The sequence below is a fragment of the Amphibalanus amphitrite genome, unplaced genomic scaffold, assembly GCF_019059575.1.
Source record: "Amphibalanus amphitrite isolate SeventyFive unplaced genomic scaffold, NRLGWU_Aamphi_draft 000279F_arrow, whole genome shotgun sequence".
NCBI lineage: Eukaryota > Metazoa > Arthropoda > Thecostraca > Balanomorpha > Balanidae > Amphibalanus > Amphibalanus amphitrite.
This window is the reverse complement of record NW_024881774.1, coordinates 118641-190729: the sequence shown is the minus strand read 5'-3', so window position 1 is coordinate 190729 and position 72089 is coordinate 118641. Positions and strand designations below refer to the sequence as shown.

General features: G+C 47.5%; 1 protein-coding gene across 1 annotated transcript; it reads left to right on the top strand.

The window, feature by feature from the left end:
• Positions 1 to 36614: 36614 nt before the first annotated feature.
• LOC122387259 lies at positions 36615 to 60167 on the top strand. Its single transcript, XM_043377319.1, has 4 exons — positions 36615 to 36919; positions 52829 to 52904; positions 55679 to 56901; positions 57528 to 60167. The coding sequence occupies exons 1-4, from the start codon at positions 36889 to 36891 to the stop codon at positions 59807 to 59809; spliced, it is 3612 nt and encodes a 1203-aa protein (XP_043233254.1). The 5' UTR covers positions 36615 to 36888; the 3' UTR covers positions 59810 to 60167.
• The last annotated feature ends 11922 nt before the right edge of the window (positions 60168 to 72089 follow it).

Below are 72089 nucleotides of genomic sequence, written 5' to 3'. Positions count from 1 at the left end.
GCACGCTAAATTTGTCACAATGTTGCACTCGTTCAATTGGTGGAGTGTCACAGTCGTGATCGTCACTGAGCAGCGACTCCACGACTTTTACATAGTGCTGGTTTTGCTCGTCCAATCTTTCAGGACTCATCTGCCTAAAGGAATCATCAATGTATCCATCGCCCGAACATTCGAGACTTATACCCATCATTCTCACTTCTGGGTCTTCTTCCCCAAACCTTTCAAGATGTTCTAGATGTTCTTCAGCGGTTGAATTTGGAGTGCTACTACGGCGTCGCTTGGGTTCAGGTTCAGCCAAGCCAGCCAATAATCGTTCAAGTTTCCAATGGGGGTACGTTTTCGAGCGTTCCATGCACGTACGAATTTGTTCATTACTGGCAAATATCGATATGTTGTACTCCCAATGCGACATCGTAAAACCATAAAGAAAGTCTACAAATTTCTCGTTTACTTTACCCAAGAAATAAAAATTTTTTTGAAAAATACAGCACAACACCTCGCTGGCTCCAACAAACGGAAGAGACATCAGCATGCATGCACCTGTCACTTTATGAGCAATCGACCAAAAACACCTGGCCAATTTCAACAAGGGCTTGAAAAACACTTTCTTAAAAATTATCCTAATACGAGCGAACACAACGTTATCACCAGGCATAATGTCACAAATAATTTGCTTTGCTTTAGAGCACGTTTCTTTAAACCAATCTGGAATGCCACTACATTTCTGCATTGCCAGTTCGTACAACCCTGACAACACGTCATTAGGGGAGGCATGACGGTCGTCACGCTCTCCAAAACACCTAGAAATCAAGTTGGCAATGTCCAAAATTTGACAATAAAACTGTTTGGCCATAAAAACTATTCCCAAAGGCGCATCTCGCAAAGATTTTAGCACCAAATCTTTCATCTCAAGTTCGCCCCTGGTCACCTTGTTATGTATATAATTAACAGTGAATCCACTCATCGCTTTCAACATGTTCAGTGGGTTAACACAATAAGAAAGGAAGCAAACAGCATCAAGAACTACTGTTTTGTCGATGTCTTCGCCTAACAAATATTTATCAGACGCTTTTGCGTCATCAGTAGAAGCTTTCCTATCCTTCAGTAGTTGTGCTCTAATAGGGGAGAGTGGGGCAAAGCGGCCACCCTAACGCTTCTCACGATGTCAACGCTTGATTTTTAAGTTTGGAAAGATTCTTTCTATACCAATGTGATCCCTATTAAGTTGCCTCTTATTTCAACTGCGTTTTATTTTCAAGGGCGTTCACATATGAAAGATATTGAAAAAGCTTTAAACCTATGCATATTGGCCACTTTGCCCCATACTCTGGGGCAAAGCGGCCACCGGCGTCTTCTCAAGTCCCGTTATGAGAAACAAAATAGTTGCCTCGTGTACGACTAGGGTATTTGATGGTGACAAGGTTAAGCGAGGAAGGATTTTTACTTTATCATCTTCCACCTGTAGGTAAACAAAGAAAGGATTTTCATGGAAATAAACATTTAATTGCATTATTTGGTAGCTCATGCAACTGAAAAGTAGCCAAGATGAATGCATGACGACACATTTGAATATAAATAATGTTTTTTATCCAGATGGAAGCAGCTTTTGGCCAATTGGGGGGTGGCCACTTTGCCCCGGCCATTTTGCCCCGCGCATACCATCCGAGACAAAAATATTCCAGCTTAGCTATTAGTGGGGAAAAAAAAACATTAAAATTGGTAGAATACATGTACGATAACCATGCAATGCATGGGCAAGAACGCTTATAAAAATTCCAAACGGTTATGGAATAACATAATATTTAAAAATTGTAAATATAGTTGGTAACCTGCAAGAAATGCTTTTCCGTGTTTCACAGAACAATGGTGATGGGCCTGAAACCCCGGTCTGGCTCATTCGAACGACAGTGAAGAGAAACATAATTGGAAACCATAAATTCGAACTGACGCCAGCTATGAAGGGCTAAAACGATGGGTGGCCGCTTTGCCCCGGGTGGCCGCTTTGCCCCACTCTCCCCTAAGTACAGTTTTGACAATGTCATTTTTCTTACTCAGGTAAAATAAAAAGGCAAGCACAACAGCAGCGCACACTTGGCTATAGGGCAAATTAAAAGCAGTTATTCCAACATCAATGCACATGGCCGCCCAATCAGAGTTTACTTCTTTCTCGTCAATAAATCGCAAACATCGGTAAATGAAACTCACCAAGTCAGCCTCCACTACACTAGCTACAAAGCTCTGCGTTGGTGTTGCAGGAGCAAGGCCGATTCGTTTTGAAGCCTCTTCAGCCAAATTCGTCAACACAGCCGGCAAGCCAACATGTCCGTTTTGATAAGCAACAACTGCGGACATTGTGACCGCACTAACTAGGAATAGTTTTGTGAATCGATCACGAAGTCCAGATTGTGTATCGATCAACAAATTCTTCTTCAACGCCGCGTTTCCAAACTTGTTCAGTAGCCATGTCACGAAACCATTGGCACATATGACTCCGGCGAGGACATCGTAAGATATTTTCATTCCCACAGTATAAAAAGTCGTGTAAGTGGCTGCAATGGCCAAAATAAAAGAACCTACCGACCCAGCAATTTCGTTGCCAAGAGGCGCCATCACAGCAGGCAAAAAGGCAAACCCATACGTTTTCAACCATGTCATAAGCAAAGTTGGTGCTGTGCCTGTTTGTATACAAAACCAGTGATAAAATGGCACATGAGTAAAAATGGCATGCCGCTGCGTTCTATCAGACTCGTATTCATAAGGTACCAGAGCATCCCTAATGTTTCGTGTAACCACATTGTCACCAAACAACATTATAAGCTGCTGAATAAAGCGCTTGATCACTGTCGGTTCTTTCCTTCGACGATGTTCTCGAGCACATCGCTTCGGATTAAACCCCTCCAGCTTATCTGGCATCAGTTTCCGTCGCCCATCTTCTTCGCAAAACACTGGGTTATCAACGTCGAACCAATCTAGACCAGGATGTTCATCTAGTTTATAATTTCTAGCTATTCTATGATAGTTTCTATACTCTACATGATACATTTGATAGTTAATACTAGTAGGAACTTTGATCATAAGATTGTGCCGAATAAACCCCTCATCGTTTGATCGGTCAGGCTTCCAAGCTTTAAAAGTTGCCTTATAATGCGGATCATAGAATCCTTGGTATGTCTTATGGATGCTATAGCCCAGTGGTTTCCGCGGGTGTGAGTGATTACGGCATTATAACTTCCTTGCAGCTGTGTTTGTTGTGAGTTGTTAAATATGGCTCGTGTTAGAGGTGTAGGTTAAGAGTGTTTCTTTGCTTGTGTTCTTCTGTACGTGCCTTGTGTCGTTTGTACGGCGGGGCGAGTTGCCCTTGCTGTGTGTGCGACTTTTCTAAGTCTTTCATCCAAGGTTGTGGTGGAAGATTTTTCCTTTTTGTTGTCGTCCAGCAATAGGCTTTGACGACAAATTGTAGTGTATATTGTGTGTAATAGGTTTAAGTACAAATAGTTGGTAAAATACTTTTGTACAGTGTCGGGCACGTTATTCTGGCGAGGTGCAAAGTTCAATCGACCCGTTTGAAGTGTGGCGTACACTGTGTGTGTTAGGATTAAGTGCAAATAGTCGGTGTAGTGTTCCCCACACGTTGTTGGGCAAGCCGTCCGAACAAAGTGTGAAGCCTAATTGTCTGAGAATCTCTCATTGGTTGTGCATAGTGTGTATTGTTTGTTAGACTTAAGTACAAAGCGAACAAAATGACTAAAAAATCCGTCCCGCGTCGTGTTGTGTGTGATGACTTGTTTAAGTTTGTTCTTCCCGTTCGTTCCCAGAGCGCCGCTAGTGTTAAGGTAAAAGTGTCGTGTGATTTGCCATATGCAACCCTCGATGATGACCGCGTGCTGGCCGAGGAGCACGATGAAAAACTCTCCCGGCAGAGAGACGAGGCGCAGAAGCGCAAGAGCGGACGTGAGTTCCGCTGGGGTGCCGCCATAGCGAAGCGGACACTCGAACAAGAGGAACTCGAACTGCGCGACCTCGAGCGAGAGAGCGACAAAGCGCGAGCCCGTCGCCTCCGCCAGCTTCAGTTTGAGTGGCTCTTCTCTGCTCGCTGCGGCGAGCTCGACGCCCTCCTTGCTGTGGAGGTCGAGCGCCAGGCGCTCGCTGATCAAGAAATCGCCGACCTTGAGCGGCTCGGCGCCCACCAACAGGCCGAACTGGCCAAACGACGCGAAGATGCTCTCTTTTCCGAGAGGCTCGGCGAGCTTGACGCGCTCATCCTGGAGCTTGAAGCCAACATGAGCTTCATACAAGGTCAGCGCGACGCGCTCTACTTCTCTGAAGAAGCCGTAGAGATTGATCATGACACGAAGCGCGGTGACTTCCTCGCTGAGTCGCTGGCGTATGAAGAGGCCAAGCGCTTCAGAAGGGAGGTAGCCCGGCTACGCCACGCTCAGAAAAAGCGCGGGTATTACGGCATGAACGATGAGGGTTGGCTTGTCGCTTGCGGCAAAGCTCAGCCGGAGGAGGACAAAGAGGTGCGTCTGAGCACCTACAACAAATTCGACGTGCTAGAGCACCAACCTGTCCACGACAGTGACGAAGAGGCCGAAGTGCCACGCGGCTTGTGGGGCTCAGTTGATGGGAGGCCTGGGCCCAGAATGTTTTCTTTAAATTTGACGTGTAAGGGAATTTAAGGTGTTGCGTCGGAGTATGTAAATAAATGGGACTTGTAAATATTGAAATACGAGTGTGAGTAGTGCTGAAGGGCAGGGATCGGAGGATGGAGCAAAACAGGCCATATGCCAACCCACAGTCGGGAAAGAGGCCATTCCAAGGTGTCTGGCCAGAGTAATTTACAACGATCAGTTTCTTTTTCTGTTTGATTTTACACAGTGCACAAAGGGATTATACAGGGAGCACACACTGGCATCTCCCTACCTTACCCTATGCTGGGGAGTGCTCTGGCTGTTATTATCCTATTCCTACCGTATCACCGTCCTGTTTCCATAAATATAACGCGTCAGCGGAATTCCTGGCGCTCTACTCGATCCGAGGGTCCGACTACAAGCAGCACGCACAGAACACACAGGACCTCCTTACCCTAACCTATGCTGGAGAGTGCTCTGGCTGTTATTATCCTATTCCTACCGTACCACTGACCTACTTCCATAAATATTACGCGCCAGCGGAATTCCTGGCGCTCCATTTTATCCGACGGTCCGACTACACGTAGCACGCACAGAACACGCAGGACCTCCTTACCTTACCTATGCTGGAGAGTGCTCTGGCTGTTATTATCCTATTCCTACCGTATCACCGTCCTGTTTCCATAAATATAACGCGTCAGCGGAATTCCTGGCGCTCTACTCGATCCGAGGGTCCGACTACAAGCAGCACGCACAGAACACACAGGACCTCCTTACCCTAACCTATGCTGGAGAGTGCTCTGGCTGTTATTATCCTATTCCTACCGTACCACTGACCTACTTCCATAAATATTACGCGCCAGCGGAATTCCTGGCGCTCCATTTTATCCGACGGTCCGACTACACGTAGCACGCACAGAACACGCAGGACCTCCTTACCTTACCTATGCTGGAGAGTGCTCTGGCTGTTATTATCCTATTCCTACCGTACCACTGTCCTACTTCCATAAATATTACGCGTCAGCGGAATTCCTGGCGCTCCATTTTATCCGACCGTCCGACTACAAGCAGCACGCACAGAACACCCAGGACCTCCTTACCTTACCTATGCTGGGGAGTGCTCTGGCTGTTATTATCCTATTCCTACCGTACCACTGTCCTGTTTCCATAAATATCACGCGTCAGCGGAATTCCTGGCGCTCCACTTTATCCGATGGTCCGACTACAAAGCAGCACGCACAGAACACGCAGGACCTCCTTACCTTACCCTATGCTGGAGAGTGCTCTGGCTGTTATTATCCTATTCCTACCGTACCACTGTCCTGTTTCCATAAATATTACGCGTCAGCGGAATTCCTGGCGCTCCACTTTATCCGATGGTCCGACTACAAGCAGCACGCACAGAACACGCAGGACCTCCTTACTTTACCCTATGCTGGAGAGTGCTCTGGCTGTTATTATCCTATTCCTACCGTACCTTCATCCGGTTCCCATCAATATAATGCGTCAGCGGAATTCCTGGCGCTCTACCCTATCCAGCGGTCCGAATATAAGGAGCACACATAGACCTTGCCGCACACGAACTATTTGTAACTTTACCCCACATGGACACTGGGGACACTGCAAGGGACGGAACCGGGGAGATAGATGATGCACGTCACGCCCCTGTGCGTGGAAAGTCCACCGACGCGGCCATGGGTTAGGAGGGAGATGAGAAGCGAGTGAAATGGAATTGAAGACTGTACACGTAGAGGAATCGGATTTCCTGAATGAAGCTCAGCTCGGATAGACCCCACTTAAATAGTAGGCCTCGCTTGGGTAAGCCCTGGATACGTGCAATAAGTCGCGAAGTGAAGAGAAAGGGTGAGAGCGAGTTGAGGATCGATTATTGAGGATGAGTGCATAGCCGACGAAGGCTAATCCGTTCGGTTGCCGGCGCGGGCCCCATAAAGCCGTGGCTATACGGAGACGATGCAGGCAGCCCGGAGGGACCTAGTGACCCCGCCCGGTTTTAAAAGATAGGTTAGGTCCGCTATCGGTCCATTGAGTGATCAGCGCAGGATGACATTCGATAAGCGACGTAGGTAGTTTCGGAGATGGTTAGGACCCCAGGCGTCCCAGCGAGGAGACGTATGCCGCCGGTTAAGTAATGTCCCGCGAAGAAACGTGTGATGCTGCAGGACGGGGGTGAACATTAAATACCAAAGCATGCGAGTCGGGTGGTCGCGGTAAGTCGGTACTGGCCACCCCGCTGTCAGTCGATTTACTCCGGCCGTGCAGAGGTCATTTCGGATAGGTCTGTGACGACAGTTTAACTACCAGCAACGGATAGATAGGGCTTCGGGCACCTATAACGCTGGTAGTCGTGGATTGTGTGAAGCCAACGGAGGCTAACCCGTTCGGTCGCCGGTGCTGTTTCAAAAGCCGTGGCTATACGGAGACGATGCAGGCAGCCCGGACGGACCTAGTTACCCAGCCCGGTTTCAAAGTTTAGATAAGCCCACCGCGGGCCGTGGTACGCTTAGTTTTCGTTTTCTTATAGGCAATTTGGCATAACTGGTAGTCATGGATTCGTGTAAAGCCGACGAACGACTAATCCCTTTCGGTCGCCGGGGGCTGGCCCGAAAACCGCGGCTATACGGAGACGACGCAGGCAGCCCGGACGGACCTTAGTTACCCAGCCCCGGTCTCAAATTTCAAATAAGTCCCCCGCGGAAACCGGACTACACAGTGTCCTGCGAGCCGTAGTCTCGGAACCGCTGGCCGAAGGACATTTATGTTTTTTTGTGTAGGTAGTTCGACATGGTGATGGGATGGACCGCAATAAGTCACGTAAGGTGAGGGTCCAGTGCCGAAATCTGTGGTGGGTCGTATCTCTAATTGTGTAGCGTGAGCATTATGAAGCGTTTGTCTGATGTACGGAACATTGTGGTTATGAAGGGATAATGGTTAAATGAAATTTAAGGCCAATGACTCGATAACGACTTTGCGCGCGCCCTAGCACCACCGGGGGAAGTTAGGAAAAAGGGGAGGGACCGGAGATGGTCAGCTCTGGTAAATTACGAGGTATAAGTGGACGAATGGCAGGGTTGTAAGGGGATGGATAAATGGACGAATGATTGATGCATATATCTGGTGGGAGATGACCCTCAAGCTAGGAAGGGCGCTGTTGTTTGAGAGTGGGACCTTGGGTTATGTAGAGTTGAGTTCTTATGTCAATGTGATCAAGGATAATGGGTTATTATTTATCTCTCCTCCCATTCCTTAACCCTGGCCTATGTGTTTCCGATGATTGATCGCCCCGGAAAGATAGAGTCAGAGTCGGAACGGGTTCGCGATGGGCTGGCATACAGAGAAGGGCTTCTAGGAGCGCACCGACGGAGTTCATGCTCTCTATCTATCTAGAAAGACACTGCCCGGTTAGCCCCGCAACGCCGCGAAACCCCGCTACAGGTACATATACAACATGACAAATTCAGTCAACATGATAATATCACCAACATACACATCAACATACACTCTGCACACATCACACCCATGCACAAGAGACAATCTTGGCAGTTTGACATCAGCGAATTCAGACCTGCATGAGACGGGCTTGTACCACTCTTTCTAGATGGGCACTGAACATATTGCTAACATCTTTTCGACTGATATCATTTATATTTAGTTCCAGCAGCTCATAGTCAGTTCTGATTTTCCTATGGTTGCGTGCAACCAACCCTTTCTCGCCTATGGCCCTATTCAGATCATTTATTATGCTATTTTGACTAGATGTAGCTCTCTTCCAGAAAAGAAGCTGCCTACTCGCTATCAGCATTGGACATGTAAGCATCTTTAGCTCCATGCACAGGTTGTGGTTTCTCGCCCATCTTGGAACTTTAACAAGTTTCTTCAAACAGGAGTGATAGGCCACACACAATTCACGCATCGCCTTTTTCCCACTCAGCATACTCCACAACTCACAGCCATACATGCTTGTACAAAATGTCCTGAAGAGCCTAACTAGAGTGTCCCTATCTGCAAAGCCTAATTGAGCACAAATCATATTTGTACTATAATACATGAATCGTTTAACTCTGCGCATGTCAGAACTATCATCCAAATCACATGAAACTGTGTGACCCAAATATTTAAACTCCTGCACCCATCCAAGTTTTTGTCCATTTAAATAAATATCTGCAGTCTGGCTGTTGGACAGGTGTAGTTTTCTATATGGCTTTTGTGGCGGAAACAGCAAACACACTGTCTTCTTCGTGTTAAACACGACATCAAGCGCTAATGCAGAGTGCTCACATTTGTGTACCAACGTTTGAAGGGCTGACCTAGTTGGAGCCAAAAGCACTAAATCATCAGCATACGCAATCACATTCACGGCACTTGGACCCATGAAACAGCCGATCTTCAGCTTCCTCAATACAGTAAGAAGGGAGTCAATGTAAACATTAAATAGCATCGGGGATAACGATCCACCCTGCCTTACACCATTCTGAACGTTGATGGTGTCGGATTCACTACCAGCCCACTTGACGCTTAGTTTTTGCGTCCTATACCACCTTAACCCGCGCGGGGCTGGGGTCTCCAGCCGAACGCGCGGGGCTGGGGGGGGGGTAAATTTTACCCCCCCCTGTTATCTCCCGAACTAATGGTCCGATTTGGAAAATTCAAACGCCAATCGAAAGATCTCATCACGAACAACTAAAATCATGTACTTAATTTTAAGTTTGAGGTCAAGGTCAAGGTCAGGTCAAGGGTACAAATTGCAAGTTCCTACAGTATCGGCCTTGCACCGTAGTTGCCAAAGAATGGAGTCATGGACTGAGACTGATCGCCCAAAACGTGTTCTTAGGCTACCAAGACAATATTCGTTGCATACAATATCATTCAGAGGTCAAGGTCAAGGTCAGGTCAGGTCAGGTCAGGTCACCAAAAACAAAATATAGAAAAGGGCATGTGCGACACATGTTTTATGGGTTATTTTACTCATAGAATTCAATAGGCACACTCAATAAGTGATATGGACCACCTCTGGATGAATTTCAGGTCGAGGTCAGGTCAAGGTCAGGTCAAGTGAGGTCAAATTTTGAAGTTGGTTGTTAAGGCCTAAAAAGGTGTCTATCTGATGCAGTTTTTCACGGCGAATCGAATGGTGCTACTTTCGTTTCCGTACGAGGTCTAGAACTTCCAAAAAAGTCATTTTTCAAAATTTTTGTGTGCCGTGACGTCATACAATTTTGAATAACTCCCACATTTTTGAACCGATTCTTCTAAAACTTGGTATGTAGGTGCATATAGACCACTTCTCTGACATATATTCCGGTTTTTTCGATATACTCAAAATTTTGGATTTTATAGCTATTTTCCCAAAAAAGTCAGTTTTTTGAAAAAAAAAATTTGGGCAAAAATCCAAAATTTTCAAAAAACCGAGATAGCCATTTGATAGACAACGTAAAATTACGTATATCCTTTTTTGTTACGTCTTGATTCCTTTAAAAATGAAGATGTTAGCGGCGTTTGAACTTTTGCCGTTTTTGAGGCGAAAATGGCGAACATGACGTTACTAAAACGTCAATTTCTCAAAAATTTTCCGACGGATTTCGCTCAAATTTTCAGGGAACATGTCAAATTGATGTAAGAAAAGGTACTGAAAGTTTGGCGGCGCTGCGCGCCGCCGTTTTTGAGATATTGCGAAAATTCGCGAGGGGGGGGTAAAATTTACCCCCCCCAGCCCCGCGCGGGTTAAGAGGAGCTTGACATATGGCAGAGGTACATTACGATCAGCAAGAATGCGAAAGAGTTTAGAATGGGATACTCTGTCAAATGCTTTGCTGGCGTCCAAAAAGCAGGCATAAACAGGGCTACCCTGACTTGTATAGTGGTTCACTGTTTCTTTAAGGACGTATGATGCAAAAGTAGTGGACTGTCCCGCCTTGAAGCCAAACTGTGCATCGCTGGTACTGAGGAAAGGCATTAACCTGTCCAAAAGTATGAGTTCCAATATTTTTGACAAAGTAGTGGACAATGCTATAGCACGGTAATTTGCTTTGTCATCTAAAGCACCGCACCTGTCCTTAAAGGGACCCTCCCACCTTCAAAAAAGTTAATGAATTGGCATGAAAGTGATGTCCCTTGGTTCAGAAAGAGCGAAAACGAATATCTACCAAATTTCACCGAAAAATATTCACTGGTTTTCAAGATATTAGGCTTTTACTTTTGTTTACTTTTTGGGATCTCCCCTGTTACTAGCGACTTTATTTGGAAGCAATAATTTGGCAGCCTTAAAGTGCGGCAGACGTTGCGCGCAAAGCAGCGTATACCACCACGTGTTAACGATGGTTTTAGTCTAAGATTTAAAAATCGTTAGATCTCCGCTGACGTCACAAATTCTAAGGGGGCATTCCAATGCATTAGCCCCTTAGAATCCGGAAACTGCAAGTTTGAAATTCCATATCTTCGAATTAAAGCATTTTTCGATGTTGTGAGTGCCCAAACCGGTATTTGCAGGCCATGGCCACCAATTTGGCTATCTCAACTCAAAACTAATGTTAAGGTGGGAGTGTCCCTTTAATTATAGGAACTAACAAGGAATGGATCATATCAATTGGCAGTGCCGAATGGCTGACCATCCCATTAAATAGGACAGCCAAATCACTGAGAAAATGTGTTTCTAAGTGCAATAAGTGTTCATTGCACACAAGGTCCCAACCTGGGGCTTTTCCACCCTTAAGCTTAGCTACTGCACCACAGACATCTTGAAGGTCAATGGGAGGGACATGGGAGAGTGGTGCTCTTGTCAGTTCATTTAAGACAGCATCATCACTGCAGCAGGTAAAGTCATTGAAGATCGATGCAAAATGAGCTTTCCACATCTTAACAATGTTTGCCTGACCACAAATGAGACCAAAGCTCAGTGGAGTACTCGACTTTCCACTTATCTCTCGCTTAATGAGGAACCAAAATTGGTCTGGCTGTTTATTAACCAAACTGGCTGCTATTTTGTTAGCTTTTGCGGCTCTGTAATCTTTCCTACACTTCCTCAGGGAGTATTTAAAAGCAAGTCTAGTCTGTCTCATAAGAACAGCCACCGGACCTACCTTGGGAGATCCACAGTGACGCCACCAAAGAAAAGCTTGGCGGGCTACAGCATGCTTCGTTTTGACGCGATTATTCCAACCAGGAATCTGACTATGGTGCCGAGCACCTCCGGTCTGTTTGATGCAATGAGTACCGGCTAGTTTCACAGTCTCAACTAAACGGGAGTAACAGTTATTAATATGTAGGACATGGTCCTCATTCACACATTCTAGGCCGCAATCCGCATTTAGTGTTTGAAGTGGAGCCGTATATTGTATTCCTAGTTCCCTTACGAGAAATTCATTGTAGTTAAAGGAAGACTGCCACCTTCAAAAAGTTTTCTCAGATTGGCCTATGATTTATTCCCTGGACAAAACAAAATTTTAGAATTCACCTGACAAAGTATCATCACGTGAGTCGCGAAAAAAAAATTGTTGATTATCATACAATTATCAATCGGTTAATGTCTAGCGACAATGTTTACACATCACTAGACTTCAAGGTCATAAGATTATTACATTTTATTTGAAAAAGTAAGGTATTTTATGATTTACTACTATATGATTTCATAAGAAATTGGCCATGTTTAATTTATTTTGCATTTAAGTTCGTAAAACATTTAAAAATCATGGCTCATTTGGAATGGGTCTGCCGCCCATGTTAAACCCCATTTCCCACACTTTTTTGGAAAAAATGAACTACTGAATATATAGGTTTAACTTTTATTTTGACACTTCAAAATTCTTCTATGATCTCGAAACAATCAAAGTTTTGACATATATTTACCAAAAGATAAGAAAATTCGTGTTTCAAATTTATCGATAAACAGTAGAGATGTCGGTTTTCTTGGACTAAAAAAATGGCATCAAACTGAACTTTGGTCTCCGATTTCTCGCAAACGGGTTCGAATTTCGGAAAACCGACTTCAGTCTGGGACATAGGTGGCTCAGCTCTAGTGAAAACCGTTTTGTGGAAAAAAGGTGGCAGTCTACCTTTAACAATTTCTTCCCGTGTAATTGATTTCCACTGCGGTCTGGGGGTCTTTTGGGCTCTTTGCTCCGGCATGGCAATGTCAGTTACTTGGAGCGTGAATTTCACAACCATTGGCAAATGATCGTGAACACTTATATCATAGTGAATGAAAATCCTATCAATGGTAAGGTGAAGGCACGGACTACACAAACAATGGTCCAACCATGAAGTGGTACCATGTGCAGCACTGACATATGTATATGTGGAAGTAGTGGGTTCTAACAAGAACAAATCCGACACCATCAGGCTGTTTTCCAAGCAAAAGTCCAACAGTTCTAAAAAGAAACGGGACCCATAACTATTCGCATTACAGTCACCAATGACCCCATAATAGTCAGTTCTGGTGCGAACAATGTCAAGATAACAACTAAGCTCTCCAATGCACATTCCAAAGTCATCTTGACTGTCACTGTCATGATAATCTGTAGGCAAATACACATTGAATAGTGACACTATGCCGACATTCGTGAGAACATCAACCTGCATTATACGCTCATTTAGAGCAATAGCGCGAACTCCTGGCTGCAGACTTTTTCTCCAAAGAATAGTCAGACCTCCGTAGGGTCTACCAGCTAACAATGCACTATGTGAATTGAAGGCAGAAATTCCTAATCCAATGAAGTCTGTGTGAATATCATTGAGTAGCGACAATTCAAACTTGGACAACCATGTTTCTTGGAGAAAAATCAAATCATTGTTAGTGCATAATGAATGCAATTCATATAGAGTTTTTCAAAGAACAACAATTGAAAGAACAAATACGCAACATTTGGAAAGCACATTGTCAGACTTCACCTAGCCACCTAGCCAGACCTGGAGATGTTATCTGCACTCGTGGTGCGTCGTAACTTCTGACTCACAGCCTTACCTACTCTCGGTGGATAAAACTTTCTTACTGCCACATGCATCGGCCATTTCTCCGCCTGCATTATCGAGTTTACACATTCTGCAGGGACTGAAACTCTAAAACCCTTGTAGCCATAGGAGGCCAAGCAATGAGGGATCACAACAGCCTCGGCATTACTGGGCTTACCTAGGATATGGTCAATGTGGAGAACCACTGCCTCACTAGTCGTGTCAGGGTCCAGCCTGCCCACAAACAAGTTCATCCTTCTAGGTGGAGCAGCCACTCCTTTGAGCTGTGTCTCTGCGCCTGATCCCTTCACTTCTGCTCTCCTGTTGGGCTTCTTCCTGACGAGGGTGAACCCCTCGTCGTCCATCTGTGTCTGCCTCTGGACTGGATGCACAGACTGTAGATGCACAGGCTGTTGCTGTTGACGTTGAGTTGGCTTGAGCTGACTTGCAGTGATTGCTGCAGTAGTCTCTGCTTCTTTTGACTGAACTGGACGGTTTGAGACCGGAAGGCTTGGTGTACTATATTTTTCCGTATTTAAAGTCGACGAGCTTAAATGCTCAGATATACAATATTATAAAAAAAAATTCTAGCTACGCTAATAAGAATTAATGCGTGGTTCACACCGGATCCGTAATGACGCCGTAACCGTTACGGCCGTAATGAGCTAGATATTTCTCAAGATTCCCCAAGCATTGTGACTTTTCTAGACGAAGTTGAAATGTGGCAACCAGCCGCCGTAAACTGGCAGCGTCCACCGTACTCGTTACGGAACGTAACAGAAGTTGGGAAAATTGAACTTTTCGGCCCGACCGGCCGCCGTAATGACTTTTGTTGACATGTATCTCCAAAACGGTTTGACTGTTTGATGAGCGGTCTTCTTTGGAGAGGGGATGTATCCTTTCTTCGTGGAACTGTGCTATCTATAAAACTCATGAGTGCCTGTTACAGCGCGTGCCACGTGCGACGTGAGAGGTTCCAGAAGAGCTCGTCATTTCATAATTCGGGAACGGCTGAAGCGATACAGCTCAAAATTTGTTTGTTGTTTTGGCTGGGTACACACTACACATTCGGTGACCTTTGAACGGTTTTGAATTCCGGCTTCAGCGCGTGCGCACGTGCACACCCCTTTTTAATATCTCGGGATCTGCTGGGCCGATAGCGCTCATATTTTGTATGCTAGAGGACACCATGTAAATATGAATATTGCACAGGCTGGCAAAGACATTAGTATGCACGTGCGCACGTGCGGACCCCTTTTTAGTATGTGGGGATCCGCTGGTCCGATAGCGCTCATATTTTGTATGCTGAATAGCACCATGTTTATAAGCATATTGCACGGGTTGGCAAAGGCATTGATTTGCACGTGCGCACGTGCGTACCCCTTTTTCATATCTGTGGATCGGCTAGGCCGATAGCTCTCATATTTTGTATGCTGAATAGCACCATTTTTATAAGTAGATTGCACGGACATTGACACGGACACGGACATTGCAAAGACATTGATTTGCACGTGCACACGTGCGTACCCCTTTTTCATATTTGTGGATCCGCTGGGCCGATAACGCTCATATTTTGTATGCTGAATAGCACCATGTTTATAAGCAGATTGCACGGGTCGGCAGACATTGATTTGCACGTGCGCACGTGCGTGCCCCTTCTCCATATCTGGGGATCCGCTTGGCCGATAGCGCTCATATTAAGTATGCTAAATGACACCATGCTGACCTGCAGATTGTACTGGTCAGCGAGGGTATAGGCTAGCACGTGCGCACGTGCGCACCCTTTTTCCATAACCGCAGATCGGCTGGGCCGATAGAGCTTATATTACGTATGCTGAATAACACCATGCATATTAGTAGACTTCACAGGTCAGCGAGCGTATTGGTCTGCACTACGTGCGCGCGTGCTAACCCCTTTTTAATGACATGTTCTGATTGTGGGGATTGCATCTTTGGTAGGTTAAGCCAAGGTATCGCCGAGCAGTTATGAAGCTTCCAAATGTTGACGAGGGCAGCGGTCTGCTCGTGCGCACGTGCGGACCCTTTGGACTTTTACCTAAGCTCGAATCAACCTGCCAATGATTATTATTTCTTGTGAACTTGCCCTCAGCGTGTAACGCTCACGGCCTATGTATCTTGTATGTTGAGTTCTGAGTTCTGAGTTTCATGGAGTTCTGAGTAAACTTCACCGGCCATATTGCCCCTGCTACTTGCTAAATTTGATACTTGGACTTGTAGATATTTGCAGACGTTTGAATCCACATTGACTCTTGGCAAGCCAATCGAGCAAATGGTATACAATACAGATTCTGGCGTCCGTCGGTATTCCCATCACCCACGAATAGCAAAGAATGTCAGAAATAAACTTTAGCGTTGACGGGCATATCAATCAATCAATCAATCAATTTATTATGCGTCTTTTCGAGACAAGATAAAGCATACAGTAAAACATACGACACAATATAACAAAAGATAAACACTCATCACGACGCAAAGATACAACATCGTAGCAGAATGCACAAAGCAGGTTAGGCGCACAAAAGCCTCAGCAGGCGACGGGACATAACTGTCTGACTAGAATTTAGCACGAAGCGAATCGAGTCGACCAAACCGTCACCTTCAGTCGGGCTACTTATAAAGCTAGGGTCAACATGGCCCCTTACAGTATCTAGCACGCTCTGGAAAGAACAGTTCACCAGGGTGTACGCGAGGTGCAAGAATGTTCCGTGTAAACGTTCAGGCTCAGTTGCTAACACAGCTAGTTCACTTAGTGCTATGTGCTTAAGTCTATGATCATCTCGGAATATTCCCAACAACGCGAAAACCACCGCGCGTCTGAGGATTTCTTGTATCCTGGGAATTTTTAGATGACATGATATAGACATGAGCATAGACATGAGCTCTTGTAAAATGCAAGAAATAATGCAAGAATATCCGTCCAGTGTTCTGCCCACCGGCGTTTAATTAACAATGATATAACTCGATACCACTGCAGACCGCTATGTCAGAGTGTAATTAACAAATTAAAAGGAAGAGAGTAAAACAAGTCTACATTTTGACGCTCTGATATTAAAAACAGCCCTTGGCTTTAGTTCATTTTCCGCTTGCCTATAAACTTAATAGAGTTTTGGCGCACTTGATTCGAGCGGTGACGCTCAGCGATGGCAATTCCCGGTGCACACCGAATCCGTAACCATTACGGCGTTACGGCGTCAAAAAATCGAAGTACGCATGCGCGTTGCATTGTGCCCTCCACTTTCGAGATATTTTTTAATCGCCACCGTATTCATTACGGAACGTAACGGTCATTACGGATCCGGTGTGAACCACGCATTAATTTGCTGATCATACAAGAGGAAGTACCTAAACAAATATTGCTAATAATGCTCTTGATTTTTGCTTGGAGCATGACATTCCAAAGCCAAAAATGTAAACAATCGGCAGCAAGCCGCGCATGCGCAGCACAGTTGAAGTTACTGGCGTGTGTGGGTTTTATTGGATTTTGAATTTATATTAATTTTTCTTCCAAGTTACTTCTCATTAAATTTTGCTTTAATATTTGTTCACATCTTCTACGCAATTCTAGAGTGATCCAGAGCAAATATAAATAAAGCCGAACAAGAAATGGCATTACCTGAGGCACCTATCTAACTACCGATCACTGATGATGCAAGGAGCACGGCCGACTAGCTGACAAGTTATCTGAAATATTACTTGAATCAAGTTTTTAAATAATCGAAGGGTCTACCGACGACTTCAAATATGGAGAATATTTCGGAATCATTCGGCAGACTGAACCTGAACGGAAGCGGGAAGCCGGTGATAAATTGAATCATTTGGCCACAACACAAGAGAGATATGGACATTGGACAGCATATGGGTACTGCAAAGAAATAGTAAAAGTGGGCGATGAAAACGAATGTAATGAAGCGTTGTGACTTGTGATGCAACATGCTGGGCATGTCAATCAAGGCGTTGCTGGACTGGACTTCAGTTCTTCCTCTCGCCCTCGCCAGCTATTTACTTCCTCTTCTGTAAAACGCTGTATAAAGAGCACGGTGTAATAATCACGGTGAGAAAGATTTGAAACGCTTTTGGCCTTTTGTGTTATCAAAATACAATGTGAAGTGTCGTTTTTTTTTTTTAGTGGAAAACTCAATATAATCGAGAATGCGAATGAAAAAGGAATTCCCTGTTGTGTTTCTGCATGATGGGGAGATTTTAATCGCAGTGATGCCACGATGAGATAAGCCTTATAAAAATAGCTGTTCTGGGGTTTATTTTCAATATAAGCCCTGACACACGATACCCTATATATCCAGCAAGAAATAACCATTATGACCTCTAAAACTTTTTGCGTAGCCAGTGGCATGTTTTTATCATACGTTGCATCGACGAAGTCATTAAATTTGTAACATTATCACACAAAAAATTGATTTATGCCAAGCTGTTTCTCAAAGTATGCCACAAAAAGTAGCATACTTTCAATGCCAGCAAACTCGGCAAACAGCTGTTGAAAAAGCAGATCGGCGTACCAGAAGTACCTCAAATGTAATAGTATGCCAAAAAAAACGACGGACTTATGCAGTCATACTTTGTCTTTGTCTTGAATAAGTATCCCTGTACGGAGTTTGGTGAAACTGAATAGGGGAAGCCGGGGGAAGCCCGGCATAGTAAGCTCTTTTTCATTTTTATTGCATACCATACATGCTGTATAAAATGTTGATATCCTGCTAGCTACCTAAGTTCATTGGCCGTGTTTTCCCAAAAATTCGGTTTTGTGGAATAAGTATAAGGTTGAGAAAATCGAGTTTTAAAAAAGTGTTGATTTTTCTGGGGTAAGCCCGGCATAGGGGTAACGCCGGCCACCTCCCCAGCGCTTTACAACAAGTTGATGAAACCATTATGTGTTTTCCAAATATTAACGGAAAGTGAAATATTAAGGTACTGATTAGCTCTGGACATCTTAGAGTTTATGTCACTACTGGCATTTTAGCTAGCGTCTACTACATATACAATACAGGTCGATGAAAATCGTGATGCGAAATTGACAAAAAAATGTGTATTTTTAAATTCCTTAAAATTTATTTTTCTTTTTACCTTAATGCATCATATTGCATGTCATTCGACTCGGCTGATGAAGAAGAACACAACGACTCCATTTTTGAAGCTCTAGCTTCATTGTCTGTCGCGTTATCTGCAAAAACGTAGTTTGACCCTAGTTGACCTTAAGTGACATGACTGGCTTTGTCTATGATAACATGTTTATTTTCGAAATTTATCTTTGATCTAGGTGTAAACCAAACCTGCTCAGTACCTATTATCTCATGGAAAACAGTGGTTTAGTGGCATTGCTCTCGGTTGGGGGTAAGCTTGGCCACTCGCCCGGGGTTACCCCAATGTGCTAATTTTTATTTTAAAACAGCGATATTCGAAAAAATGTCATACTTAAGCCAGCCTGCCTCGTCACCCCTCACTACAAACACTTAAACTGTCCTTACATAACATTCGTATAAATATTAGTACTGTATGGTATAACATTAACAGTGCAAGATATCTCACTTTTTAGCTAAACACTTGGTGAAATCGGGCGGCAAAGTTCACATCTAATGTCATATACAAATTTTTCTGTGTACAATCCCCCACGAACCCAGTTGAACATGTGTGGCATCTCCTACCCCCCGGACAGGCTGGCTTCGACATAGCGGATCGTACTAATTTGTTTTTTTATTTTTTCCTTGTTTTGCCACGCCACCCGTACGTCTAAGCCTGATCTTTTCACCTTACTTTTTATCTTGCACAGCAGCTCCTCGTCTATGTATGGTAGACAAAGGAACCCGTCAAACTGCGCTCGGCGCTGATGCCCATCAGCCGAAGGTCTTCTCTGTGCTCTCGCCTCTCGCAGAAGCCTTCGGAGAATGTGATAAGGGTACCCATTTTTTGACGGAAGTGTCCATACTTTTCGTATACTTTTCTATCAATAAAGTACATTTTTGGGCACTTTTTTATTCAATAGGTATCGAGGAAAGGTCATGCTTATATATTTTCAAATAACTATTACAATGTTCCTCGCACAAGCACTTAACTCCATCAATGACTTTTACTCTTGTTTACTTTTTGGGATCTCCGCTGTTCCTAGCGACTTTATTTGAAAGTGCGGCACTTGTTGCGCGCAAAGCGGCTTATACCACCGCGTGCTACCAAACGTTTTAGTAAAAGATTTAAAATCGTTAGATCTGCGCTGACGTCACTAATTCTAAGGGGGCATTCCAATGCATTAGCCCCTTAGAATATGAAAACTGCAAGTTTGAAATTCCATATCTCCGAATTAACCCTCGCATGTGTAGGGGGGGGGGTCGGATGGACCCCCCCATGGTTTTTCGCGAATAACTCGCGTAAAAAGCGGCCGATCGCGACGAAACTTTCAGTACCCTCGCATTGATCAATTTTACACCTACCCCGAAAATTTCATGACCCTGACCCAAATGACCTTTGACCTGTGACCTCTTTTCCGAGACCATGTTTGGCCGGAATCGCGATTTCGCGTATGTCGGCTCGCACTAGCCGCGTGTTTGCAAGCTTTTCGTGGTTTCAAACGTTCAAACATGTGATTTGATGTTACTCCCGTGTGTGTCAAGGTCACCTGAAGGTCAGGTCAGGTCATTGACCTTTGGTGACCTCGGGTGACCTCGGGTCACTTTTTCGAGTTTTACATGTTTCTAGGCTAGTTTTTGGAGCTGAATTCGAATTTAGCAACCATTTGAACATTTACGAAGTAGTTTTGGTGACTTCGTAACATGTTAAGAAGCTGTCAGAGGCGGTTGACACGTACTACGAATACCCGTCACGACGCCTACTGGTTGACCTGACCTGACCTGACCCGACCTGGTCTAAATGCTTCAAGACATCATCTGTGATCAAAACTAACACGATATTCGTGATCAGCACCCCGAAAAACCCCATAGCAGCCACACTTTACGACTTTCTACCAGGTCCCGATTTTCCCGACTTTGGGTCATTGACCTGACCTGGAAGGTCAACCAATGACCTAGGACCTTAAAATTGGGTATCATCGGCTTCCTCTCGTCACGGGCAACACGCTCGTTTTTTCCGCGAAGCTCTAGCTCGATCAGCGGCCAAACGGCAAGGGGGGGGTCCAACCGACCCCCCCCCCTACACATTAGAAGCTGGCAAACGCCGCACACATGCGAGGGTTAAAGTATTTTTCGATGTTGTGAGTGCCCAAACCGGTATTTTCAGAGCATGACCACCAATTTGGCTATCTCTGCATAGAAGTGTGTCAGAATTACATGCAAGGCAGCACACATCAGTGTTCGGCTCTAAATTAACTTCCTTGTTTATTTGTTTATTATCACCAAGACACCCACAGGCACAAAGAGCCCACTTACGGATGCAGTCACATAGCTAAAAAGGCAATCGACAAAATGCACGAACACATGCATAAAACTGAAAACAGATGCTGTAGTGTAGGTATTCAATCAGCCAATGTAGCTGCCCAGAGTACGGGCGTACGTCAAAGCCTCACTCCGAAATGATGCAGACGGGTGGTAAAAGTCTACGGAGGGACTATGCGTCAGGAATTCGTTGCACACAAGAGGGATGCGCGCGGTCAAGCTGTTCTTAACAGTGCTCACTCTCCCGAATGGAATGTGAAAAAGGCCGGTGCGACGGTTGCGCCTCCCCGGTACACTCAAACCAAACATGGAGACCAGGTGAGCACTGTCAATACGATGGTGAAGCACACTGTACAATAACATGATATCGGCATGAACGAGGCGAGCTTTAATGGAATCAGTGTTAAAATGCTGCAGTAAGGCACGATAGTCTAGAGAGGGACAGCGTCTCTGGGTCTTCGCCGCTAGCCACATAAGGCAGGGCGTATTTTAACATGTTAACTGGGTCGGCAATTGCCGACCCAGTCACGGAGAATGCCGACCCAGTGACAGCCGTTTGCCGACCCAGTTGCCGCCCCCTCTAGGATGCAGCACGCACATGCAGGCTAGGTGCCGTCATTCATAGTGAGGCTGCTGCCCTCCAAAATGATAATGCCGCCTCTTAAAGTGAACCAGCCGTCTATAGAAAGTGATCATCCCGCAACTCAATGTGACAGTGCCGCCCCTAAATCTGTTAGTAGCCCCACTCAATGTAATGGTGCCGCCCTCAAAGTGCCGGTGGCGCCCCTGAATGTGATGGTGCTGCCCGCCAACGAGTCGGTGGCGCCCCTCAAAATGATGCTGCCGCCCCTAATAGTGTCAGTGACGCCCTTCGAAGTGTCGGAGGAACCCACCAATATGATGGTGCCGCCCCTCTAGATATCCACATAGCCCCTCATTGTGATGGAGCCGCCCCTCAAGCAGATGATGCCGCCCCTGAATGTGATGGTGCTGCCCGCTAACGAGTCGATGGCGCCTCTCAAAATGATGCTGCCGCCCCTTAAGTGTTAGTGCCGCCCCTTATAGTGTCAGTGACGCTCTTCGAAGTGTCAGATCAGAGGAACCTACCAATGTAATGGTGCCGCCCCTCTAGGTATCCACATAGCCCCTCATTGTGATGGAGCCGCCCCTCAAGCAGATGATACCGCCCCTCAAGAAGATGATGCCGCCCCTTTCAGTATCGGTGGCGCCCCTCAATGTGATGGTGCCTCCCTCCAAGTGCCAGTGGCGCCCCTAAATGTGATGGTGTCTCCTGTCAACGAGTCGGTGGCGCCCCTCAAAATGATGCTGCCGCCCCTAAAAGTGCTGGTGCCGCCCCTTAACCCTAGAACGCCTAGGGGGGGTTGTATCACCCCCCCCCTGAGGTTTTTTCGAAGTGCACGCTAAACGGCTTGTCGTAGCGGGCTGAAATTTTCAATACCCTCTGGGGCAACCTTTGCGCATCTTTTGCCGAAAAAAAATTGATCGGGTCATGTCAGGTCACGGAGTTATGACGTCATAAGAGGTACAGCCTCCGGCCGGATTTTCACAAACTGAGTGCCAACGCCCGAGGTTTCCTGCCGGTGGTACGGACATCGGTTGATGGATCGTGATGAAACTTCCCATGCATGTTGGGGCAAGTATTGGCTATGATATGGTATAAGAAATTTGACCGGGTCAGGTCAGGTCACGGAGCTATGACGTCACAAGAGGAACAGCGTCCGGTACTATTTTTGAAAAGCGCCCGAACCACTATTTTGCTAATTCTTGTCACCTCAATGGGAATATGCAGCAATATTAGCTTCTATAGGGAGCAAATGGACCTCCCAAATCCAAAAATACAATCAGATTTCAAAATTTAAATTTTGATTTTTCGAATTTCTGCCGCCGACTGTGACCTTGCCGACTTCCGGCGCTCCCAACGCGCCATTTTTAGAGCTAGGGAAACGAAATACATACCAAACGATAGAGAATTGATCAAAAGAAACACGAGAGTGAAGGTTTCAAGTCGATATCTCCCACCGTTTTGCCGCAATCGCCGTGGAAAGTTGAAAAAGTCTATTTTTCCGAAAATTTGACCTTTGACCGGTCAAAAGTAGGTCAAATGTTGACCTAGGACCAAAAAATATACCACCAATCGCGAGATCTCGTTGAGAGCAATCCGTTGGTTTTTTCCGCTAAGCTCTACGACCTTCCGTTTCGAAACGCCAGGGGGGGGGTCGTAACAACCCCCCCCCCCCTGGTCGTTCGTGTTATGGAGAAATGGCCTGGTCGTGCGAGGGTTAAAGTGTCAGTGGCGCCCTTCAAAGTTTTGGAGGAACTCATCAGTCATCAATACAATGTTGCCGCCCTCTAACTTTCTGTAGCGCCCCTCCATGGTGCCGCTTCTCAAACCATCCGTGGCGCCCCTCAAAGTGATGGTGCCGCCCCTTACAGTGTCGGTGGTGTCTCCTCAAAAGTCAAGGTGCCGCCTCTCAAAGAAATGCTGGTGTCCCTCGAAGTGTCGGAGGCGCTCCTCAATGTCATGTTGCCGCCCCTCGGCTCAAACCTTCCGTAACGCCCCTCCACGTCATGGTGCCGCCCCCCAATGTGCTCACGGCGCCCATATGTGATAGTAACGCCGGTCAAAGTGCTCCTGGCAGTGTCGGTGGCGCCCCTAATAGTGTCGGTGGCGCCCCGAACAGTATCGGTGGTGGCCCTCAAAGTGATGATGTCACCCTCAAACAAACGGTGGCGCCCTTCGAAGTATTGGAGTCCCTAATTATCATACCTATTGCCGCCCATTAACGATCTGTAGCGCCCCTCCATATGATGGAGCCGCCCCTTAAAGTATCCGTGGCGGTCCTTAAAGTTACAGTGCCGCCCCTTACAATGTGGGTGGCGTCCTCAAAATAAAAGTGATGTTGCCCCCGCCCCCCCCCCCCGAGTAATGTTGGCGTCTCTTCTTAGGTGCACTCAAACGTTTTAAGATAAGCAACTGCTGATTGAATTTCTGGCGAGGGTTGGTGGAACGCTCTGTTTACAAATGAGTATCTACCTACCTAGTGCCTACCTGCAGTGGCAAATAACTGGGTCGCGGTCAATTAGGCATGATTCACGAAGTCCCTTATCTTTTATTAGACTTATTAAGCCCAGTGTGCAACATTTGCGTCTTTTCGCGTTGTATCGGGTAGCAAATGAGAAAATCTGCTTCTTCTCCACAGCCCTCAATTCAAGAAAACGTCCTTTTCCTTATCGCATCATTCCAGAACATAATTTTCAAACATGGGTATCTTACCCACAAAAAAAACTGAAGCAGTTTCCTTCGGCTCCAATGCGCCGCTCGCCCAGGGAGACGGAAGTGTTATATTCTCGGCGGTCCAGTCTGCATTCTGCAGCACACTCAAACTTGGCGGACCCCCAGCGCACGACTGAACGATTCGTATTGTTGTGAGTGACTGACAATTCACTGGTGGTTTCGGAATAATTAACAGACGGCGCAGCCCAGTGTCTCTTACAATGAATTACAGTGGCGAATGCACTATTGCAGAGAAGAAATGGATTGAGCAGATGCCCAACCTCGCTGTATTATCAACTAAACATTAGGTACGCTTTACATTTTAATCAGGCAATCATGGAAACAAACGACTTGCGAGTTGCGACCCTTCCGCCTTACATAACTCGGCAGAATGCCCCTGAGTCGGCTAAGCTACACTGCATCTCTTTAAACCCTAAGTATTTTACAATTTACCACTCAGCTATGCAACAGGCTTATAATTCACTGCTCAAGTCTCAACCCCTTTTTCCCTATCATCTTTTTGGCACCGTCAATCGCCATCTGCGCTGCCCAGTGCCCACTGTCAAGCAAATAATCCGGCCGTCTCCAGTTCTCTGGCAGGGGCTTCCAAACTCAAGCGAACTCGCCGAAGTTTCGCCATTCAATGCGCAGGATCTGTACAATTGAGTTTGAGAGCCTCTGGGTTGGCTCGGCGCGCCTGCGCTGCGCCGTTGGTCCGGCCAAGTACGCGAGTGACGTCATGCTATAAGCGTCATCCCCCGACCAAAGTCACCAATCAGAGCCCTAGAATCGACTTGTAGTTCCACACTTAGGTAACTCGCTCCCCGGTTATGACAGTCCGGGTTCGAAGCGCGACGGGCGCTCGACATTTATGGGCCTCCTGACAGGTATGGTTGCGGTTGGTGGCAGGCCGTAGCCAGGCGAAGTCAGCGAGGGGACCGGCCGTGCGCGGCTTTGTGCGCACGTTAAACTTTGGACTCCAAATTCTGCCATAGAATCGGAATTGCGCGATCGGAGGGTAGAGGGCAGGGTCATCGCAACAAGCTTCGCTTAGCGGTGGCTCTGTCCTTGTGAATCCTTCCCATCAAAAGGTTCGGACTAAATTTATTAAAAAAAAAAATTAATTGTTTTCTGATGTTTAGATTCGTTAACTTTGACATTTGTCTACCTATAAAAAGAGGCACATGCCCCGACTTTCTCCCATTTCCTTATACCTAATGGAAGGGTCGCAAAATTGTCCTTACCTTTGGTCAAAGACATCGCAATTTCGAGACTTACATTTTATGTACTTACAGTGACACACTGTTTGTCTTATCAATCGCTGAAGTTATAAAGGGATCGTTCAGTCGGTATATCTATGGTGAGCATTTGCCTGTTCCATAGCTCAGTTGGTAGAGCACCGGACTCCCCGCATTGTCTCCGCTTGCGTTTTGTCCGCCGGCCGAGCCGGAGAGAAAGTTACCGAGTGAAGGTCATTCAAATTTCAAAAACTCAATGACAATGTCACTGGGGTCACCAAAATGTTTGAGTAGGTAGGTATAACATTCATTAACTGGGGGGGGGAGGGATGAACTTATCTGTGCAATACGTTGTTCATTACGCGAGTAACTAATAAATAAAAAAGGTATGAGTTCATCCTTACTCCACCCGCTCTCCCTCTCCATAAAAAGAGAGTTTAAATGTGTTGAATTTTATTTATACCTATGCAGAAAAATAGAGACGTCTAAGGATATGGCCGAATATCAGCGACCCTTGCTGTGTAAGCAATGAGGTATGACAAGTGGGGGTAATGGCCCCGTCCAGCGCCCATAAAGTGGGCACCACTCGTGCGACCTGCCGACCACTGTTCTAGATAGAGCCATAAAACGCGTGAATGTTTTAAGCTTGACGATACGGATCGACTGGTATGCAACATGTTCTATTTCTGGTGAGGTCATGAACTTGACCTCAGGTAAAATTTTAAAATTATTTTTTTTTGTAAAATCAAATTATATTTCATTTATCGCATTATGATAAGAGAAAAACTATATCCCGGAAATACCGCTGAGCTTAGGTTGAATCTGAAATCATTACTTAGAAAGAGTTATAAAAGAACCGTCAAACGTGTCTTTTTTGGTCATTAAATATCAGTAGGTATGCCGCCCCCTCAGATGCCAAGTGCCGCCCCTATGAGTGCAAAATGCCGCCCCTAATTGAGAATTGCCGACCCAGTGAAAATCCCTTAAAATACGCCCTGACATAAGGAAGCGGTGCTGTAGCCGTTCCAATCGTGCAAGATGGGTTACGGCGGCCCCACTCCAAACCACGCTACCGTACTGGAGGACGGACCTGACATGCGCGTTAAAAACGCTCAACATCGCTTTGTACTCGAAGCGTGCCGCACGAGGACAGTCCGGCATCTGCATGCTCCTCATGAGAAGCCCAAGCATCCGATTAGCTTTTGACATGGTGTAATCGACATGATGACAAAACGTGAGCTTGGAGTCTAATATTACGCCTAGATCACGGATCTGACTACACCTTTCAAGCGAATGGCCATCCAAGTTGTACACAGCGTCAACAGGTGACGTACGAAGGGTAAAAGAAATGAATTTACACTTAGATGGGTTAAGACGAAGTCTCCACGTGTTCGACCAGAGGTGGAGGCGGTCAAGGTCAGCCTGCAGGGAAAGGACATCGGCGGGACTGCTGATGCGGTGGTAAAGCTTGAGATCATCAGCATAAGCAATGCAGTTGGTCTCAATGTGGTGAGGTATATCGGCCACATAGCACGCAAACAGTAAGGGGCCCAGGATGCTGCCCTCTGGGACGCCCGACTGGACAGGAATCCACTGTGAGCGTTTCCCATTGAGGACTACTCGCTGTGTCCGGTTCCTGAGATAGGAGCAGAGCCAGTCATAGGCGACACCAGATATGCCAAAGGAGTGATGCAGCTTGTGCAGGAGTAGGGTGTGGTTCACGCTTGTGAAAGCTGAAGAGTAGTCAGTATAGACTGCGTCAGTCTGCTTTCCTCTCGCAATCGAGGACCAGCAGTGATCAAGGAAACAGGATAGGTTGGAGACGCAGGATCGGTTTGGAAGGAAGCCGTGTTGGGAGGATGGCAGGGCAGGTAAGCAGGCGGGTAACAAGCTCTCCGAAACCACCTTTTCCAAAATCTTTCCACAGATCGGTAACAGCGACACAGGCCTATAGTTGTCGGGACTCTTTCTGGAGCCCTTCTTATAGACGGGAATCACGTTAGCCTGTTTCCAGGCCGCAGGAAATACCCCTGACATGACAGAAACAGAACAAATGATCTCCAGAGGGGTTGCCAATTCCACCGCACACTCGTGCAAAATTCTAGCACTGAGCCCATCGGGTGAACATTCCTTGAACAATGCCCGAAAGTGAAGCGAAAGTGAAACGAAAGTGAAGCGAAGATCATTGAATAATCGCATGCCGGTTGTGTGAGCGTGAATGCCAGGCTTTTATTTTCCAAAACGTTAAAGATGCTTCCAGTTCCAGGAAAAACAGAATACAATCTGGGCCAGTTTTCACGTAGGTACTTGTAATTTTGTTACCCTAAATCTCTCTGACCTGGTCACGCCCCTGGCAATTGCAATCAATTACTTCCAAATGCCGCACTTTTGTCTGCATATATTTTGTGTGTGGCATATTCAATAAGCAAAATCACTGAAAGCCCATTATTACATGGACAGAGCGAACTTCATGCGATTACTAGGTTGAGCCTTGTCTTCATTTGACCCTATAACACAGCCTCGGCTATTATGAACGGATTTTTTGCATGTCCGGCCACAACGTCCGATTTGGATTTTTGATAATTCCTAGCATTTTATCAGAGAAAGCTGCATAGAAGCGTGTCAGAATTACATGCAAGGCAGCACACATCAGTGTTCGGCTCTAAATTAACTTTCTTGAACAATGCCCGAAAGTGAAGCGAAAGTGAAACGAAAGTGAAGTAAAGATCATTGAATAATCGCACGCCGGTTGTGTGAGTGTGAGTGCCAGGCTTTTATTTCCAATTTTCATGAACTATTTCGAGGGTATGATGGTAAGAGAATGATTGGTTTCGCAACGTGACACCAATGTTCCCTTTTACCCTAATCATTACCGTAAATAAAAAATTATATAAAAAATTAAAGGCAAAACACCTCTCCAAATTTCTTTACATTCAATTTTCCTATCCAGAGGCATCTTTTGACATAATCTTGTCAAAAATTTAATGGCCACATTTTGAAATACAAAAATGTAATAATTTAAAAATTTTGAGGTTTTGAAAAAATTTCTAAATATTTTGATTTATTAATTTTCTACAGTCAATGAGGATTCCATTGATATGCATATTAATGTATGTTACTGGCCATATTTTTATATAATATGAGTCAAAAAGAGGGTTAGGCTGAGCTTTTTGAAAAATGCCACTGGCTAGGCTATAACTCGTAAACCGTTTGTAGTATAACGCTGAAAATAGGAGATTAAGAATCTACGGTACAAATAACCTCCTAGATGCAATTTCATCAAAATCTGAGAGGTAGGGTGTCATGGCTTGGTCGATCTGTCATGGAACCTTTTGAAAATCAAAGATCAAAAATTCATTATTCAAAAAATCTTGTGATTTTGAAAATTTTGAAAATATTTTTGTTGGATAATTTTCTGCGGTCAATGAGGATTCCAATGATATACATATTAATGTAGGTTACTGGCTATATTTTTTGATAATACGAGTTTAAAAGAGGGTTACTCTGGGCAGGCATTTTGAAAAATGCCTCTGGCTATAACTCGTAAACCGTTCGTAGTATAATGCTAAAAATACGAGATTATGAGTCTACGGTACGGATAACCCCATGGACGCAATTTCATCAAAATCTGAGCGGTACTGTTATGGCTTGGTCGATTTGTCGTGGAACGCCCCAGCTGTGCTTCCCGACAAACACCCGGGCGGCTGTATGGCGGCACAGCATACCCCGCAGGAGAGATCGATCGTGCGGCGCGTGGTATTGGTCGGCCGCTGACCACGTGATTGTGAGGCGAGGTCGGGTGGGGTCGCAGCGTCGGAGGGCAGTCGGGCAATGACGTCGGAGCTGGGTGTGTCGGGGCCAGTCGAATGTCCCTGCGTTTGCTGGGAACGTCTACAGTCTTACCTCACAGCATTGTCGGCTTACTCAGCGGCGCTCAGGCATTCGATGATTGGACTTTCGAGGGTCAAAATAAGAGCTCTGTCCGACTGGCTTCCACGTACGCTTTTTGGACCAAACCACCAGGACACAGTTCATACGCTAGACGTGACCGTCTGATGAGGCAGATGGGAGAGCAAAGTAACAACTGTTCGGATCTCTCATTGAGCGTGTTATGCATGGGCACTATTTGCTACCGTTATCAGTCTATTTAAATGATTGTTCTACGGTGAAATTAATTTAACGTTTTGTTTATTTCGAGTTTGATGAGCACAGTTTTGGGCCTGAGCCGTGCCCACATCAGTCGGTTTTAATGAGACAAAATACATCCGGCCGATGTATTTTTGACGCCTTACTGTCCGGATCTTAAAGACCAGCATTAGCGAGAGCGATTTGATTTTTTCACGTTTCACCTCCTGAACTTTGCTACGTTTTGATGTGCCCCCAGTCGTCAGGTGGTTATCACTTACTTTCCTCATCGAGTATCTTCACATATACCGGGTGGCCCAAAAAAACGTTCCGAACTTTGGAGGCCTATATCTCAAATTCGAGTGCAAATAACGAGCCAACATTTTCATCAAGTTTGCATCACTTCTTTGCGCATTGGCATGCCAAATTGTAACACTGTACCATCATTTTGAAGCCAGCAGTCTTATGTTGAATTAAGCAAGACGTTTTTGCTTTTTTTGCCGATGTTGAGCGGAAGTGATGATTGGCTTAGACGTACTATGTTATGAAAAAATAAAAAAAAATAGAACACGTGAATGAAACCAGCACGTATGTTGTTATTTTAAATATTTTTTATCCCACTTATGTGCCAAATATTCAAATAATGAGCCAAAATGGTGTTAACCCGGCAGTTGCTGGGGTATTTCGCCACCCACCGTTTGCTGAGGGGGGGCGTTAAACGCCCCCAGCCGATAACTCGAGAACCAATAGGCGCAGCGAAACGCACGAGGCGGCAAACGAAAGAGCGCGACGAGACGCTTCAGATGAGTACTTTTAAGTTGAATTTTGAGGTCACAGGTCGGGTCAAGGTCAGGTCAAACACCTGAAATCGGGCTTTCAGTAGCATGGACTTCAGGACTTCACAATGGGAGCCTCTCGCCATAAACTCTGTCAAAACGGTGCACAATCCACCCTATAAGGCCTACAAGAGTGTCAGCTCCATATAGAGGTCAGTCAAGCATAGGTCAGGGTCAAGGTCAGGTCAACCGGGCAGGCACATATCCCCGAAAATCAAAACTGATATTCGCAGCCTGTGACACATGTTTTATAGGTAATTTGGGGCGTAGAACACGATGGTGACATTCATTTTATCATATGTGTACGTGTTTGGCTCAAAAACTTCAATTTAAGAAATTCATGTATCATGGTCGTGAAGTAGTCACGAAAAATTGCCAAGATTCAGTTCAAGATTTCGGAAAATGCAGAACGACAATCAATAATCGAAGATAGCCATTTGATTGTTCATGGTATTGGCAGTCTAATGGCGTTTACGGCATGTCTGTATGTCTATTCTGTGATTTTATATGATTTTTTGAACATATGCCGTTTTTGGTCGAAAACTCAGAAATCATGACGTCACTAAAACCTCGATATCTCAAAAATTTTCCGACCGATTTTTTTGAAACTTTGTCACAATAAACTTCAATCAATTTCCTACAGGTACCCAAAATTTGGCGCGCCTGCGGCGCGCCGTTTTTATGCTATGGCCCGGCGAAAAAAGTGGGGGCGTTTAACGCCCCCCCCCCCCCAGCAACTCGCGGGTTAAGGAATGCCATTCGTTTCAACGCTAAGTCCTGTTTCGAGCTGAAGGAGTGGCACGGTGCATGGGTTACTGCTCATCGCCCTCCCTTCAAGATGATCAAACAGTAAATCGACCGAATAAAGAAAAAAGCTAGACGAAATGTGTCACCCTGAGGCCTGAACTATCAATGAGACTAGTTGCCAGTAGCAGTCATGGCTGCAGGCCGTGGTGCCGAGATGGAAGTGGCCCGTTCACTCACATTTTTTAGTAAACATCTGAGCAAAAAAGTAATTTTTACATGGCATGCTAGAAACACGAACCGTTTAAAACGTAATTGATCGAATACCATAAAACTCATACCATTCATTGAAAATATATGCCGCATTGACTATTGGAAGTTTCAGTGCTGCATCTTTATCACTTTTCGAGAAATATTGATTCAAAGTTGGGAACGTTTTTTCTGGGCCACCCGCTATGTGGCAGCTGTGTGGCGCCCGGTGATACGGTGGAGCTCTCCGGACCAAAACTCAACTCTCCTCCGAGCGTGGTTACGAGTCGTGACCTAAAAGTCAGCCCTCCAATAGCGTCTCGTGCCCGCATGAAGCATTCGGACCTCGGAGTCGCTCAGTCCATTCGGCATAATATGTGGAAAATATTAGCATTTCCACAGCCTACTCTATCATAATACTGTAGTCTATTCAGTAGACTACAACACACAGTATGCAGTACACAAACTATACCGTGTAGAGTAATGTAGTAGTCTATGGCATTACATGAGAACTGACGTCATCTACTCCATGTATTCGTTGAAGAACCACTGTCATTTTAATACACATGACATTGTTCAATTGTATTACCAAGAAGAAAAACACATCGTACCTTCGGACAGGCAGTTCTCGCGTTAGGTCTGTCCGGAAGATTTTCTCGTCAGGGATAACGATTCCAGGGACTTCTGAGTTCTGAAAGTTCTGAAGCAACTCTTGTGCGGACAGGACGCGGTTTGCCTTGTTCACTTCAGTGAGACGCAAGGCTGGGGCAGCCCTGTATGTTCGCAGTCCACTCTCGTTCAGGCGGTTGGCGATGCAGGTCGGGTGCAGACTGCAGACCAAGGCCGTATAAGAGGTGCAGACTGCAGATTAGGAGCACCCGTGGTTGCTCGGGTACAATAACTACATACTTCATACAAAAGTTAGATCTGCAATAAGTCCCCGGCACCAGTGGGCAAGCCTCTCCTGAGCCGAACCTCCGTCCGCCTTTCCAGGATTGTGCCGGGCTCCGTCATGGAACTAGGAAGGGTCGGCATGGGTAGTTGCTGAAGGCACGTGATCGCCTGAGGCGGTGGGGGGTAACGGTCGTCAAGTTAGATGTAAGTGAATCCTAATCTATAATCTAAGATTCGGAATCAGGTGAGCCCCTACGATTTGGACCAAACTTGGTCAGTAGATAGTACGTAACGTCCTGATTACGATGCACCCAAAATCTAAGCTCGGCCCGCCATATTTACGAAGTTACGGATGTTTGAATTTCAAGGTCATTCGGGAGAGCCCCTGTGATTTCCGTCAAAATTTGTGTACGGACACTCTAGATGCTCCTCATTACGAATATCACAAATTTTAAGCTCGGCCCGCCATATTTACGAAGTTACGGAGGTTTGAATTTCAAGGTCATTTGGGTGAGCCCCTGCGATTTCCGTCAAAATTGGTATACGGACATATTACATCCTCCTCATTACAACTATCATAAAAGTTAAGCTCGGCCCGCCATATTTTTCAAGTTACGGAGTCACAAAGTTACGAAATTTCAAGGTCATTCGGAGAGCCCCTCCGATTTTCGTCAAAATTTGTATGCGGACACATTACATGCTCCTCATTACGAATATCGTAAAAGCTAAGCTCGGCCCGCACTATTTCAAAAGTTACTGACGTTTGAAACTCGCTGAAATTCAAACATCTCTAACTTTTGAAATGGTGCGGGCCGAGCTTAGCTTTTACGATATTCGTAATGAGGAGCATGTAATGTGTCCGCATACAAATTTTGACGAAAATTGGAGGGGCTCTCCGAATGACCTTGAAACTCCGTAACTTTGTGACTCCGTAACTTGAAAAATATGGCGGGCCGAGCTTAACTTTTATGATATTTGTAATGAGGAGGATGTAATATGTCCGTATACCAATTTTGACGGAAATCGCAGGGGCTCACCCAAATGACCTTGAAATTCAAACCTCCGTAACTTCGTAAATATGGCGGGCCGAGCTTAAATTTGGGATATTCGTAATGAAGAGCATCTAGAGTGTCCGTACACAAATTTTGACGGAAATCGCAGGGGCTCTCCCGAATGACCTTGAAATTCAAACATCCGTAACTTCGTAAATATGGCGGGCCGAGCTTAGATTTTGGGTGCATCGTAATCAGGACGTTACGTACTATCTACTGACCAAGTTTGGTTCAAATCGTAGGGGCTCACCTGATTCCGAATCTTAGATTATAGATTAGGATTCACTTACATCTAACTTGACGACCGTTGGGGGGTAAACATATATTAGTCATTTAATGTTCAATGCAATCGCTGAGACTTTTTACAAGACCTTATCCTCGTCGTTATTTCTTGCTTTCAGCCACTGATCCCCGAATGATGACTATCCTTGACCTCATGCAAGATAGAATGAATGGAGCTAGGTAGCAATTAAGCCCCAAAACATCGAAAATGTTACAAAACACGTATTTTGAAGGAGATGACTTTTATGGTTTTGGAGCCTCCAAAACATGTTTCAGATGTGACGCGTCACACAAACTGACGCATACAGACTGTTCAAAAGCGTTAGCGGCAGCTCCGCAAGCACTTGTTGACGAATGAAAAGCGTGATGCACTGACCGGTCGCCATAGCAACAAGTAACCGTTACAAATTCCGAACACTATCCGAGTGCGCCAAGTTCGCTGAAGGTATCAAGGCGTTCAGTAAATGACGAGCGTTTTCCTTGGGTAAGGTCACTTGACGTAACCTTGTGAGTTGTGACCTGACCTTGAACGACCTGTGGCTCAGCCTCAGATTTCAACATGCGCAGGGGAGAGGTAATAAAGGTATTGACATTCGTTTCGCTCTTCGAACGAAGGTAGCGGAGGCACATCACTTTTAGCCCAATTTATAAGCTATCAAGGTGGGGTAGTCACCTTCCTCGTTTTTCCCAGCCTGATGAGGAGTGATGCTACCCTATGAATGAAGCTACCCTACAAAAATTACCGCATGTAAATCGGTCAAGTGGTTTCTGAGATATAAGCCTCGCAAAAGCGTCCGCACGGCCGGCCGCTCATACTCAGAAATTTCCGTTAATCTAAGGAAAGACTACGCTCGCTCCGTGATCAATATTATAGGCCCACACGCGATCATTCTGCGGGTTTGAGGGTCAAAAGGTGATTCATCACTCCATGTGACTTGCTGAAACTAGTCGACGGTCCAATTTTTCACCATTTTGCAATGCCTAGTTCTGTCTTTTCTCTGCTTTTCTGTGATTTTGGTTGATGTGGCCTTTTGTATGATTTTACACCCACAAATTGTGTCATGTGCCGGTGAACTGAAGGGACACACCATAACCCTTTCTTGCAAGTCGTTTTGCCAACTTCCTGACGCTTTGGTCTCTTTTACAGACTGCTTTTTGACACGATTTTCGCCACCTTGTTGACATGGTTTGGACGGCCAGAACGTTCTTCGTCTGCCATCGATTTATCCTCGCGAAATCTTCTCAATCAGTCATCACTTATTAACATTTCGACAGGACAGTCCAATCCTAGTGGCAACTCCCTGAGTGAGCCCAGCTTGGACAATCCCCACAGCCCGAGAACGCAGCGCCTCTCTTGACTCGTCCATTTCTGACACCCCGCGGTCCACAACTGACCTGGGATCGCGGATCTGGGCCCCGTTTCACCGTTCCGACGCTACGCCCGCTGTAGCGCGTTGGGAGCTACAGCATATCAAAACGTCACTTGAATAACGTTGCGTGCGATCCGTTAGCTTATGATGAATCGCGTTTGGAACAGAGGTCCATAACATAACAACCAAGTACCAAGAACAGACTTTTGAGTTCGAATACTGCTAGCGTGCTGCTGCTGGCGCTGGCGCCGCGCCGCGACGCGCTAGCGTTTTGCGATGACGTAATAGCTTAGCGTCAGAGTGAAGTTTGTTGATATTGCCATGGAAACCCAACGCACCGACGCGTACAGCGCTCTGCCGTGAAACACCGCCCTGACCTCCCCATGATGTCACGTGTGCCCCTAGGCGCTTGGTAACCGCACGCACGGTGGATCACCATGATTAGAAGCCTGACCAAAAGTTTGAAGTACATATTTAAGTTCAGTGCTGCCTATGCTATCGAACACAATAGTTAAAAACGGGTGAGAACGAACTTACGGAACACCCTATATACCACCAGAGCAGCAACCGTCTCTTACCAAAGTTTTAGCATAAGATTAAAAATCGCTAGACCTGCACTGACGTTACGAAGTCTAAGGGGGCATTCAATTGCATAAGCCCCTTGGAATCCAAAACTACAGACTTTGAAATTAAATATCTCCGAATTAAAGCATATATTGATGTTGTGAGTGCCCAAACCGGCAATTGCAAGCTAGGGACTCCAATTTGACCATATCAACTCAAGGATGGCCACTTTAAGTGTCCTCCGTCCATGCAATCAGGAAATCGGCAAAACTGATGGTCCAGGGTGCAGTATGCCTACTCTTAAACGATGACAGAAATTCATATAATGCCAATAAAACAGGTTGTCGACATAAAAAGGACGTTCCTTAAATACCATGAAGGTCACTCTCGGCGACACTTATTTTTTTCTTCAAACAATCAGCATTCCCAAGAATAAAATGCTATAAACCAGGTCAGAAGGCAGAGACTCTTTTTGGCAACACTATAGGTGCCATCACGCAAGCATCAAAACGCATCCAAAGCTATAGGAAAGATACTCCATCAACATCTAATATATGTACTGCATTTCCAAAATAAGACAGTATTAACATAACACGATAAGATACCACGCCTCAAACAGAATACATACAAAGTTCGCATTAGCATGATATGACTCGGTGCGTTTAAACCCTGGATCTGCATCAATAACACAAATGGCAAAATCCAGGCTGTCACAATGTTCGGTGACCTAATACACATATAACTATTGTCAACGTAAGGGCCTTGGTCAACCTGTTAATTGTTATTATATAATATTATATTCCAAAACAAAAACTGAAAAGCCATTCCCAAGGAAGTAAAACGTCTTCCCACAACAACGCACAAAAAGTGCAGCGCAAAAAGTGCAGTGCGCAAAAAGACGAATTCAAAAAGTGCTCAAAGGAAAAGCCTTAATTTGAGTATCACGCGCCAAACGCAATTGTTTTCGACGGTCGCCTATCTTTCCCAGCATTTGTCTCGATTTGTCCGGTTTCGCTACGAATTCTATGTTAAATATTACAAAAGTATGAATCAATAATTAGTATAAAACGAAAGTAAGCGTGTAAATAGGAATTATTAACATTTTAGAGCAACATTTATATTCATCGAACGATGCAATATTGGTCTAACGTACGGTGAAGATGATCTGGCGTGAAAATCGTTTGCATGCCAACTGCCCTGGCTAACTAGCAGCATCATCCTGAAAGTCCAAAATGGGACTTTCAACTCTTTTTGGAGGAAATGGTAAGCTATTGCATCTCGTCCGCAATTAAAACACCCACGCATAGCATGCATGAGCTGCACTTTTAGGTTTGTCAAATTTATATAATTGATTTCGTTTGAGTCAGTTCCATTCAGTTCTATCACTTCATGTCCTAATCGTCAGAATCATTTGAATCAATGTGATATTACAGAGCCATTTTGTATGCTAAATCTCTGTGAGTGCACGGTTTTAAACTTTTCAACGAGGTATTCTGTTTTGCTTCCGGCTCAAGTAGGTAGGTATATGTCAGCTCTGTTTACAAAGACTACTATCTCGGTTTTGTACTCTGTCATTATTGAATGAGAAATTACTTACAATAAAACCACTAGGAAATTGTATGAAAGAAGTGGGCTTTTCCATTTAGTTTATTGTTAATGAGAAGTGAACCCGCGCCGGGCCGGGGGTGTTAGAATACCACCCCCTGCGGTTTTTCGCAGACGTCTTAACCCGCGCACCGACGGGGGGGGGGCGGATATCCGCCCCCCCCCTGAGGTTTTTCGCGGATAGCGGGAAGCGCCGCGAAATTTGGTATGACTATTCTCTCATCAATTTTACACATGGTGTGCAAGTTTGAACCTCCTAACTTTTAAGGTCAGGTCACCAGGTCACTTTGAATGACCCAACCTCAAGTCACTTTTTTGCAACTTTGTCACCGTGCCAGAGCTACAGTAGATGTCGGAGGCCTTTGAAAGTCGCAGGATGTTATAAGGTCATTAGTAGCTACAATTTGTATATCTCGGAATTTTGATGTCGGTGACCTAAGGTCAGGTCAATTTCGCGACCTCCCCATTATAAGTCAATGGGGGAAAAATCAACTCCCTGTTTTTACCACTAAAACGGGTCGGAATGGCCCCATATACCATACATGACTTCACATACGATCAACCTTCACTACCTTGAGGTCTGTTTTGCTGTTGGGCAGCTGTAAGGTCATGTGACGTCATCAAAGGTCACCAGCGGTTTTTTGCCAATAACTCCTTACAGGAACAAGATACAGCCGCGCGGATGGTCTCATTGTGTTCAGCTCGTCAAGACGCATCGAATGATATACATGATGACCTCGAGGTCACGTGACCTGAGGTCAACCTTTGACCTTGACCTTTCGAGGTCAACATATATATCATTCGATGCGGATCGACGAGAGGATCACGATGATGCCCTTAGTTTGTTCCTATCTTGAGTACTTCGAAAGTTATTCGAGAAAAACCCTCTCCATATCTAGCGCCGCCATTTTGACTTTTTCGACCCCTGTGACGTCATCTTTGACCTGACCTGAAAATGACCTTTGTAAAAATTGTAGACCTTGTCCGTGCGTATCCGATGCCGTTTACCGCTTGTCGCTATCTTGCTCCGTTCTCGAGATCTCAGGGGGGGCGGTCATCCGCCCCCCCCCCGTCGGTACTAAGTTGGCGCAGACCCCCGTCGGTGCGCGGGTTAAAAACGGCGGCGCTGTCACACCTGTTTGTGCATCTTTACCGCACATGTTAGAATTTCAGACCCAGGTCGTTAAAGGTCAAGTCACCATGTCACGCCAAGTGACTTTGCACCTCAGAAAAAAAAAAAATAGAATGCTCGTCATAGCTATACCGACTGAACGATTGCCTTAAAAGTTTCAGCGATTGATACGAGTAACAGTATCTATAAAAACGTATTTCTCGGAATTTTGATATCGGTGACCTAAAGTCAGGTTAATTTTGTGGCCTCTCCATTATTACGGAGCGAGCGAAGCGAGCGGAGTCTTACGTAGAATAACGGAAATTTCTAAGTATGAGCGGCCGGCCGGCCGGCCGGCCGGCCGTGGTCACGATTCTGCGACGCTTATATCTCAGCAACCACTTGACCGATTTACATGCGGTAATTTTTGTAGGGTAGCTTATTACCTTCTACCGAGTATTGGACTATTCCCGATGCATGTGGGTGACCCCTTATGCACGTGCCACGTGCAAAACGAAGAGGTGTCACTTTTGTAATAGTTGCAATATCTCGGTAACTACTGGGCCGATTGCGCTGAAAGTTGGCATGTAGGTAGGCACCCACTAGGCAATGCATATCCATGTGCCAGAGTTGGGGTGCTGCTGCACGTGCGCACGTGCAGAGGTCGATTCCAGATCTCGAGAACGGCTGGACCGATTGCGCTCAAATTTGGTACACGGTTACGGAGCAGTTAGTAGGGTGCCGTGCACAAGTCAGTTGGGACCCATTTTGCACGTGCGCACGTGCAGGGTGCCGCTTCCAGATCTCGAGAACGGCTGAGCCGATTGTGCTCAAATTTGGCACATCGCTAGAGACCGGTTAGTAGGGCGCCGTGCACAAGTCAGTTGGAGATACCCCCTCGCAATTTCGCACGTGCAAGGCCCACCCTCTCGCTCGCTCCGTTAATCGCCCCAAAAGGCGTTATACTGGTAAGTCATTGGGAGAAAATTGAGCGTCATTCTAGACACTCCCAAACATCGGGATGCAGATAAAATTGACACACTGAACCGGAAAATGGCACCTGTAACCCCTCGTTATGTCCCCGAGGTCATGTCAGATCACGAATAGTATCTAGCAGTTTTTCGCTAATACCTTCTGATAGAGGCATGCTAGAGCAATGAAGCCTTAGATGTGTTCGGCTCGACGATACGGATCGACTGATATGCAATATGACCTTTTCCGGTCAGGTCATGACTTTGACCTGAGGACAGATTTCCAAGTTGACCTTTCAAGGTCAAATTATACTTCGTTCGAAGCGTCTCGACGAGAGGAACATGATGCTGGCAAAAGTAATGTCGTGGCTCTTTTGAGTCAAAAGTTATTACCAAAAAAAACAATTTTCGTAAAACGGCTATTTTTGGAGTTTTTGCCCTCTGGAGGCTAAACCGTTGACCTGAGGTCAAGCGATTTATTTATCTGTTCAGAAATAATTTCTGACAAGTCGTCTATCCCTGTGGGGTTGTGTATATAGTCAAATACGAGCTAGGAGCTTCGGAAATAAGAGCCAGGAAGAAATGATTTTGAATAAAAATAATCGTCTGTGAAATCAATGTGCGCCAGGCAGTTTTCTCAGTAATTCAGCTAGCAATTCTCGTGCTGTGTTCAAAGAGACGATTACAGTGAGGGTCGAACTTAAAAAAACGAACTCTAGCAAGATATGTGGCCTTAATCTTAGCTGGTCCGTCTTACCCCACCTTTCCCTATTCTGAGTCCTCTCGTACAAAAAAAAAATGGATCTAGCTTAAAAACTAAGCTCTTGAGAGCGATTGTCGTAGTTCAATGTTTTGCTTCAAAATTGGCCGACATGGCGTCACCCTGACGTCATTTCCAGCCGACCTGTGGTAGCCACGAAATTTTCCTTTGGACACAAGGTGTCAAATTAATGCAGCCGAGGTTACTGCAAGTTTCGTGTTGCTACGTCGAGCGGTTTAGAAGATATTGCAGAAAAAGGGGAAATAGGGGGAGGGCTCTGTAGAGCCCCTCCCCCCTCAGTCAAGCGTAGGTTATAACACTTTTAAACATGGGGCTTTGAACTGGAATAGCAGCTTAACCCTCACCGGACCTATTGGTTTTTTACATACGCGCCGGCCGAGGGGGGGGGGGTACGATCCCCCCTCGCCGTTTCGCCCCTGGTGGAGCTAGCGCGTCGCGGAAAAACGAGCGTGTGCGCCGTTACGAGACGCAGAGATTGGTACCCGGTTTTAAGGTCCTAGGTCAACCGGTGACCTCTGAGGTCAGGTCAAGTGCCCCAAGGTACGGTTCCGTTTTTGGTGAATAACTTCGCAAAGAAACGGTCGCAGAGCCGCGGTTTTGGCAGCATCGTGTTCGCCTCGTTCAGGCGCGTCGAATGATATACTTTTTATTTGGGTGAGGTCAACTTCGGGTGTTGACCTCAGGTCACGGTCAGGTCAGCTCAGCACCCCCAGGTCACGAAATCGGTCAAAGTAGGTCATGTCGCATATCATTCGATTTGGCAGGTCTTCCTGAGTCCATTGGTGGCTTTCCCGACTCGCTAGCTCAATTTGATCGGGAGTTATTGACGAAAAACTAATATGGTCCTAATGACGTCATAAATGACGTCACGCAAGGTCAACGTTGCAAAAGTGACGCATCTACCCTTGCAAGGTGTGCACAAAATCACGATTCTGTGTGCTTGAGATAGTTGGAGATCGTTCCCGGCGCCAGTTATGCAGAAATTCAGTGCCTTACGGAAGAATGCTAAGAATGCAGCCACCTGTCGTAGAGGCCAGCGTCAGCCAATCGGCATGCACTTAGTTTTGAACTACGCAATATGATTGGCCAATGCGTAATAAACTTTCGCCTCATACATGATTTAGCCTCTACCAAAGATGGAATATAGACCTTCCTTTAAGAAAATAAGGTAAAAATTCCTGTTGTGAATATTAATTATGTTCCTATATATTTATATAAGGATATAACTATGTATAATTATATGATATAATCATAATTATATTTTTATACGCAATACGATTGGTCAATACGTAATAAACTTTCGCCTCATACACGATTATGCCTCTAGCAAAGATGGAATATAGGCCTTCCTTTAAGAAAATAAGGTAAAAATTCCTGTTGTTAATATAAATTATTTTCTTTCCTGATCATTTTAAGCATGGGTGTAACTTTGTATACTTTCGAGGTCCCATGTGGGACCCCAATGCGAACATTTGGGACCCCAATTGTCATTTTGGGACCCCAATAGTGGAGGCCCCCTAGACGCACCAGCTACTTTGCAAACGGAGGTCCGATGTTCATATAGAAGGTTCTCTGTATAAATAGGAGGCCCCTTGGACGAATCGGAGGCCCTGTTGGACAAATAGGAGGCCCCCTGAACAAGTAGGAGGCCCCCCGAAAAAAACAGGAGGCCCCCTGGAGAAATAGGAGGCTCTCTGGACAAGCAGGAGGCCTCCTGGACAAATAGGGGGCCCTAGACAAATAAGAGGCCCCTAGACAAATAAGAGGCCCCTAGACAAATAGTAGGCCCCATGGACAAATAGGAGGCCCTCTGTACAAAAAAAGAAGCCCCCTGAACAAATAGGAGGCCCCATGGACAAGTAGGAGGCCCTCTGTACAAATAGGAGGCCCCCTGCAAAAATAGGAGGCCCCCTGGACAAAGAGGAGGTCCTAGACCTAGACAAACAGTAGGCACCTTTCACAAAAGGAGGCCTTCTGGACAATTAGGAGCCCCCTGGACAAATTGGAGGCCCCTTTCACAAAAGGAGGCCCCCTGGACAATTAGGAGGCCCCTGGACAAATAGGAGGCCCTCTGGACGAATAGAAGGCCCCTTTAACAAAAGAAGGCCCCTGGACAATTAGGAGGCCCCCTGAACAAGGAGGTCCCCTGGATAAAGAGGAGGCCCCCTAAAAATAGGAGCCCTCTGGATAAATGGGAGGCCGCTTGGAAAATAAGAGCCTACTTTAACCAATAGGAGGTCCCTGGACAAATAGGAGGCCCCCTGAACACGTAGGAGGCCCGCTGGACAAATAGGAGGCCTCTTGGGCAAATAGGAGGCCCTCTAGAAAAATAGCAGGCCCCTTGGACAAATAGGAGGCCCCCTGGACAAAAAGGGGACCTCTTGAACAAATAGGAGGCTCCATGGACAAGAAGGAGCTAGAGGCCCTCTGTACGAATACGAGGCCCCCTGGACAAATAGGAGGCTCCCTTCAAAAAGGAGTCCCTTCAAAAAAGGAGGCCCCGGGACAAGTAGGAGACCCCTGGACAAATAGGAGGCCCCTGCACAAATATGAGACCCCTGGTCGAATAAAAGACCCCTGGATAAATAGGAGACCCCTGGACAAATATGATGACCCTTGGATAAATAGGAAGCCCCCTGGAAAATAGAAGCCTCCTGGATAAATAGGGGACCTTCTGGAGAAACAGGAGGCCTCCTGGACAAATAGGAGGCCCCCTAGACATGGGCGTCGCCACCACTACGGACACTACGGGCAGTGTCCGTACAAGTTTTGGAAGGCCCGAAAACTTGTACGGAATGTCCGTACAAGTTTCGACGACTGCAAAGCAGTCTTTGCAAATGTTTTGAAGTAGCTGAAAACTTATCGTTATCAGTCCCCTATTTGCGGGTGAAGTTACGGTCCAAGGCCGCCCCAAAGTCAATGTCACGCAAGAGTATTTACTATTTAGGGTGTAACGAAATTATTCGGACATATATTTTTCGCCATATCTGTTCGCAATTTCTGTATTGTCCTTTGAATCGTCAAAGCGGCCTTGTGTTGACTGCCAGTAACTCAAACGTGCCGGCCGTCACCGGCGTCAATCATCCGGCCAAGATCCAGATCTGGAGCATATTCAGCTGCTTGCGATGTTCCAGCTGTGCATTGTGCCACAGAAGACCACCATCAGTGACGAATATTACCGGAGCAACATCCTGTCAGACAAAATAGTGAGAGCCGCTCAACTGGACGGCACGGGAGGGCTCGGTTTCTAAAAGCGCACTGAATTTTGATTCTAACCACGCTGCCTTCGTGCAGGCTGAAGGGCTACATATACATACGTCCGTAGGAGAATGAAAAGTTACGCCGGGAGAAGCTCTTATCCTTCCTTCTGGACTAACGGGATACGGCTTGGAAATAGTTGTCATCATCGAGATGTTATGGACTTTTGTCCAGCAGGAGGTGAATAAAGGGACACCCGGCGTCAGGACCAATCAACTGTATGTAGGCACATGCTAATGCGGCGTCGATCCACATGTGCTTGAAAACCAAGTAGCTGGAATGCTCCAGGCATTTCTAAATATGATCTTACCAGTATAACGCCTTTTGGGGCGACTAACGGAGCGAGCGAGAGGGTGGGCCTTGCACGTGCGAAATTGCGAGGGGGTACCTCCAACTGACTTGTGCACGGCACCCTACTAACTGGTCTCTAGCGATGTGCCAAATTTGGGCACAATCGGCCCAGCCGTTCTCGAGATCTGGAAGCGGCACCCTGCACGTGCGCACGTGCAAAATGGGTCCCAACTGACTTGTGCACGGCACCCTACTAACCGGTCCCTAACCGTGTACCAAATTTGAGCGCAATCGGTCCAGCCGTTCCCGAGATCTGGAAACGACCCCTGCACGTGCGCACGTGCAGCAGCACCCCAACTCTGGCACATGTATATGCAGTGCCTAGTGGGTGCCTACCTACATGCCAACTTTCAGCGCAATCGGCCAAGTAGTTACCGAGATATTGCAACAATTACAAAACTGACACCTCTTCGTTTTGCACGTGGCACGTGCATAAGGGGTCACCCACATGCATCGGGAATAGTCCAATACTTGGTAGAAGGAATGAAGCTACCCTACAAAAATTACCGCGTGTAAATCGGTCAAGTGGTTGCTGAGATATAAGCCTCGCAAAAGCGTGACCACGGCCGGCCGGCCGCTCATACTCAGAAATTTCCGTTAATCTAAGGAAAGACTACGCTCGCTTCGCTCGCTCCGTAATGAAAGATGGCTAATGGCTTTATCATCGTCAAAAGGAAAAAACTCAAGTTGTCTTGTTTCTTACAGCGGAAAGAAAGGTGTCCGGATAATTTCGTTACACCTTCTATGGGCTATTTCACTGATCGTCCGCCATAATAATTCTGTCACTTTTGCCATCCCGAGGCTCTAAATGTTAGAGCAAAAGAAAATGAAAGAAAATCGTGACCAGCGACTTCAAATACAGCAAACGAGACTATTCATGTGTGAAAGTCAACCAAAGACCATAATACCATTCGAGGTCACATGAGTTCAACAGAAAACTTGACCTTTTCAAACAGCCTTTATGTCATTCGACGCGTCTTGATATGACTAATGCGTTGGTACCACTGTCTAAGACCCTTTTTGTTGAAGAAATATGCAAAAAAAGCCGCAGCTCGGGGTCGCTGAACTGCCATCTAACCTTCAATGTAATGTAGGTTAAAAAAATGTGTTTGTATTTTTTTTCCGAAACCCCTTGGCATTCGGGGGCTACCGCAACTATTCGTCCGGAGTGGGGGGGGGGGAGGAGGACGAGGACGAAAAACACTCTCCGCGGGCCCGCATGGTTAACGCCTCTGACGAGTGCTACGGCTGACAGAATGTGTCCGTACAAGTTGGGGAGCCGTGGCGACGCCCCTGCCCCTAGACGAATAGGAGGCCGCTTGGACAAATAGGAGGCGCCATTAACCAATAGGAGGCCCCCTAGACAAACAGGAGGCCCTCTGTAACAGTAGGAGGCTCTCTGTACGTACAAGAGACCGGCGCTCGACCTGTAGAAGCTTAGCTGTATGCACGGCCCTCCAGGTATTAAGTGGTTGGTTGCCATCATCACAATAATCGATCAGCATTGATGAATACGTCTAATGGCTGTTGAAAACCATTGCCGAAATGTATGCACGAGCCCTCTTCTCATTTCTGTTGAGCCATTTTACAGGAGTGTCTCTGCCATTCAAAGTTATTGCACCCAAAGCACATAGGCTAACCAACCACTCTTTTGCTGGAGGGCCGTACCTACACTAGGAGGTTCTCTGTGCAAGTAGTCGAAGTAGGAGGCTCTCTGTACTGTACCTACAATTACAAATAACAGGCCCCCTGGGCAACTTAGATGCAACACAAATCGGAGGTCACCTATAAAAAAGCGGGACTCTGTTGGAATGCCTGTTTGAAAAATTATTTTCTTGATATTCAAATTATTTAATCCTCGTCCGCACATGGGGGGGGGGGCACTGGTTGCCACCCCCACCCCCCTAGGTAGTTTTTCTGCTCTGCACTAAACATTTTGATTGCTAGAAGTCGGATGTTTCGTATAGCTGCTGCTCTATCCTTTCTTAGCGTCCACTGAAAATGTCGAGTTTCTGTGGTTTTTGATTTCGGAGATATGACCTTATTCTTCAGGTAATGTCATAACCCAAATGACAAATTTCTAATATCTTGCGTTGGCTATGGGTCTTGTGAGCTTTTGACACCTTGATTTCGGCCTTTTTTGCCAGTCTTACCTCCCACCTATCATGGAACATGTTGTTCAATGATGTAGAGATGCCAGGGTCAGGGTCAAGGTCAACCTAGGTCGTCTAAAAATATTGCGTTTTAGGCAAGCTGAATTTACTTTCGTGAAGTTTCTTTGACTGTATGTTTGGTAAAAGCTTCTCAGTTCATGATCTCATGTAATATGGACACATTCACAATCGGTGCACACATCAGTATACACACAGACACACACAGACATACAAACACATGTAATTGACCTTGACCTAACTTGACCTGAAATGACCACAGCCAGCAAAAACCTATTAGGATAGTGTGACAAAGAGGTTCTAGCTGGCTTAACACTACAATACACGGCAGCGTCATCGGTATACCTACGTATATGATGAGCAGCGCACGTGATATTCCAACGGGCAACGGTGACCCCAAACAGCAACATTCTTTAGTTTGATCTGACCTGGGAAGTCAATGACTGACCTGATGAGGTAAAATTGGTATCATTGGATTCGTCTCTTCCCAAAGAATATGTTGCTCTTGACCGCGAAGCTTAACCCGGCCGGGCCCGGGGGGTAATCCCAACCACCGCAGCCCGGGGGGGGGGCGTTTTTCGCCCCCCTGTCTAACCCCGCAAATAAGGGAGCTACGGAAACAAAAGCGATACCAAACGAAAGGTCCTTACGAGACGATTCTAAAGCACCAAAATTTTTTGACCTCAGGTCAATTTTCAAGGTCAGAGGTCAAGGTCAAAGGCAAAAACCGGCACATGTGTAGTGATCTCAAAGTAAGCCTTCTAGAGGACGGCAGGCTGCACCAAACCGGCAAAATTGGGTGTCAAACGAAAGAAGAGAATCTGAGAATTCCGAAAATGTTCTCAAATTTAAAGGTCAAGGTCAAGGTCACGCTCAAAATTGACCTCAAACTTGGCACTTTTTCGCACATCTTGCGTGCTAACTTCCAAGATGTTTTGAAATGTTTTGAGGCTTATCAGTTCCCTATTTGTGGTTCATCTTACGATACAAGGCTGCTCAAAGGTCAAGGTCACAGAAGAGTATCCCTGCTAGAGGCTATTTCACTAATTCAAGTTAGTAATACTAAATAAGGCAATTTTGCCATCCGGAAGCTCTAAATGAAGGCTTAGAGGAAAATAGATGCCAGATTCGTGATCAGCGGGTACAAATCCATCATAAACGACCTTCCATGTGTCAAGGTCAACCAGAGAGGAATCATGTTTGAGAACGATAACACTAATATAACCGAAGTCAACTTGCAACCCAAATTGCTTCAAATACAGAAAGAGATCGCGCACTGGCGTAGAAGAAATTTAACAGTTCTGGGGCGAATAACCGTAGTCAAATCGTTACTGATATCGAAGTTAGTCCACTTGTTCACAGCCTTGCCAAATCCACCTAAAAAAGACCTTAAAAATTTAAATAAGTTACTATATCAGTTCATATGGGCGGGTAGGCGAGACCTCATTAAACGTGCCAAGCTCATCCAAAACTACACCAATGGAGGGTTATCTATGATCGATATCCAAGCGTTCGTTAACAGCATGAAGCTCACATGGTTGAAGAGACTCATGCAAAGTCAGGCTCAATGGACAAAAGTTTCGGTCTTGGAATTACCCAAACCAATCCAAGAAATAATGTCCCACGGAAGCAAATTTATAAGGAAAATCAAGGTGAAAGTTACAAACCACTTTTGGAAAGACGTGTTAGAAGCGTTCGAATTTTTTACCCGAGAACACACCCCCGACACAGAAGAAATACTGTGTGAAAGCATATGGTTTTCGGATTACACAAAATTCACGGGATCGATGATAAGAAGTTGGCACTCAAGAGGAATACGCTTCATTTATGATTTATTCGATGAAAATACAGGACGTCTTCACACCAAAGAAAGTTTAGAAAAAGCATACAACATTAAGATGACATTTCTCTGTTACGCGAGCCTGGTAAGAATGCTTACCTGATTCAATAAAAAACGCCTCAATTAAGAAAAGATCTGAACCAAACATGCCGCCAAGGATGAACTTGGCACTAAATCACACTTATTTCACACGCTTCGCCTACATGCAATTCGTGATCCATAGGCAAAAGGAAATAAAAGATGCAAATGAACGGCTAGAGCAAAAGTGGCTCAGGGATGTAGGTTGCTTCGAAGCTAGCAGTTTTGTCGAAGCCGTCAATGCTACGAACTCAAGTTACAACAGAATGTTTCAATATAAAATTGTAAATCGCATCACAGTTACCAACAAATACTTGCGGATGATCAATGTGAAAGAAAGCGAAAACTGTACTTTCTGTAATGCTGAGCCCGAGACAATATCACACTTATTTTGGTACTGTCCCATAACAAAAGAATTTATCACGGCAGTGAAAACTGAACTTCTAAACAAGTACAACGTAAGTGTAAGTGTAAATTTAAAAACATGGTTATTTCCCACAGATTTACCAGCCAGGGAAACATTGATATTCACATTAGCAAAAATAGCAATATACAGAGCGCGCTGCAAAGATAGCACACCACACATCACACACTGGATGAACATGTTAAAACAAGAAATCGAAACAGAAAGCAAAGTTGCCGAGTTGCTCGGCAAACAAAATAACTTTCAAGAGAACTGGGGAGCACTTAGGCATATCAATGCTTAAACAGTGAAGACTGTATTAAAAATGAATAGGACATGAAGAAAAAAAACACACACACACACACATACACAACACACAAACACACTGCACAGTCACATGAACACATTACCACCACCTATACTCTTATAACACAATACACATTGGCACCCCCTCATAGTATCCCAAACCCTGATATTCTCCTTCCTTCAATCAAGCTAGCGAGCGCGTCGGCCGCTGTACGGCGTTGGCGGTTGTCGCGCGATTTATCTCACGAGACCGTTTCCAAGGTCTCCACGTTGCCGCCCTCGCCGTCCTCTGCCGGTCCGCCGGGCCGGGGGCCGCCGTCGTGGGGCGTCGTGGCGCCGCCTGGCTCGTGAATAGGTAGTAAACACACTGGCGACAGGCAGCGAGCGGTGCGCCGGACGCTAAATTTATTGACGGATCACGGGGGTGACAGATGTCTGCTATGGGAGAGTGCCTGGTGATGTTTAGAATGTGTGTAGCATGCTCGAGTGTGAGCTCCTACCGTGCTGCTGGGTTGATGTGTGCTGATGGATGGGTGTTCCGATCAATAAACGTAAAAAAAGGTCAACCAGAGGTCATTCGAGGTCACATGAGGTCAACATAAAACTTGACCTTTTCCGAACAAAATATATATCATTCGACGCGGCTTGACAAGGCGAATGCGATGGTACCACTGCCGTAGCTCTAGGACCATTTTTGTCGAAGTTATTTACGAAAAACTAAAACCACATTTCGGGGTCGTTGACCTGACCTCTGACCTCAGGTCACCAAAACTATTTTTCTATTTTTCTCTAGGTCAAACGCTACACAACCGTGCTCGTAATTTGTCTTTATCTCTAAAACTCTATTTTTAGCAGCTATTTGAAGTTTGCGTCTGTGACGCCGAAGTTTGCCGTGCAGGGGTCTAGAAAAATGGACCTTGTGACGTCATCAAGGGGGCTGGGTCCAAATTTTTTACTTCAGAAAATGTCAAATTGATGGGAGAAAAGGTACTTAAAGTTTCGCTCTCCTATCCCTAAGCGTTCGGGAGCTATCGCAAATATTCGCCAGGGGGGGGGGGCGAAAAACGCCCCCCCCCCGGGCCCGCGAGGGTTAACCCGCGCCCTGGTGGGGTCTGTTTATAACGCGACCTGGTGGGGGGGCTATTTTTTGCCCCCCCCCCTCGTATCTCCGAAACTACTGGACGGATCCGCAAAATTCAAACGGCGTTCGAAAGGCCTGTCAAATTTGTCAAGGGAAACCAAATTTTATTGACCTCGGGGTCACCGATGACGTCACAGGTCAGGTCAAAGATGAAATGTTTCACCGTTCACGGGTCTTCTAGGAAATGCGCTATAACACCGAGGAAAGCGCATTTTGTCGGGAATCAGCGATAGGGCGTCAGTTGCCTAGTAGATATGTTGCTGTTAGAGGTCACTGGTCATACCAGGTCAGGTCACAGGTCAGGTCACCAAAGGTCACCAAGGGTCACCACATGAACCCAACTTTACTAAGGTTATGCGATGCATGTTTTATGGCCAGTTTTTCATTTCCAACTCAATGGTGTTGGTTATAAGACCATCAGGTACGGTTTAGGTCACTTTCTGGTGGAGGTCAGGTCAAGGTCAGGTCAAAAAAGGTCAAATTTCAAAGTTGATATTTTTGCATTAAATGGGTATTGATTCGATGCAGCTCGTCACGGGGAGTCTAATGGTGGTCTTTGTTTTGCGCTACGAGGTCTAGAATTGCTGAAAATTGAGTTTGAAAACTTGACGTCATCAATTTTGAACAGTTTTTTCGCTATAACTTGGCCAAAAAAAGAGGTATCGATCTCAAATTTGGTATGTAGATAGAAAGCGGTAAGGACTATCACATATGTTCCGTTTTTACGAAATTCAAAAAACTAATTGGATTTTTTGGCTATTATATTCAAAAAATCTATTTTTTTATTTTTGGGGGTCAAAATCTAAAAATTTCAAAAATCCGAGATAGCAGTTTTGTAGCCCTGTTAATTCTACAGCTTTTATGTCTGTATCATTTTTCTGTATTTGCAAAGCTATAGGCCTGACAGCTCTTCCCGCGAAACCCTTTTTTGGGTCGAAAACGGCAGAACATGACGTCACTCTGACGTCATTTCCGGCCAACCTATCATAGCCTTTGGAAAAATTTTTGGTCACAATGTGTAAAATTGATGTCCGGGAGGGTACTGAAAGTTTGGTGACGATCGGCGCAGTGGTTCTTGAGATATAACGAAAAGTCTGGAGGGGGGGGGGGGAAAATAGCCCCCCCACCAGGTCGCGGGTTAAAATGTTGTAAGAAAAAATTGTGGTGATGTCGAATAAGATACCTACACAAGCAGCGGGCCGACCCATCATATACCGATGACGCTGCCGTATCAGTGCCAAGCAGGGCTGCGGAGTCGGAGTCGGAGTCGGAGTCGGAGTCGGTCGGAGTCGACAGTTGTGACCGGAGTCGGAGTCGGAGTCGGAGTCGATTTTAGAAACCCGAGCCGGAGTCGGAGTCGGAGTCACCGAAAATCTGTCGACTCCGCAGCCCTGCTAGGTCTGCGGAGTCGGAGTCGGGAGTTGGAGTCGGTCAGAGTCGACAATTCTGCCCGGAGTCGGAGTCGGAGTCGGAGCTGGTTTTTGAAAGCCGGAGTCGGAGTCGGAGTCGGAGTCGCCGAAAATCCATCGACTCCGCAGCCCTGGTGCCAAGCCAGCTAGAACAGCTCTTTGTCACACTATCCGACTAATTTGCTGGCTGTGGTCATTTCACGTCAAGCTAGGTCAAGGTCAATGATATGTGTTTGTATGTCTGTGTATGTCTGTGGATGGACTGATGTGTGCACAGATCAGCATGAACTGAGAAGCTTTTACTAAACATGCAGTCAAAGAAACTTCACGAAAAGTAAATTCAGCTTGCCTAAAGCGCAATAATTTTAGATGACCTAGGTTGACTTTGACCCTGACCCTGACATCTATACATCGCAGAACAACATGTTCAATGATAGGTGGGAGGTAAGACTGGCAAAAAAAAGCCGAAATCAGGGTGTCAAAAGCTCACAACTCACAAGGCCCATAGCCAACGCAAGATATTGGGTATTCGTCATTTAGGACATGACATGAAGAACAAGGTCATATCTCCAAACCCAAAAGCCACAGAAACTTGAAATTTTCCATGGACGCTGAGAAAAGATAGAAAAGCAGCTATACACAAAATCAGGTTTCTAGCTTTAAAAATGTTAAGTGTAGAGCAGAAAAACTAACTTGGGGTGGCAACCCTCCCCCCAGGTGCGGGCGAAGGTTAACCCTCACACTTTCTGGGGTCGGCTAGATTCCTTGCGCAATGATGTGCCGTTAATTTTTTTCTATAATAAAGGCATTGTGTTTTATTGTCAAAAGTGAAAAAGCCAGAAATTTTCGTCGATTTCGGACGCCGCGGGGGATATTTACATAAAATGTCACCCTGCTGGCCTGGATCCACCAGTAGGGTCAGGTGACCTACCATTTCTTTATCAATATTCAAAAAAAAAAAAAATCATGGCATCAGAGCTGTGACGAAAAATAAGTGGCCTAAATCCGATGCGAAAACTGGATTTGGGGGTACCCTAGGTTTGGCTTCTGAGCCTCTGGTCCCCCAATGAAAATTTCTTAGAGGAGGCCCTGGCGTGGTTCGTAAATTACCGCTTCCGCAATTGGAGGCCCCTAATTGCTTGGAGGCCCCCACTAAATGGAGGCCCCCTTGGACGTTTGAGACCCCAATGGTGATGTCAAAGTTTCACCCATGATTTTAAGCATGAAAAGCATCAAACTGTAACAAAAGTACTTTGAGGAAAGTGATATATTCCCTTTAAAAACAGACCGAGAAACTCCCGATAGTTGATCTGACCTGAACTGACCCGACTTACCCTAAATACATAAGACTTGGAAGCTCAAAAAATGGCTTATGACCATAAATTCGAACAAAATCAGCCTTTCTTTGTCACGAGCCTAACGCTCGTTTTTTTTTTTCGGCGAACTCCAGCTCAGTCAAAGGCGGAACGCTTGGGAGGGGTCAAACGAACTTAAGCTCCAGGCTACAGGTCCCATTTATACTATCGACTATGAAAACGCAAATATGGGCTGGGAAATATACCTCTTTCAGTGTGTGTAGATGCGCGAGAAAAGTTATGCTTCTACTTTTCTATCTAAGTTATGCTTCTATCGTCTACAACATTGATTGTGAGATCTCACAGTGAAAATATAATGTTAATACAACACGAAATTAAATAACAGCCGAATGTTTTAATTTCATTTCAACTCGACCCCTCTCTTTTCACAGCATCACCACGCCAACGACAAGCAGTTGGCCTCAAACAGATTCGCCACACAGGTCGACCGCAGCGGCTCAGCTTAGGGTGAGTCATTCGGGCTCCAAAGGCGTTCGCAGCTGAACACGATGCCTGCATAAAACCCCGAGAAATAGCACCAACAAGACGCCTTTTTTGGGGGCGACAAACGAGCGAGCGAGACGCACGGAGACCTTCCACTGCAAAGTTGCGATGCGAGACATCTAACTAACCTGTGCGGGTCACGCTTCTAAGGTGCCTACCAACTTTGATCGCAATGGGCCCAACCATTCTTAACCCGCAGCTAGGCCATGGAGGGGAAGGAGTTGCACGCCTCTTGCTGTTTTCGCGAATACCTACCTAAAAACAGCTGGCATGCCTTATCTTACATTTTTTCTGCACACGTAACAACTCCAGATTCGGGCCTTCCAATTTCCATGCTCAGGTCAACAGGTCAAGTCAAGTGACCTTATCCCAAGAAAAGTTCAAATACTCGTCACAGCTACAACGACTGATTGATTGCTCTGAACCTTCAGCGATTGATGAGATTAAAAGTATGCGTAAAACTTATATCTCGGAATTTCGATACTGGTACCTGAGGTCAGGTCACTTTTGCAACGGTCTCGCAATTTGAAGAAAATGAAGAAAATTAAACTGCGCCCCTTTTGGATTTAAGTCCGCCCTTTATACTATAACTAACCAATCTGACAACAGGTTGACATGCAATATTAAACAGAAAGTTACTCTTGTGGGCTGTGACCCATCTTTATACCCCTGAGGTCGTCCCAGGTCATCAAAGGTCGCTAACAGTTTTTCGACTATAACGTTTGATAGTAAAAATTGTTAAAAGAGGAAACGCTTTCGCAATCAAAGTAAGTTTTGACAGTTTGTTGTCCTCCTCATGCTTAAAACTTGACAATAGGTCAAATCTGAAGAAATAATCCAGAAAGAGCGTTAACAGAGCTATCAAATGCACCTTTCTGAGGCGCTGTAGGTACCTTTATTCGTTCCCGAGCCATGCACTTATTTGCTAAACGATGTCGACCTAGGCGAATTTTGACCTTTGATGACCTCTGGTGACCTGACCTTTTTTCTTCATATCCAGCTGTCTTCAAAGAGATGACGCTGCTAAATTATTGTGCCGTGGTAGGTACTTAGTGGCCCTGTGAGGGAGATCTCTCAAGGGTACGGAGCCTGTATTTGGCATGTTTCATGTCAAAACAAGGTCACCCTGGGACCTGGGTTACTAAAGGTCATGAAATCTTAAACCTTCCAGGCGGTAGGGGACATTTTTTTGCCCCCCCCCTTTAGTTTTTTTTTATACATCTCCAGAACCGCTGGGCCGATGGTCACCAAACTTTCAGTACCCTCCCCTGAATAGCTATTGCACATTGTGACCAAAAATGTTTCCAAAGGCTATGATAGGTTGGCTGCAAATGACGTCAGAGTGAGGTCATTTCTGCCATTTTCGACCCCAAAAAAGGTTTCGTGGGAAGAGCTGTCAGGCCTACAACTTTAGAGATACAGAAGAATGTGTTAGACATAAAAGGTGTAGATTCAAGAGTGCTACAAAACTGCTATCTCGGATTTTTGAAATAGTTGGATTTTGACCCCAAAAAATAAAAATAGATTTTCTGAATATAATAGCCGAAAAATCCAAAAAAAGTTTTTTTGAATTTCGAAAAAAACGGAATATTTGTGATAGTTTCTTCCACCTTCTATCTACATACCAAATTTAAGATCGATACCTCTTTTTTTGGCCAACTTATAGCGAAAAAAACTTCAAAATTAATTACGTCAAATTTTCAAAATCATTTTTTTGCCATTCTAGACCTCCTAGCGCAAAACAAAGACCACCAATAGACTCCCCGTGACGAGCTGCATCGAATCAATACCCATTTTATGCAAAACTAACGACTTTGAAATTTGACCTTTTTTGACCTGACCTTGACCTGACCTCCACCAGAAAGTGACCTAAAGTCAGATACGGTTTAGGTCCTAAACCGTATCTGATGGTCTTATAACCAACACCATTGAGTTGGAAATGAAAAATTGGACATAAAACATGCATCGCACAACCTTAGTAAAGTTGGGTTCGTGTGGTGACCCTTGGTGACCTGACCTGTGACCTGACCTGGTATGACCGGTGACCTCTAATAGCAACATATGTACTAGACAACTGACGCCCTATCGCTGATTTTCGACAAAGTGGGTTTTACTCGGTGTTATAGCGCTTTCCCTAGAAGACCCGTGAACGTTGAAACATTTTATCTTTGACCTGACCTGTAACGTCATCGGTGACCCCGAGGTCAACGAAATTTGGTTTCCCTGGACAAATTGGACAGAGCTATCGAACGCCGTTTGAATTTTCCGGATCCGTCCAGTAGTTTCGGAGATACGGGGGGGGCAAAAAATGCCCCCCCCCCCACCGCGGGTTAACTTCCGTTAAGAGCTTTCTCCAGATGTGGGCGGGGAGGCGACTGTTTACACCTCTACAGCCTGCGTTAAAAGCTGTAGCCCGTTCTTGGGGTGGGCGCCCGACCGGTGTGACCGATAGGAGAAGTCGGCTTGACGTCAGTTCTTGGTGGTGGGGGGGGGGGGGGGGCATCAGTGCTGCCTGCGCTCTGTTGACCAGCGTTATACATGAGGGCGTCGGTAACTGAAGTGCCGCTTGTTCTCGGATGATTTAAAGTTTTGTAAATTTAAAGTAAAGTTTTGGGAAAAGGTGACTTCCGTCACAAGGGTAAACCTGGAGTTAGCGCAGTCCTGTAGCACTCTCTGGGCCAGGTAGTGGCCGCCGTCCCACTCTGCCTGCCGTGACGGCCGACCCCCGTCCATGACAGGCGGCAGCTGCGCACGCTCATGTGCTTCACCACCGAGGAGAAGCTGTCGCGGGGCGGCGCCAGCGGCGACAAGCGGCGCTGCAAGAGCGGCTCGCTGTCGCAGCGGCTGCGGCTGTCCGAGTCGTGCGAGGAGCAGAGCGGCTGCTCGCAGCTGGACACGCTCACCGGTCTGGTGGTGCGGCCGAGCACGTGTCCGCCGCCGCAGACGGACGGAGAGCAGCCGGCGCCGCTAGCCGAGCAGCCGTCCTCGTTCACACTGTCCTCGCTGAACGAGGAGCAGCTCAACTCGTACCTCACCGTGCTGCTGAGGAGCTGCAGCGCCACGGACGGCCAATCGCCCGCGGCTGCCGGGAAGCGGCACCAGTCTGTGTGCGGCACGGTGGTCGAAATAGAGACGCAACCGCCCGAACCCGCACAGTCTGCCGCTGATGACGCGGCGGAGGAGGTGAGTTCTGCGCCGCCCGCGGCCCCTAAGCCGACCAGGCGACCCACGCGGCGCGAGTGTGAGGAGCTGATCCGGCGCCACGAGCAGCTGTTCGGGCCGATCGTCAGCAGCCGGCCGGCGCCGGTGCCGGACATCGCCTACCTGCACGTGCCGTGCCACAGCGACGCCGAGCCGCGCGATCCCGAGTGGGACGCGTGGCGGCCGCACTTCAGCGTCTCTCCCGACGGCGTCTGGCGTGTCGTCGGCAGCGATACCAGCGACGACGCCGAGTGCCCGCCTCCACCGCCGTCCGCGGCCGCCGAGGAGGCGCCGCCGGCCGACGCTGGGGCCACCAGACGGCGCCGCCTGCTTGGTGCTCTGCGGAACAGGTGGGCATCGCTGGTCCGCGCCCACCACAAGAGCCGCGCCCCGGACCCGGTGCCGGCCGGCGACACTCCGATCGAACCCGAAACAGCCCCCGCAGACGGCGAGCCTTCAGAGGCGGTCCAGGAGAAGGTCCTCTCTGAGGCGACGGCCGATGACCTACTGAGAGACATGGCCGACGCCGAGGTGGCGGCGTGCACCGCGCACGAGGGCCCGCACGAGCCGGCCGAGCTGCCGCGGCCCGACCCGCTCACCTACCGGGTCGGCGCGTTCCGACCGTGGAACCGCTTCTTCGGTCGGCCGGCGGTGGACGGGGCGTCCACGGGGGCTGACGAGACGTCCCCGCCGGACCGGAAGGAGGCCTGCGAGACGTCCCAGCCGGACCCAGTGGCTCACACAGAGGCGGCCCACTCAGGTCAGTGATCGCTGTCCCGTTCTGATAAAATGCTCAGTTAAGGATTATTTTTAATTTTAGGGTAGGTAGGCATGCGAGATTTGTAGTTCCAACCTCAGTCTCCTGCGTCCTAATTGGTAGGCGCGAGACGCCAGTAAACTTTTCAAGTAATAGAGAAAGGAGACTTTACCTTCGTCTTCTCAGACCTTGACACCATGGCCATTTAACGGCTCCTGGGTTATGGGTGAACGAGAAATGTTCAAAATGTCGCTAAAACTATCTCAAAATAGGTGTTTTTTTTGGCAGCTCTTTATTTAGAAATGATCATTAACGGATACCATGGTAAATTGTTATATTTACCTTCCTCTTTTAAATGTTTTAGTTAAGCACGAGTAATATTGCACAATTGTTTCCTAGCTATAAGGCTTATTTTTTTTTTTTTTTAATAATTCGTTCTTTGGGGTAGCGAACAATCAAACATGCTCGTAACTCGTGACACAGTTCAGTGTCAAATTGACCTCTCATGTAGTGCATCTGTAGAAGTCTGTGCTGTTATCCTGATCTCGATACGTGCAGTGCGTGTGTACTCGACTGCGACCGTTTTACATCTGTGGCCGTGTGTCTGTACTGTACCAACTGTCCTGCAGGTGCCGGTGCCGCCGGCGGACCGCCGCCGTCGCTGTGGTGGGGCCTCCCGCCGCCGCCGGACGCCGGTCGTCCTCCTTCGCGGCGGGAGCGGCGGCCACCGCCTGTCGATCGGCAACAGCTGTGGCTGAACAGGCCCGAGCTGGCCCAGCTGTTCGCCGCCGCTGGTCTCGGGCCGGCCGACATGACCCGCTGGGTGCTCTGCGTGCCCCGCGAGCCGGAGGACGACGCCGTGCCTCCACCGCCGCCACAGGTCACCGAGGGTTCCCCTATGGAACCGCGCGATCGCCGGGCGCCGCCAGCCACTCCACGCGAGAAGTTCTTCGAGGAGCTCATGGGAACTCCCCCGGCTGAGCCGAGCACTGAGTCACCGGCAGAGCTCTGTGATAGACCGCATAACACCCGGCCTACTGCCGGCGACGGGGTCGTAATACAGCAAACAAACACGGCCGATATCGCTACCCCGGCCACACAGTTCGCCGCTGGCTGGGGCGGTCCCGCAAAATCCGGAACGCTGAATCGTGACCAGGCTCAGCGGGACGAAACGCGTATTTCTATTGACCTCGGGGCGCTGGCCTGCCAGGACATGCCAATGTGTTCTGATGTGTGCACGTTCCTGCTGCCCGAGTACCAGGAAGGGGCCGTCTCGGGGAGCCTCTCCGGCCCAACGTCCCCTCGGGACGCCAGGGAACCGTACGAGACGTACGGTACGGAGCAGTGGGGTCGTCTCGGCACCCGACGGCCGGCCAGGCGACACAAGCCGGCCAGCCCGGCCCCTGCCGCCCAGCCGGTGGGCAGGTTCGACTCGGAGACGGAACTGGGCGCTCACCTGTCGGAGTGGGGCCGCGCCGCTCCCGGCCCCGACAGCCACGAGAGTCAGCTGCGCAACTCGAGCGTGCGGCCCATCGACTCGGAGGTGGACATCGCGCAGGTGCTTCACGAGCAGAGCGGCTACGCCACGCTGGGCGAGACGGCGGCGCCGGCGGCCGGCGGCTACCAGGCGCTGCCGCTGCACGAAGTGGACTCGGAGACGGAGCTGGGCCTGGCGCTGCCGCTCACCGACCCGGAGCGGCCGCTGGGCGCCGCCCGCCACCGCCAGGTCACCGCCTATGACTCGGAGACGGAGGTGGGCGCGCTGCTCCGCTCGCTGCACGCCACCGACTCGGAGACGGAGATGGGCGAGCGGCTGCGCCGGCTGTCGGAGAGGAGCGGCGAGGGCGCGCAGCCGGAGCAGCGGCGCGCCGTGGCGCCGTCCGACAGCATGACCCGACTGCCGGCCGCGCCCGTCCAGGTCGACTCCGAGACAGAGATGGGCGTGGTGCTGAGCCTCTTTGAACAGGGAATGCTGTCCTCGCGCTACTTCGCCGGAGTGCAGCTGCCTGACGAGCCTCAGTCTGCAGACCTGTACTCGTCCGTGGAAGGTGAGGATGAAAAGGCAGACGGCGAGACATCTGTCGATCGTGTTGGCCTTCCGATGCCCCTTGATGACATATACGACGCGTCCAAACGGGTATCTCAGAAGGTGATCAAGAAGGCGCTGTTTCTGTTGGGCTGTGACCCGCTGTCGCGGCCCCTGGCGCGTACTGGCAGCAGTCCGTTCGGAACCAGTGCCGGTTTGGACGGCATCGAGCTGGAGCGCGACGGAACGGCGGCCGACGGCGACCGGCACAGCCCGCTGTCCGCGGCGGAGGGCGCGTGCGACCCTCAGCGGGTGATCCCCGAGGTGCGGCTGACCACGTCGGACGGCTCGCTGGTGGTGCTGTTCCCGTCTCGGCCGGCCGACACCGGCGACACCGGCTACTACGAGACGGACGAGGGTCTGGTGGTGCGCCTGCAGAAGCGGCCGCCGCGGCCGGTGGCCGAGTCGCGCGGCTTCCAGCCGACCGAGGCCGGCCTCAGCCAGTCGGAGCGCGAGCTGAGCACGGTGCGCCGCCAGCTGGCCGACCGGTGCGCCGACGCCGCACTGCGCCGCCGCAGCCCGTCGCCGCGCGCCTGCTCCGACGACGGCGGCCTGCGCGTGCTGTACCGCGCCGACGGCGCCGAGCCGTGGCAGCCGGTGTCGCCCGAGGGCCTGTCGGGCCTGTCGCTGACGCCCACCGACCCGGAGCTGGCCGCGCTCCGCTGGAGGAAGAGCTCGCGCGGCGAGGACGGTGACCCGGAGGCGTGGTCGGCCGGCGGCGAGTCGGCGACGCCGCCACCCGCTGAGAGCCAGTCGCAGACCGAGCTGCGCAAGGAGAAGGCGGCGCCTCCGCCCGGCGTCGGCGGCGCCAACTCGTGGTGCTGACGTCACAGATTTTCGGAGACCAGATAAATTACCGTGTTTTTTTTCTAGAGGAGAAACGTTCGAAATTTTAAAAAAAGAATGTTTCTCTGTACCAGATGCTTGGTCCTGTCCTGCTATTTACCACTGCTCAATCGTTTCACTGTGTTGTTATTGCCCGGTGTAATAATTGTTGCTCAATGTTCTGTAAACAAAACGCAAAGCAACGCAAAGTAATGCTATTTCGAAATGGGAGTTGGAGCTTCTACGTATTTTTCTCGGCTAGTACTAATTCCATGACCGGGGCAGCAGATGTGCTAGGAATTTCTACGCACTTTTCCAGGGCTGTTGTTTTTAAATAAACAGGCTGTGATTGTTCATATTCATGCTTTTTCATACACCTACAAACTCAGGTAACCGATGATATGGTTGTGAGCCGAAAGGGGTAGGTATGATCAGGGATAGCAATATGTTACACGTAGGGGAAGCCGGGGGAAGCCCGGCATAGTAAGCTCTTTTTCATTTTTATTACATACCATACGTGCTGTATAAAATGTTGATATCCTGCTAGCTAGCTAAGTTCATAGGCCGTGTTTTCCAGTTTTTCGAGTTTCATTGATATTTGTTTAGTTGGAACGCGCTGTGCAGCCGCCAGCTCTTTTTATTTTGTTTGCAACCAGTGCAATGTGTTGGTCCCAGTTTTGCCTAGGGACTTTAGGGATCTGTTTTGTTGTCTGTTTTAACAGATGGAAATTACTTAAAATAGATCCCGTCTGTTTTGTAGCAGGAAATTGGCTTGACTAAACTTCCAGCAGCTACTAACCGGCGCCCCGCTGGGACTCCTGGATTTCCACGCCCTGCTGGTAGGGGAACACCCCTTCTAACTTGGCTCCTGAGCCACGTAGCGACACGCCGTAGGCGACACTTGAAAAAGCTAAAAAATAAGGATCAAACTGCTTCGGCCATTTTTAGGTCAGCTGTAGGCCAAAAAGCAGGTCACCAAAGGTCATCGAAGGTAAAATGTCGCGAATATCTATAGGTCAAACTTCGACAATTTTCGACAAATCGGTCCATAGCTCAGGAATGGATAGAGCTATAGCGCCGCGGAGAGGCGCGATCAAACGTTCTTTTAGCGTTCTTCCGCTAGCATGTCCTCATATTTGACGTAAGGTCCACGGTTTATCCTGCAGGGGCATAAACGTCCAAAATAGACGACTCTGCAAAAACAGTTTTTTCCGCAATAACTTTTGACTCTAAACTTGCACGAGCTTTCCTTCACCAGAAACGTGTTTCTCTGGTCGAGACGCTTCGAATGAACCTTAAGCTAACTAGACTGGTCTAGGTCATGACCTGGCCGGAAAGTTCGTGATACATATCAGTCGATTTGTATCGTCCAGTGGAACACATCGAATGTGTTTTCATCGCTCTATAGTAGCATGCCTTTACCGAAACTTATTACCTACCGAAGATTGTGCATACCTTTCGCGACCTGATATGACCTCAGGGCATAACAAGGGGTCACGGGTGCCATATTCCGGTTCATTGTGTCATGTGTACATACCTACTTGCATAGGCGTAGGAACAGCTGGAACATTCTGGGTGCAGAAATCCAACCATCGCCCGTGGAGCGGGGGGGGGGGAAGGGGGTTAGGGAGCGGCACCGGGTATCTTATTCTCTCTCTATTTTGGACTGTATAATGTATATCGCCACCGATATTAGAAAACGGTTTCATGCGGGAGACTCATTGCGATCTTCGAGGGGTGTACGCAGTAGCGGCGGAACACCTTCAATTAAGAGGGATGAATTGACCACAACTGGATGAATTTCAGGTCGAGGTCAGGTCAAGGTCAGGTCAAGTGAGGTCAAATTTTGAAGTTGGTTGTTAAGACCTAAAAAGGTGTCTATCTGATGCAGTTTTTCACGGCGAATCGAATGGTGCTGTTTTGTTTCCGTACGAGGTCTAGAACTTCCAGAAAATTCATTTGTCAAAAATTTTGTGTGTCGTGACGTCATAAAATTTTGAATAACTATCACATTTTCGGACCGATTCATCTAAAAATTGGTAAGTTGGTGCACATAGATCACTTCTCTGACATATATTTCGTTTTTTTTCGATACACTAAAAATTTTGGATTTATAATTATTTTCCCAAAAGGCGTTTTTTTATAAAAAAAGGTTTTGGGCCAAAATCCAAAATTTTCAAAAAACCGAGATAGCCATTTGATAGACGAAGTAGAATCACGTATAGCTTTTTTTGTTACGTCTTGATTCCTTTAAAAATGGAGATGTTAGCGGCGTCTAAAATGTTGCCGTTTTTAGGCGAAAATGGCGGACATGACGTCACTTAAACGTCATTTTCTCAAAAAAAAAATCCGATGGATTTCGCTCAAATTTTCAGGCAACGTGTTAAATTGATGTATGATAAGGTACTGAAAGTTTGACGTCGCTGGCGTGACGCGTTTAGAAGTTATTGGCGAAAAACGGGAGGGGGCAGATTCTGCCACCCCCCCCCCCCCCCAGCGGGGCGCGGGCTAGCATGGGGCGCGGCTAGAAGCATGATGAACAGGTTTTACAAAAGATGAAATAAATACGTGTATATGTCTCGCATAATTAACCGCTATTCAATCCTTTCACGTGGATAATATGTGCATACATAGGGGAGAGCGGGGTCATTTGGCCGCCCGGGTCACTTTGGCCGCCCCATGCCTAGGCGTTTTGACGGTCCCGAGCGATTATTTTTGAATATGGCACCATCCGCCGTCATAAGAACTACTTTGGAAAGAAACTTAGGAAACTCGTCCTCGCCCAGTTTTTTGTAAAGCCAACGATATTTGAATTTTGACTAAAAAACGTAACTTTTTCTTCTTTACGAAAAGTTGCATGGTGTCCCTTATTTGGGTGACATCAAAATTTTAACTCTATTGGTAGAACAATCTGGTAATTCAGGGAGCTGTCTGACCCTTTTGCAAGTTTAAGTAGCAATTTTAGCTTGTCTGCGGACCCCTTTTCCTAAAAATGTCATATTGGGGTAAATTGGCCGACCCCATACGGGGCGAATTGGCCGCCCAGCGACTCCGTTGATTTTTTGCCAAATAACTAGCGTAAAAAGCAGCCGATCGCGACGAAACTTTCAGTACCCTCGCATTGATCAATTTTACACCTACTCTGAAAATTTCATGACCCTGACCCCAAAGACCTTTCACCTGTGACCTCTTTTCCGTGACCATGTTTGGCCGAAATCGCGATTCGGCGTATGTCGGCTCGCATTAGCCGCGCGTTTGCAAGCTTTTCGTGGTTTCAAACGTTCAAACATGTGATTTGATGTTGCTCCCATGCATTAGGGTGGGTGTCAATGTCACCTGAAGGTCAGGTCAGGTCATTGACCTTTGGTGACCTCGGTTCACTTTTTTTAGTTTTACATGTTTCTAGGCTAGTTTTTGGAGCTGACTTCGAATTTAGCAGCCATTTGAACATTTACGAAGTAGTTTTGGTGCCTTCTTAACATGTTACGAAGCTGTCAGAGGCGGATGACAGGTACTACGAATACCCGTCACGACCCCTACCGGTTGACCTGACCTGACCTGACCTGACACGACCTGGTCAAAACGCTTGACGACATCATCTGTGATCAAAACTAACACGATATTCGTGATCAGCACTCCGGAAAACCCCTAAGCAGTCACGCTTTACGACTTTCTAACAGGTCCCGATATTCCCGATTTTTGGGTCATTGACCTGACCTGGAAGATCAACCGATGGCCTAGGACCTTAAAATTGGGTATCATTGGCTTCCTCTCGTGACGGGCAACACGCTCGTTTTTTCCGCGAAGCTCTAGCTCCATCAGGGACCAAACGCGAGGGGAGCCGTACCAACCCCCCCCCCCCTTGTGCCGTCGAAGGACTCAAAATGGCCTGTGCCGGCGAGGGTTAATTAAGAATTCGAAGCGGCCGGGATATCGCCGCTCAACCGGGATACCTTCGACGACGAAGACTTTGCGCCGACGGCGGTCTTCGTACCGGTCGTCGCCCCAGGGACGGCAGATCAGCACGCCGCGGCCTCGGCCGTGCTCCAGCCGCCTGCCGCTTGTCGGAAGCCCAGAGTCCATCCGACCACTTCCGGACCGCAGCTGCGCATCAACGTTCGAAAAGCCGGTCGGAAGAAAGGACGTTCTAAAATCTTGACTAGCAGCCCGGAGCGGACGGCTTTTGAGGACGAGCAACAGGCACATGGCGAGGAGCAAAAAGCAGGGTCCACAAGCTGGACCGTCGAACCACCCTGGTCGAACCATCGAACGTCGGTAGCTGGACCGTCGAAGAAACAACAAAAGTGAAAAAACAGTGAAGCGCAGTGATGACTGGACATGTGTCCATGCCGTCGGGACCGTCTTTTACAGTGGATGTGTTTAAGTGCTGGGTCGAAGACGGGGCCTGCGAATCGTTTTGATTTTATGTTTACGACAGAATTTGAGATAAACAAACAACTTGTGCACAAAGGACTTTTTTGCAGGGCGATTGTCGTCTAAAGCAATCTACGATTTGGCAGCCATTACGGTTGGCTGTTGTTATCACTGGGCACTTACTGCTCAACTCATGAGTCGTAAGCTCGTAAATCAAATGTGGCTACTCACTTGTACTGATTCCAATGAATCGAGTGTAAGCCTAGTCCTTTGAAAAATTAAGGATTTTAGGCGAATCAAAGATGAGTCACGATGCTTATCATTTGTGTCAGCATTGGGGCATCTGGATCGTCACATCAGTCATGCGTCGAGTCAATCCAGAATTCATGAGTTAAGCACAATCTTGGGCGTCAATATTTCAGGTTGTCTCAGCTCTGTAATGGGTATATTTTTGAATCACATGCCCGGCCAAATGACCCCACTCCCCCGGCCAAGTGACCCCGGTACCGGGGTCATTTGGCCGCAGTGCAGTCTTTGAAAATGCGTTTAATTACTACCAAAACGAGATGTCCCGGCATGATGCAAGTAATAGGCCGGAACAACAATTGAACGCCCCACACCCCTCCATGTAGAAATCGACCAAACGCGCACTGGTTTTCTCAAAATATCGTTTTTACAAAAGAGCGGCCAAATCGCCCCGTTCTCCCCTACCTACACTGAAATACTATTGAGCGATTACATTCCTTCCTTTCCATTAGGAGTACCGAAATGTGAATCGTCGGAAACATGCATCAGTATTATTATTTCAACATCGACATGATAATGTCTGATGTGAGAAGCTTCTTCAGCCGAGAACCCAAATGCACGAGAGAGGAAATGCTGGCCATGGGCGAAGACACTCTGCGGAGTCTCAGAGAGAAGCTCCACTCTCAGCTAATGCGAGAGATGCCATCCACAGCTGGTAGGCCACTAACCAGACGTCAAGCAGGCAGCACTGCAAAACTAGTAGAAGACTGCTGGGCACTCGGGAGTTCTCTGGCCCGGTCAGCTCTACTCAAGGATGCAGATAACCTGCTAAAGCCTACGGACCGGCGCATCCAGTCGAGTAACGCACTTCTCTCATTTGGCACACAAACCCTGCCTTCTGAACCCGATACTGGACGCATAGAAGCCGTTTTAGATAATTCACTGCGAATGGACAGAGAAATACAGGAGCTTAGAGCCTCGAACTCTAACCTTCGAGCTATCCTCGCTACTATGCAAGTCCGTATCGCCAATCTCGAGGAGCGGGCAGCGAAGTGTGCTGCCAAGGACGACGTCGAGTCTCCCACATCTAGCATCCATCTAGCAGACCCGACCGTTCCTGACAGAACCACGGAGCCTACTGAAGATTCGTCTGGATCAGGAGATCCCACCGTGGTTCCAGCCGCTGATCAGGCAGAGCCTGTACCCAGTGCGGCTGCTACAATCAGCGGCGTCACTCGCCCGGAGCCTGGACAGACAAGTGCCTCGTCCAAGCCAACGCCTCTCACCATGCCAGAACCAGACAGCAGCGCTGCTACAGGAGATGAGCCGGTCTCTCTGCCACCTCCCTCTGTCTCTGCCAGGCAGAACAAGGACAACAAGGAGCCGGAAGGAAGCCAGCCACTGCTGCCAGCGAGTACCGAAACTGACATGGCCCGCTCTCTCGATTTGGACCGTCTGGCACGTGCTATCGTCTCCCATATGCATCAGCGTTCTGGTCCTGGCCAACAGACCGACACAGACGACAGTGGCAATGAGGCGGGAGAGCACAGGGCGCCCGCTGACCCTAAACCGAAGGGCCAGAAGCAGCGTCTTGACCTGCCATCTCGTCCCACCGGGAGAGATCCAGTCCGCAGAAGGCGATTCTTCCGCCCTAGACAAGAGCACCAACAGCAAGGGAAGCAGTTCCAGCGCCAGGCGACCAGCAGAGAGGCGTCAGTTCATGGCTATACGACCCAGCGTAACTCTCAGCCGCCGTATCCGTGGCAGCAACGCGTAGCCGAGGCTCCTCTTCAGCAGTCTCGGCGACCACCGGCTGGTCTTCAGCCAATGGTATGGGGTCGTCAGTCAACGGCTCCACCGCAACCTGAAGTTGCTCAGTGGCAAGGTGCATACAGGTACCAGCAGCCAGGAACCCCATGGCTGGAGCCCCAGAACAACGAGCAGTTCTCTCAGCCTCCTCCTCCTCAGATGGTGAACATCCACCTTCAGCCAAGGCCGCAGACCATGAGCCAGATGTCACAGCTATCATCAACTCTGCAGCAGACGCAGCCAATGTTACAGCAGCTTCAGCTGCAGCAGCAAGGTACAGTGCTCCCATCGGTGCCGCCGCCTCAGTATCTGCACCGGGAGCAGCAGCACTTGCTGCAGCAGCAGCAGCAACAGCAACACTTGCTGCAGCAGCTGCAGCAGCAGCAGCAGCACCTGATGCAACAGCAGCAGCAGCAGCAACAGCTGCCACCGCTCCAACCGCAACCTCGAGATCAACAGATGCAGCAGCAACAGTGGCCACGACTGCAGCAACAGCCTCTGACACCGCTGTCCCCACCTCACCTGCAGCCTCGGGAGCAGCATCTGCAGCAGCCCCCTGCACATGCGTCTGCTGGTGAACTACAACCGCTGCGTAGTCAGCACCAGGTAGCGTTGGGTCCGTTTCGGACGGAGAGCTGGCCCTGTCTGTCAGCCGGGGGATCAGGCCGGACGGAACATTTCACAACCAGCGCCCCATCATTCGGCAGCGTCCCTGTCCCAAACGGTAGTGGATCCTGGTGGGGCCAGAAACTGCCTATCTGGAGAGTCTGATACGACCTCCCTGAATGATCGCTTGTTTCGCGTCGGCTGCTATAACTGCGAGGGAGCATTAAGCGCCGCCGCTTACATTGCCGTCCTGTTTGAGTACTTAGATGTATTGTTTCTCTCCGAGACATGGGTATCCTGTGCCGAAGCAGACCTCCTGGGGGATGCCCTTAACTGCTACGATGTTGATAATGTACAAATATTTCATTCGTTTGCGATGGAGACACCTCCAGGCGCTGGAGAAGGGCGCCGGCGCGGCGGGACAGCCATGATATGCAGGTGTGATGACTCTTTTACGTTTGCTCAGATTGAGTGCGAGTCGTCTCGTCTTTTGGGGCTCCAAATAAGCAGCGGTGGGCTGCCAGTGCTCAATGTTATAGGCTGCTACATGCCGTACTTTAGTGGCACTAGCAGTTAGAACTGTATAGAGATACGTGCGCGAGCTTGGACTCCATGATGTGTGAAATCAGACCTGCAGCGCCAATTATGCTACTCGGAGATTTTAACTGTGCTCTCCCACGACTCCCACTCGCTCAGCGTCCAGCTCAATGGGCAAGACTCCATGGCTTTAACGCATTTAGCCGCGAGTTACAGCGACTTCTGGACGCACATGACTTAGTAACGGCGGAGTTCAGATTTAGTCAGTCACTAGACTATACGTATGAGCGCGGTGGCTATTCGACACACATTGATCACATCTTAGTACCACATGACTTCATTTTTAGTCAGTTGCAGTCTTGCCACATCATTCAGCCATGTGTCGATAACTTGAGCCCACATTTACCTCTGATTTGCACACTATCCCTCACAGTAAGGCGGTGCCAGAAGGCGGCGGGGAGTGCATTTTCACCGGCTCGCACGGTGTTAAACTGGAGCTGTGGTGTTCGGAACGATGAATACCGTAGACGTCTAGCCCAGCTTCTGGTTTTGCGCAATCCGGAAGACTTGGATGTCGAGCAGCTGGACAGCCACCTGACGGCATCTATTCATCGAGCTGCGTCCGAGTCCGGCTGTTCTCGCCGCTGGAAACCGCCAGTCTTGGTGGACTCCGGCTGTCTCTGCAGCCCGTGATCGCGCTCGGTTTTGGCACCGATTGTGGGTAGAGTCAGATCGTCCACAGCTGACGGTGCTTCACAGCTGTTTTCGTGCTGCACGGCGAGATTATCGACGAGCTCGTGTCGCAGCCGCACGAGCCAAGGTGGACGACAGCGCTCGTCTGATGGCAGCGTTTCGCCGTGACGGTAACGTAAAACAGTTTTGGCGGCAGGTTGAGAGAGCGCGGAGAGGCTCAGCTACCCCTCGTGCGACACTCTCGGCTGATGATCTTGCTGACCACTTCAGCCTCACGCACAGGGACGGTGACTCTGAGGGGCTTGCAGCTGAGCACGAGACCGTTCATAAGTTAGTAGACGCATATAGGACATCTGCGCTTGAAGCACCGGGTCCCAGTAGGATCATAAGTGCCCGTGAAGTAGCGGGCCTTATAACGGAGCTAAACAGGAATGCAGCTCCCGGCCCTGACGGTGTCACCGCCGACCATCTTATCCATGGCTCTTCACCAACGCTTCTGGACATAATCGCTCTCCTCTTATCTGCCAGCCTGGCCGAGATGCGAGTGCCGTACAGCTTCCGGCGAAGCACAGTGGTCCCACTTATTAAAAAAAGCAGCTTGGACCCAAACTGTCCGGATAGCTACCGACCAATTTCTTTGGTGTCCACGGTATCAAAGCTACTCGAATTACTGCTTCTTCGAGAAATCCAACTTTCTTTCCGACCTTCAGACCTACAGTTTGGATTCCTTCAGCGCCGGGGCACCAGAGAGGCAACGCTACTCGTCCAGGAAGCGGCTGGCCACTATTTGTTGCACGAATCCCCGCTGTTTGTCGCTAATCTCGACGCTCGTAAGTGCTTTGACCGAATATGGCACGCTGGCATCCTACTTCGGGCTAAAGACTACTTATCTCGCCGAAGCTGGCTGGTTTTAGCCTTCTGGTATAGCGACCTCTCAGCACGAGTTCGGTTCGGAGGTTCTATATCGGATGCGTTTTCCGTACGACGAGGGGTGAGGCAAGGTGCGCTTCTGTCACCATGCTTGGCCAATATTTTCTTAAGGCCGCTGATACAGCAACTGGACGCTACCGGCATTGGTGCAATGGTCTGTGGTAAGCATGTCCCAGTAGTGGCTTACGCTGATGACCTCCTAGTCATGTCGGGGAACGCACTTGACTTGCAAAAGCTATTGGATTCTGTCTCAGAATTCTCAGTTAGCTGGAGGCTCGAATTTGTTAACCCGGTTCCGAGCGCAACCAAAAGTCACTGTTTCATTTTCGGTGCTGGTCTTTTAGCCCAGCGGCCTGAGTGGCACTTATGCAACCAGTTGCTCACGTGTAAGGAATACACTGAGCACCTTGGTGTTCAGCTGCACCCGAACCTTCAGGGCCGAGTGCACGTAGATGCACGCGTGTCCCGTGGACGAGGCGCCTATTTCGGTCTCTCCCGAGCGGGTTTGTTCAGCTCGCAGCTCCCTGGCCCTGACAAAGCTTTCCTTTGGCGAGCCATAGTATCCCCGACCCTGTTATTTGGTTGTGCTCTGTGCCCTCTGGGACCCGCCGACATCTCTCGTCTCGAGTCCTGGCAAGCAGCAACAGTCAAAGCTGCCTTACGTTTGCCATCCAGAGCCCACCACACAGCTTTGCTCGCTGCTCTGCACATACCGAAGGTGCAGGAGACTCTACGTCGCTCCATCATCGCGTGCTTCCGTGATGCTTTCCGCGAAAATCACCGCCTACGCCAAATTCTGGTTGCCAGCCTGGCAACTCTTGTTCTTGGGGATGCCTCATCGGGACACTGCGCGCCTATCGTTAGATTTATGTTCATCGTATGTGGGGCCAATATGAGTGTGCTTCTACAGGTTGCTGGAGGTCATATCCCACCTGAGATCATGTACACCCCAAGACCCCCCTGTGGAGTCACCGACTCGCTCAGTTGGCTCCTGGCTCAGAACACCGGGGAGGCATGGGCACTAATACAAATGATATTAGCGCCACCCATATGATAGTGTTATGTTGTTTTTGGTATGCCTATGTTTTGGTGTAGGTATGATTGTGCATATGTTTTCTGGCGTATGTCTTGTGTGCATTGTGTATGTTTGTTATGCCCATGCTTGTCTTGTCTCTATGTAGACGTAATACAATTGATGATGATGATTACCACATCGTCACGTGCTGAAGCCAAAAACCCAAGATTACTTGGAAAAGCTGATTGTCGATCCAAACTTTTGGGTTGGACGAGTCGCTTCGTTTTTTTCGATTTTTCGATTTTTAGAGTCACCTTTTCGCTTTTGAGAGTCGTTTTTTCGATTTTTCGCGTCGCTTTTTCGAGTTGCTGATTTCGTTTTTTTTCGGTTTCGCTGCCGTGGAGCTACACCAATGTTATCAACTGAAGCTGATCGTCTACTGAAGCCGAAAAAGCGAAAAAACGAAACGAAAAACCGAAAAAGTGTGCCGTGGAGCCTGTACTTTAGAGGTAATAGGTACAATTTTCGTTGGTCATCAGCGTTTGGTTGTGCTAGTTTTCGCATTGTTCGAGCGCTTTGGAAGTGTTATTGGTTTCGATAACACCGTATTTGCTTAGCTTTTCGAAATAAAAGGCCTTGCAGCTGTGTTCGCAAAGCGTCTTTTACAAGTCGACTTGACTTGTAAAATGCCCGAGGGGAGGGGGGGGGGGCGTCTTACCATACCCATAGTGTAAGAGGCCCTTTTGCAACTTTTTCCAAAATGTTAAAGTTTACGGTTTGTGTACCCCCTAGATTCATTTTGAATGCAAATATGTATGGGAAAATGATGCATGCTCACAGAGCATGCACACGTTAGCTCTTAAATATTATCAGTTGTCTAAGAATAGCAACTGAGCTTAAGGGGGGGCCTCCTGCACCACTCTCCCCTAAGCCCGGCATTGGGGTAACGCCGGCCACCTCCCCAGCGCTTTACAACGAGTTGATGAAACCATTACCTATGTGTTCTCCAAATATTAACGGAAAGTGAAATATTAAGGTACTGATTAGCTCTGGACATCTTAGAGTTTATGTCACTACTGGTATTTTAGCTAGCGTCTACTACATATACAGTACAGGTCGATGAAAATCGTGATGCAAAATTGACAAAAATGTGTATTTCGAAATTCCTTAAAATTTATTTTTTTTAACTTAATGCATCATATTGCATATCATTCGACTCGGCTGATGAAGAAGAACACAGCGACACCATTTTTGAAGCTCTAGCTTCATTGTCTGTCGCGTTATCTGCAAAAACGTAGTTTGACCCTAGTTGACCTTAAGTCACATGACTGGCTTTGTCTATGATAACATGTTTATTTTCGAAATTTATCTTTGATCTAGGTGTAAACCAAACCTGCTCAGTACATATTATCTCATGGAAAACAGTGATTTAGTGGCATTGCTCTCGGTTGGGGGTAAGCTTGGCCACTCGCCCGGGGTTACCCCAATGTGCTAATTTTTATTTTAGAACAGCGATATTCGAAAAAGGTCATACCTACTTAAAGGGACTATCCCATCCCACCTTTAACATGGGGTTTGAGTTGAGATAGCCAAGTTTGCGGCGAGGTTCAGAAACCACTATCTATCTAGTTGCAACCCCCGCGGCCTCTTGGTGTTGAAGAAATTCGTTCCCTTCATTTGAAAATGGGCCTTGTACAAGGCCCTATCTTCAACATGGAGCGACCGTTAGTGTGACGTCACCTCGTTTAGTCATTCTGATTTAAATGGGTTTGTTCGTTGAAAAATCGCTTAAAACTTGGTCTGAACTTTATTGTGGTGCCTACAGAGTAAAAAGAATCAGCTTTAATGACAGTAATGTGGCCTGGGGAAGGAGGTAAATTTGGGCTGTGACGTCACATATCTGAAAGTTTGTGTTTAGAATATGGGAAGCCTAAGATGTTTAATGAAAAATAAATGCCAGAACGGCCTGGTCATCCAATCTATAAAGTCGGGCACAATTTAACTGGTTTTAACAACATTTTAGAAGGTGGGATAGTCCCTTTAAGCCAGCCTGCCTCGTCACCCCTCACT

What these genes read in the sequence shown, in the direction of transcription:
- LOC122387259 (XM_043377319.1), top strand. Translation starts at nt 36,889, where the DNA reads ATGGGACTTTCAACTCTTTTTGGAGGAAATG. An exon ending in CCGCAGCGGCTCAGCTTAGG is followed by an intron (nt 52,905 to 55,678) that starts GTGAGTCATTCG and finishes CGTCCATGACAG; the next exon opens with GCGGCAGCTGCGCACGCTCA. An exon ending in CACAGAGGCGGCCCACTCAG is followed by an intron (nt 56,902 to 57,527) that starts GTCAGTGATCGC and finishes ACTGTCCTGCAG; the next exon opens with GTGCCGGTGCCGCCGGCGGA.